General features: G+C 45.2%; 4 protein-coding genes, 2 long non-coding RNA genes and 4 pseudogenes across 6 annotated transcripts; 7 read left to right on the top strand and 3 right to left on the bottom strand.

Annotated features, from left to right (window-relative positions):
* Nucleotides 1-950: 950 nt before the first annotated feature.
* LOC147992432 (uncharacterized) lies at nucleotides 951-2,319 on the top strand. Its single transcript, XR_015615331.1, has 7 exons — nucleotides 951-1,131; nucleotides 1,233-1,322; nucleotides 1,411-1,473; nucleotides 1,564-1,766; nucleotides 1,858-1,951; nucleotides 2,060-2,096; nucleotides 2,186-2,319. It is a non-coding gene; the product is annotated as an uncharacterized LOC147992432 (long non-coding RNA).
* On the top strand, nucleotides 2,197-5,046 carry LOC147992431 (uncharacterized; annotated as a pseudogene).
* A 14,876-nt stretch (nucleotides 5,047-19,922) lies between these two features.
* LOC147992430 (uncharacterized) lies at nucleotides 19,923-20,800 on the top strand (annotated as a pseudogene).
* A 2,096-nt stretch (nucleotides 20,801-22,896) lies between these two features.
* LOC125527556 (uncharacterized) lies at nucleotides 22,897-25,493 on the bottom strand. The gene is made up of 2 exons (XM_048692075.2): nucleotides 23,461-25,493; nucleotides 22,897-23,365 (listed from the first exon to the last, which is right to left on the bottom strand). The coding sequence occupies exons 1-2, from the start codon at nucleotides 25,339-25,341 to the stop codon at nucleotides 23,165-23,167; spliced, it is 2,082 nt and encodes a 693-aa protein (XP_048548032.1). The 5' UTR covers nucleotides 25,342-25,493; the 3' UTR covers nucleotides 22,897-23,164.
* Nucleotides 25,494-27,364: 1,871 nt separating this feature from the next.
* On the top strand, nucleotides 27,365-28,497 carry LOC125533075 (uncharacterized; annotated as a pseudogene).
* A 2,063-nt stretch (nucleotides 28,498-30,560) lies between these two features.
* Nucleotides 30,561-32,944, bottom strand: LOC125538095 (uncharacterized). Its single transcript, XM_048701396.2, has 3 exons — nucleotides 32,541-32,944; nucleotides 32,276-32,402; nucleotides 30,561-31,406 (listed from the first exon to the last, which is right to left on the bottom strand). The coding sequence occupies exons 1-3, from the start codon at nucleotides 32,942-32,944 to the stop codon at nucleotides 30,747-30,749; spliced, it is 1,191 nt and encodes a 396-aa protein (XP_048557353.1). The 3' UTR covers nucleotides 30,561-30,746.
* A 456-nt stretch (nucleotides 32,945-33,400) lies between these two features.
* LOC147992429 (uncharacterized) lies at nucleotides 33,401-35,178 on the bottom strand. The gene is made up of 2 exons (XM_087540462.1): nucleotides 34,810-35,178; nucleotides 33,401-33,917 (listed from the first exon to the last, which is right to left on the bottom strand). Exons 1-2 carry the CDS (start codon nucleotides 34,839-34,841, stop codon nucleotides 33,608-33,610), a joined length of 342 nt encoding a protein of 113 aa, XP_087396588.1. The 5' UTR covers nucleotides 34,842-35,178; the 3' UTR covers nucleotides 33,401-33,607.
* Nucleotides 35,179-43,508: 8,330 nt separating this feature from the next.
* On the top strand, nucleotides 43,509-45,784 carry LOC125527550 (uncharacterized). The gene is made up of 2 exons (XR_007292160.2): nucleotides 43,509-43,858; nucleotides 45,614-45,784. It is a non-coding gene; the product is annotated as an uncharacterized LOC125527550 (long non-coding RNA).
* An 820-nt stretch (nucleotides 45,785-46,604) lies between these two features.
* Nucleotides 46,605-47,768, top strand: LOC125533073 (protein BZR1 homolog 1 pseudogene; annotated as a pseudogene).
* Nucleotides 47,769-50,215: 2,447 nt separating this feature from the next.
* Nucleotides 50,216-53,394, top strand: LOC125538085 (uncharacterized). The gene is made up of 4 exons (XM_048701389.2): nucleotides 50,216-50,576; nucleotides 51,214-51,359; nucleotides 51,434-51,607; nucleotides 52,474-53,394. The coding sequence occupies exons 1-4, from the start codon at nucleotides 50,258-50,260 to the stop codon at nucleotides 53,116-53,118; spliced, it is 1,284 nt and encodes a 427-aa protein (XP_048557346.1). The 5' UTR covers nucleotides 50,216-50,257; the 3' UTR covers nucleotides 53,119-53,394.
* The last annotated feature ends 17,334 nt before the right edge of the window (nucleotides 53,395-70,728 follow it).

The raw sequence follows: 70,728 nt of genomic DNA, 5'->3' as shown, positions 1-70,728 counted from the left end.
AGCAAACCAGTGCATCCTCTTTTGGTTCTCCTTGTCACCCCACCAATATTGCAACATTGCATTAGAGGAAGACCACTAATTAATGAGATAAATGACTCAGATCTATTATATACTCTTATCTTCATGTGAAAAGAGAAGGTAAGAGGGAGCATGTTAGCCTCCCTTGGTTTTATAGGATAGAAATGGTATAGGAATAAGAAAATTGTAAGAAGTGAGATGACCTGCATTTCAATTCCTTTGATGTGTAGGATAGAAAATTTTCCATTGAGTCTTACCTAATGTTTTTCCTTCAAAAGATTGGTTCCTAATTGAGTCTTAGCTAATGTTGTTCCTTTAAAAGATTGGTTCCTATCCTACACAGTAGAAATCCATTCCTTCAAAAGATTGGTTCCTGTTATAAACCAAAGGGCTTCAAAGAAAAAATGTCTTTGAAGATCCTCCTATATACTAACTTCTCTATTTGTCAGCCAAGATCTTTTTTCATGTTTTTTGGGGATATTTGGGCAGATATCAACTGATAAATCAATGGACGACACGTGTAAATCTGGGGATATGAAGGTGTAGCTTCTTTGGATGGGTTTTGTGTTTTCCATTCATGATGTGCATACGTGCATGTGTGGGATTCATGCATGTGCGCCAGTTCTGTGAGTTGGTTTGCATGCGTGTGGGTCCCTTTTTTATGGCAACGTGTGGGGTTCGCTTGGTGACGTGCTTGCCTGCATGTGGTTTTTGCATGCGGGGCTTTCTCGATGATAGTCTTCGTTTTTCTTACTGCAAATTCCTTCTTACGTGTTTACTAAAAGTGTACGTGTCGTCCTGTTGGTTGGCTGCCGCTACGTAGGTTGCTTCTGGATGCCGCCGCTTCATGCGTACACCGTTTGATATTTTTGCTGAGGTCGGTTGCTGGCCTATAAATACGGGGATTAGCTATCAGTTTGTTTCATGTTCTTGGATCGTGCTCTCCCCTTCTACTCTGATGGCGCGCCGTGATGCCCGTGCTCCTCGCCATCGTGGTCGCCCATGTACGATAGTTTCTGATCGTTCATGTTCGCGTCCACGGTCTACTGTGTTCGGGCGGCCGGGCAGTTCACCCTTTATTGGATTTCCCTTCTATTGCTTCTTCTCATAATGGTGTGTGGTTTGCATTATTGTTTATATTGTTTTTACAATTTTCTACTACTTAGTTGTTGTATTGTGATGTGATGACTAATTATTTACGTGTTGTTTTTTAGAAGATGGATTTGCATCTTTGTGTGCTCGGGAGGCACGTCGCCGTCGACAAGAAATCCGTATGGGAAAGCGACCTGTTGATTGTACTCAGGGTTTGTTTACACTTAGGTTTTCAGTGTTCTTTTTTGTGTTCTCATTGATTTTGTATAATTAGGTGTTTCTGTTTGTTTTATATTGCAGATGTATATTCATTTACTTTCTCCAATGGTGTACCATCACTTCCAATTTCTGATTCTCATTTTGGTATGTTATCTTTTTGATATGTTTATTTGGTGTACGTATTTTATTTTATTTTTCTGTTTTCAGAGTTTCCTTTTTTCCTTTTTTTTGCAGGCCAATTGAATGACAGGGATGGTGTTAGATTGGTGTCCAGGTGGTTGAAACAGGTGGTGGTGAGTCTGTTGACACTTCTGTGGATGCGCCATCTGAAAATTCAACTCTTCATTACCATCAGTTTGGCAATGAGTTGATAGTTGTTCCTCCACGTGTTGTCCCATTGTTGAGCATGGGTCCTCATGACAGGCCAACCCCTTTAGGTTTGTTTCATTATATACTGGTGTTTGTGTTTTTTTAATATTTTTGCTATCTGTTCATGTGATTCATTAGTGATACTTTTGTTATATTTAGTCCTAGGCACACCTATTTTGGATCGCTTGGATACTTTGTACAATCGGCGCAAACGCAAGTTGATTTGTGATTTTCGATCAGGAAGAAAAAAAAGGTATCCATTTACTGCTACAATGTTCTCTACTACTGATCTGTAAACGATGTTTAATTACTTTATGGTTTTAGCATGCTTATGTTTTTTATTACTGTTCGACCGATGCAGACGCCTTTTCCTAAGGAGTATATTTGTTTACTTAAAGGTAATATTTTGTGTTTGCTTCACTTTTTTTATATGGGTCTCCTTGGTTGTTCTGATTTATTAAATGTACTAATTTATAACTTTTGCCAGCTGTTTAACGGGGGAGGTCTTATTATGGTGCGCCAGGTTTTACCTGTCGGAAATGTGGGGCATTTTATTGGTTTCATGAAGGGTCCACACGTCATAAGGATGATAATCCTCGACAGCCTATTTATACCGGTTGCTGCCGAGATGGCAAGATTTCTTTGCCAAAGTTTGCTGATTGGCCCTATCCGTTGAAGGATTTACTTCGTTTCAATGGTGGCCCTGTTTGTGCCTGTTTCATGCGCTTGATTAGACATTATAATTCTATGTTTTGTTTCACATCTCTTGATGCTCAAATTGATCACAGTGTTAACGTTGGGGGTGGTCCATATGTATTTAAAATGAACGGGGTCGTTTATCACATGATCGGTCCTCTTCTTCCTTCTGAAGATGAAAGCCCTAAGTTTGCACAGCTATATATTGTTGATTTAGCTGATGAAGTCAAAAGTAGAATTAATGTGTTCGATTGTGAAGGCGATAGTTCTCTTGAGCCTGATCAAGAGATAGTAGCGAGCCTCATTGATATATATGTTGAATAGGCATCATCGTTTGGTACACAAATATAGAATTGCTCGCCAAAATTTGTCTTCTCCTGATGGGCCAAAGGTTTCTATTCGCTTCTTAGGAAATGATGGCGGGCCTCACGGCACACGTTTTTCTGGTCCAACGGCCTCTGAGGTGGCTGATGTGATTGTTGGTGATCTTACTCCTGAGCGCAAGAAATTTGATGTGGTTGTAGAGACACATGTTGGTATGTTGGAGCACGTATCTTCTCTCAATTCTAACCTTATGGCTCTACAGTACCCCTTGCTTTTCCCATATGGGGATAAAAGTTATCATTTGGGTATTAAATATGTCAACAATGATGATGATTCTTCCAATGTGAATGCACGTGGTGTTCTGTTTGAAGAGACACCTGATACTGGTGCTATGTGCCTCTGCGTTCTAAAGTGCTACGGAGCCAAGTTTCTATGTTGGAATATTATGGTTATTATCTTCATTATCGTGAGGGGGAACCAAATCCTTATACCAGTTGTGGGCGACTCAGTCAACAGGTGGCTGTCAATGCTTATTCTTGTGTTGAGTCGGACCGTTTGGAGTATCATTTTTGGAATCAGGACAATTTACGATCCGAGACTTACCAGGGAATATCTGATGCAATTGGAGAAGGTAGTTCTACTGGAAAGAATGTTGGTGTGCAATTTATACTGCATGGAAGTTTTACTGGTGAGCGCCGGTATATGGTTTTAAATTATCATGATGGAATGGCTATTTGTCGTGAATATGGTGCTCTAGATTTATTCATCACTTTCACATGTAATCCAAAGTGGCAAGAAATTGTTGATGCTCTTTCTTCCGAGCCTGGACAGGTTCCTGCTGATCGACTTGATATTGTTACACGCGTTTTCAACATGAAGTTTGCTGAATTTCTAACTGATGTGAAAAATGGTTTGCTTTTCGGTCCTATTCAAGCATGTAAGATACATTTCCATGCTAATTTTTAAAATCTTACTTTTTTACTTATTTATTTTGATATTTAATGCCATCCAGTCTAGCTTCATGACTTGGATTCTGTTTTTTCAGCAAAATATTTGCTACATTTATTTTGTTTCATGTAGATTTGTATGTTGTAGAATTTCAGAAGAGAGGTCTTCCTCATACTCATACATTAGTTTGGTTGAAGGCCAGTACCAAGGATCCTTCTCCATCTTTTATCAATGAGCTGATTTGTGCTGAATTACCAGACCCTTTGGTGGATCCTCTTGGATATGCTCTTGTGGACGAATTTATGGTACATGGTCCATGTGGAGTGCACAATGATAAATGTGCATGCATGAAGAATAATAGTTGTTCCAAAAGGTTTCCAAAACCTTTTAGTGATGAAACAATGGTTGAAGACGTCGGATTTCCTGTTTACCGTCGTCGCCATGATGGTCGTTATGTGCTCAGAAAGAAGGGCACTCTACAGCTTGGAAATGAGTGGGTTGTTCCCTATAATATGAAGCTTCTTAAACGTTTTGAAGCTCATATAAATGTTGAATGGTGAAAGAAAACAAATCTTTTAAAATATTTGTTCAAGTATCTTACAAAGGGGCATGATGTTGTACGAATGCGTATTGAAACCATCAATGAACGAAGAGGTGTTTTTATTGTTCCATTTCCTACTGGTAGAAATGAGATTGCCGATTACATCAAATGCAGGTTCATATTAATATTTTACTTTTTTGTGCAATTAACTTTTGTTATTTTTTCTTTTATTTGTGCTTTTTTATTTTATGTATATTGAGTTGTTAAAATTGTTTTTGTTACTCTTGTGCCAAGGTACCTATCTGCATGTGAAGCTCTTTGGAGAATGTTTGCCTATGATATTCATGGACGATAACCTTCAGTTGAGAGATTAGTTGTTCAGAACAGAGTTATTTTCAGTGAGGAAGCCAATCTTGGTGGAGTATTAAATAATCCATCTGCTTTGAAGACAATGCTGACTGAATGGTTTGTTGCAAACCATAAGAACAGGTCTACTAGATCGCTTACGTATTTGGAATTTCCAACTCAATGGGTTTGGAATGCTAGCGACAAGCTATGGACAAAGAGAAAACAACAACAAAAAGCTTGGCAGCAATATAGGTCGTATTTATCATGTACATCATGGTACTGGCGAATTGTTCTTTCTTTGGATGTTGCTCACGGTTGTTCCTGATGCTACTTGCTATGAGGATTTGGGAACACACAATGGTCGACTTTATGATACTTTTAAGGAAGCATGTCAATCCAGAGGATTAGTAGGTGATGACAACGAATGGTTTAAGTTATTTGATGAAGCTATCGTATGGGCAAGTGCATTTCAGTTGAGGCATCTTTTTATGACCATTCTTCTTCACTGTGAAGTTGGAAATGGTCGTGCTCTTTTTGATCGGTTTTGGCCAAGTATGGCCGAAGATATATCACTTAGGTTGTCCGGAACTTTGGATAATCCTATGTATAAAGTTATAACACCCTCGATGCGACTATAGCTCCCACGTGTCGAGGCACGACTTAGAAACATAATCGCATTGAAGGCATATGTCGCAAGTTAGGCAATCTTCACAACATCCCATGTAGTATGAATAATAAAGGGGAGAACATAGTTGGCTTACACTCGCCACGTCAATCAAGAACATAAATAACATTACATCATCCAAAACACTCATGGCCCGACTACGGTGCCAAAATAGAAGAGAACCCAACATGTGACACGGTCCCAATCACCCCCAACTGGGCACCACTACTGATCATCGGGAAATAAAACGTAGTAACGCTGAGAGTCCTCGTCGAACTCCCACTTGAGCTCGTACTCGTCACCTGGAGCGGAATCACCTGGACCTGCATCTGGAGTTATAGTATCTGTGAGCCACAGGGACTCAGCAATCTCGCACCCTTGCGATCAAGACTATTTAAGCTTATAGGAATGGTAAGGCAAATATATGTGGAGCTGCAGCAAGAGACTAGCAAGTATGGTGGCTAACTTATACGCAAAAGAGAGCGAGAAGAGGAGGCAAAGCACGGGCGAGAAGCTAGAGAACAACCTGCGCAAACATTAACTCCAACACTGTGTCCACTTTCCGGACTCCGCCGAGAAGGGGCCATCACGGTAACACACAGGTTGATTCATTTTTAATTAAGTTTAGTTCAAGTTATCTGCAACCGGACATTAACAAATTCCCATCTGCCCATAACCGCGTGCATGGCTTTCGAAAGTTCAATCCCTGCAGGGGAGTCCCAACTTAGCCCATGACAAGCTCTCACGGTCAACGAAGGAATAGACCTCCTCCCAAGACGTTCCGATCAGACTCGGTATCTCGGTAACTCAAGACACTTCGACAGGTTAAAACAAGACCAGCAACACCACCCGAATGTGTCGACAAATCCCGATAGGAGCTGCACATATCTCTTTCTCAGGGCACACTCAGATGAGCGCTCCATACAACTAAAACCAAACCTCGAGTTTCCCCGAGGGGGCGCTGCACAGGACTCTAGTTTGGACCAACACTCAGAGGAGCACTGGCCCGGGGGGTTAAAATAAGATGACCCGCGGGATCCGGAAACCCGAGGAAAAAAGAGGCTAGGTGGCAAATGGTAAGACCAAGGTTGGGCATTGCTGGAAAAGCTTTAATCAAGGCGAACTATCAAGAGGTTCCCATTATAACCCAACCGCGTAAGAAACGCAAAATCCGGGAACATAACACCGATATGACGGGAACTAGGACGGCAAGAGTGGAACAAAACACTAGGAGAGAGGCCGAGCCTTTCACCCTTTACCAAGTATATAGATGCATTAAGATAACATGGCAATATAATGATATCTCAACAAGTAAATAAAAGGTGTTCCAACAAGGAACGGCCTCCAATCTTCACCTGCAACTAGCAACGCTATAAGAGGGGCTGAGCAAAGCGGTAACATAGCCAATCAACGGTTTGCTAGGACATGGTGGGTTAGAGGTTCCACATGGAAATTGGGAGGCTGACAAGCAAAAGATAGGCATCGTAGCATTGGCATAGCGAGAGCGAGCAAACTAGTATAGCAAAGATAGTAGTGATTTCGAGGGTATGATCATCTTGCCTGCACAGTTGTCAGAGTTGACTGGATCCTCAAAAGCAAACTCAACGGGCTCCTTGGTAGCGAAATCGTCTCCCGGCTCTACCCAAACAAGACAAACAAGCAACAAGGATACAATCAACCATGTGCAAACTCAAACAATACGATGCAAAGATGATATGCTATGCGGGATGCGATGCGGGATGCAAAATGCAAGATATGACAGGAAATGCATGAATCTGGCCTCAACTTGGAATTCCAAGTGTGCCACTGGAAAGATGAGATGAAATCGCTTGAAAATTATATAAAGATTATCGGAATCGGAGTTACGGTTTGGAAATGGCAAGCGTTTTAAGAATGACACCGGTCTGCAATTTACAGCAAGTAGGCATCTAAATGCAATGAAATGAACATGCTACAGCCACCAAACATGACAAGAAAATACATGGCAGGGATGCAAACAAGATGCTTAACAAAAGACTAGCACTGAGCCACGGCCAATTCATCCATTATGAGGTTCAAACAAGCATGGCAAAAACGCAAATGCAAAACAGATTCCAGACTTGGTGAAATTAACACTTGTCTGAAATTTCAGATCGTGAAGCCCTCTTCGGAGCAACAAAACAACATGATATTTGACCTGATTAAGACAAGTAAGAACATGGCATGGAGCTACTCAACAAGCTTAACAAAAGACCCAAAGTGACCTGGGGCCAAAAGGGTTCACAAAATATACTAACAGGCACACGAACATAGCTAAAACACAATCAGTTTTCAGACTTAGTGAAAACTGAGACATGCTGAAATATAACTCACGAAGGCATGTAAACGAGCTGGATGCACTCACTACGGTGCAAGTCATGGCAAGGCAAGCATACATCCATAAAGAAGGCACAAAATACAAGCTAAACATGGCAAGAACAATGGCATAGCATGCACGGATCAACTACAATAGCATCGGCAAAATCGCAAACGAGTTGACGATCTGCCCAGATTCACCACGAAGCAAAAGTAGAGCTCGATTGACTCAAGCTAGGTTGCTCCATAATTGCAAACAAAGACATGGATGGATAGAGCATAACATGATTAACAAAACTCCTTTACTGATCATCCTCAAAAGAGGCACGGATCACTAGGAAACAAGCTGAACATATGGCATCATGAACTAAATAATCCCAGACTTAGTGAAAACTACTAAGTCCCTGAAAACTGATTTACCGGGTGCCTCTCTTTGCAAGCTTGCACAAGTCACCACACACATCCTAAAAATGCAAGGGTTGCACCTTTGGAAATATAACAAAATGCTTAACAAAACATATGAAGGACTCACAGGCATAGCATGCACACAATAATCATGGCAAAAATGACAAAAGTCTAAGATGAACTAGCAGATCTGACAATTAACCCACGAAGCCCTCTTCTAACAGCATTTCTGGCATCAATATGAACTCAAATGAAAATGATGCAATGGAGTGAAATGATTTACTCGTCGATACGAACATTTTGATATATTATATGTCCAAAACGGAGCTACGGATGCAAAGTTACAGCAGGTCAAAGATCGCATAAAAAATTAGGGTTCGGAGGGAAAAAGTCAACCGAGGGGAGATATTTTCAGATCTAGATCTGGCACGCAATCCGAGGAACGCCGGAACACTGTAGCTGGCCGGAACTTGGTCGCCGGAGTTCGTCGTTGCCGGGGAAGGAGAGGAAGAAGCCGGCCTTGGCGCGGCTCCCGAGGACGGCGGCGGGCTTGGACGGGGCGGCGTCGGCGGCGAGGGGCGGCCGGGCGCGGGCGGCGTGGTGGCGGAGCTTCGCGGCGGCGGTGGTGGCGGAGGACGGCGGCGCGAGTAGCAGAGGGCGGCGGCGCAGCGGATCGGCGGGGAGGGCGCCGCGGCTCGGGCGGGAGGAGAGCCGGGCGGCTGGCGGCGGCGACCGGGATCCGCGGGCCAGATCTGGGCCCGGGCGGGCCGCGGAGAGAGAGAAACGGCGGCGCGGTTGAGGTGGCGGCGTGCGGTTGGCCGGGCGCGGCGGCGCGGCTGAGGTGGCGCGCTCTGATTGGTCGGAGCTATGTGGCGGCGGGGTGGACACGTCCGGCGACGGAGTGGACACGTCCGGCCGCGCGAAGATGAATTTTAGGGTTTCGGAGGTAGGAGGAGATCCGAAAAACGGGGGTCCTATTTATAGGCATAAGTGGAGCTAGGAGAGTCCAAATGAGGTGCGGTTTTCGGCCACGCGATCGTGATCGAACGCTCTAGGTGATGGAGCAGAGTTTGGTGGGTTTTGGTCCAAATTGGAGGGGTGTTGGGCTGCAACACACACGAGGCCTTTTCGGTCCCTCGGTTAACCGTTGGAGTATCAAACGAAGTCAAATGACACGAAACTTGACAGGCGGTCTACCGGTAGTAAACCAAGGCCGCTTGGCAAGTCTCGGTCCAATCCGGAAATGTTTAATCTCCACACACGAAAGAAAGCTAGAAATGACCACCGGAGGAGAACGAAGCGCCGGAATGCAAAACGGACAACGGGGAAAATGCTCGAATGCATGAGATGAACACGTATGCAAATGCAATGCACATGATGACATGATATGCGATGCATGAAAATGAAAACAATACACGGAGGCAAAGACCCGAACCCGAGAAATAAATATAACTTAACGCCGGAAACGGCAAGAGTTGGATTACAAATTGGGAAAGTTATATCTGGGGCGTTACAACACTCCACCACTACGAAAAGATCTCGTCCCGAGATCTAGGACTGAAAGAACGCCGGGTACTCAGAACGGAGGTGATCCTCGCGTTCCCAGGTAGCTTCACGGTCGGAATGGTGTGACCACTTGACTTTGAGAAATTTGATTGACTTGTTGCGAGTCTTGCGTTCAGTCTCTTCAAGAATAGCAACTAGGTGCTCACGATAGGAGAGATCTTCTTGGAGCTCAATGTCCTCGAAGTTGACGGTGCGGTCAGGAGTCTTGAAGCACTTTCGAAGCTGAGAGACATGGAACACGTCATGAACGTTTGCAAAGTTTGAAGGAAGCTTGAGTTGATAGGCGAGGTCGCCTCTCTTGCTGACAATCTTGAAAGGTCCCACGTATCTAGGGGCAAGCTTCCCTTTGATACCGAAGCGACGAGTAACTTTCATAGGAGAGACGCGGAGGTAAACATGATCTCCGATCTCGAAAGCCAAACCACGGTGCTTACTATCGTAGTAGCTCTTCTGGCGGGATTGGGCTACTTTGAGGTTATCACGAATGACTTTGCACATTCTTCTGCCTCTGTGATTAAGTCATTACCCAAAAGCTGACGTTCACCGGTTTCAGACCAGTTGAGAGGGGTACGGCACTTCCTGCCATACAGAATTTCAAATGGGGCCTTGCCCGAACTTGCTTGAAAATTATTGTTGTATGAGAATTCAGCATAAGGAAGACAATCCTCCCACTTCATGCCGAAGGAGATCACACAAGCCCTGAGCATATCTTCAAGAATCTGGTTGACACGCTCAACTTGACCGCTTGTTTGAGGATGGAAAGCAGTGCTGAAGCGGATGTTAGTGCCCATGGCCTTCTGAAAAGAATCTCAAAACTTCGAGGTAAAGATGCTGCCACGGTCTGAAGAGATCACTTGAGGAATACCGTGCAGAGAGACAATGCGAGAGGTATAGAGTTCCACCAATTGAGCTGCAGTGATCGACTCTTTGATAGGAAGAAAGTGAGCCACTTTGGTGAGTTTGTCGATGACAACAAATATAGCATCATTGCCACGCTTGGACTTTGGAAAACCAGTCACGAAGTCCATCTCAATGTGGTCAAACTTCCATTCTGGAATGGCAAGAGGTTGGAGGAGACCTGCTGGCCTTTGGTGTTCTGCCTTCACTCTTCTGCAGACATCACATTCATTCACGAATTGAGCGATCTCGCGCTTCATTCGAGTCCACCAATAAGCTTGCTTAAGGTCCTGATACATCTTCGTGCTCCCAGGGTGGATGGAGAGGAGAGAATTGTGAGCCTTGTTCATGATCACTTTACGAAGTTCACCTTTGGGTACAACAATTCGATCCTCGAAGAAGAGAGTGTCCTTGTCATCAAGGCGGTAGCACTTGTACTTGGACTGACTCTTGGCAATCCCAATCTTCACCTTTTTCACCATAGCATCAAGAAGCTGGGCTTGGCGAATCTGGTCTTCTAAGGTAGGAGAGACTTGAAGGTTGGCGAGGAAACCTTGAGGAACAACTTGCAGATTAAGTTTGCGGAAAGCTTCACAAAGCTCGGGTTGATAAGGCTTAAGAATCAGACTGTTGAAGTAAGCCTTTCTGCTCAAAGCGTCAGCAATCACATTGGCCTTTCCTGGAGTATACTCGATGCTCGGATTATACTCTTGAATCATTTCGACCCAACGAGTTTGCCTGAGGTTGAGATTAGGCTGAGTGAAGATGTACTTGAGACTCTTGTGATCAGTGAAAATGTCCACTTTTCTTCCCAATAGAAGATGTCTCCAAGTCAAAAGAGCATGAACAATTGCCGCCAACTCGAGATCATGAGTGGGGTAGTTCTTCTCATTAGGCTTCAACTGGCGAGATGTATAAGCAACAACTTTCTTCTCTTGCATCAATACTGCGCCAAGACCTTGGAGAGAGGCATCACAAAAGACCTCGTACGGCTTGGATTCATCAGGTGGAGTCAAAACTGGAGCAGTGATCAATTTCTCTTTCAAAGTGTTGAAAGCAATATCACACTCTGGATACCAAACGTACTTGACGTGCTTCTGAAGAAGATTAGGGAGAGGCTTCGCGATCTTAGAAAAGTTTTCAACGAATCTTCGACAATAGCTTGCGAGACCGAGAAAACTGCGGAGTTGCTTCACATTCTGAGGAGGTTCCCAATTCACAATTGCAGACACCTTCTCAGGATTCACGGCAATGCCCTTGGCAGAGATGATATGACCAAGATAAAGAACCTCATCGAGCCAAAATTCACACTTGGAGAACTTGGCGTAGAACTGATGTTCTCTGAGCTTATCGAGAACCAAACGCAAGTGCTTAGCATGATCTTCCTTGTTCGTCGAGAAAACCAGAATGTCGTCGAGATAGACCAAAATGAAATCATTAGTGTAGGCGTTGAAGATGAAGTTCATCATGCGAGAGAACGTCGGAGGAGCGTTGGCGAGGCCAAAAGACATGACAGTGTATTCATATGAACCAAAGCTTGTTCTGAATGCTGTCTTGGGAATATCTTCTTCACGAATGCGAATCTGGTGATAACCCATACGGAGATCAAGCTTGGAGAATACTTGAGCACCTTTGAGTTGTTCGAACAGCTCATTGATGTTGGGAAGAGGGTATTTGTTCTTGATGGTCTTCTTGTTCACTGGACAGTAATCAACACAAAGTCGGTCCGTTCCATCCTTCTTCTTCACAAAAAGAACACCACAACCCCACGGAGAAGAACTAGGCCGGATGAGACCCATTCTTTCTTTCTCATCGAGTTGCTTCTTCAGCTCCTTCAACTCTTCAGGTCCGAGCTTGTAAGGACGTTTGCACACAGGTTCCGTACCAGGCTCAAGATCAATAACGAATTCAACTGGCCGGTGCGGAGGCATTCCTGGGAGCTCTTCTGGAAAGACGTCTTGATATTCGCAAACGACTGGAATTTGCGAAATAGCGTCCAATTCACCCTTCTCATTGAGAGAAAACAGACGGATAGTATTATCCCGAGCGGCAAAGACAATTACATCCTCAGACGAATGAGTCAATTGAATCTGCCTGGCAGCACAATCAAGATGTGCCTTGTGCTTAGAAAGCCAATCCATCCCGAGAATAAGATCAATATCCGAGTTACCAAGAACAATTGGGGAAGAAAGGAACTTGTAGTCACCCAATGTGATAGTAACCTCAGGGACGCAGGTGTTAGCTGTCATCTGCTTGCCCGGTGACACAATTTGCAGGGAACTTTGTAGATACTGATAACACACTCATACTTTGATGCAAAAGGTTTAGAAATGAAGCAATGCGATGCACCCGTGTCAAAAAGAACTTTTGCAGGAATATCATTAACAGGAAGGTTACCCATGATCACATCTGACGAGTCCTCTGCCTGAGCTGCATTCATCAAATTGACCTTGGCATGCTTGGGGTTATGCTTGACCACAGCTGTACTTGCCGATCTGACAGGAGGAGGAGGAGGAAGACGCCTCTGGTTGAAACACTTGTTGGCATAGTGACACTTCTGTTGGCACTTGTTGCACGTGACCTCTGAAAGCGGACGGTGATACGGAGCACTCGATCTTGGAGCTTGAGACGAAGTCTTGTTCTGAAAGCCCGGGTTGGGTGGGTGGGAAGAACCACTGCCACCTTTGCTCTTCTGCTGATACGGCTGACGGAACGGAGGAGGAGGAAGCCAAAACTTCTGCTGCTTGGCCACTTGAGTAGAGGAAGAAGGAGTAACATCTCTGACTCGCTTCTTGGAAGCATCACACCTCAACTGAGCAGCCTCTTGCTTCAGTGCCATGTTGTAGAACTCATCGTATCTCAAGGGCTCGAAGAGGACAAGAGCGAGCTGGATATCTTCTCTGAGACCACCCCTGAACTGATATATCATGCTCTTCTCATCAGGCACGTCCTGCTTGGCAAAGTGGGCAAGCTTCTGGAACAACTTGTTGTAGTCATAGACAGACAAAGAGCCTTGCTTCAGATTGCGGAATTCCTCACGCTTGCTTTCAACCACGCTCTGCGGAATATGATGAGCTCGGAAATCTCGACGGAAATCATCCCAAGTGATAACACGTCCACCTCTGGAATCCTTGTACTGTTGGAACCATTCTGCAGCTTGATCTTTGAGTTGGAAGGAAGCGAACTTCACAAAGTCCTCAGTCCTGACGTTGCTGCACTCGAAATGCTTACACAGATCCACAAGCCAATCGTCAGCATCGGTTGCCTCAACACAATTGCTGAAAGTCTTTGGCCCGTTAGCAAGGAACTAGTTGAGTGTAGCAAAGTGACTCTGATTGCTGCCTTGATTCCCTTGACTGCCTTGATTGCGCTCTTGAAGAATTTGCATGATCAGCTGTGTGTTTGCATTGGTTGCGGCCATCATAGCTTGCCATGCCTCTGGAGGAGGTGGGGATGGTGGCGGATCAGGATTCGGAGTCGTGCGCGTTGGAGGAGCCATCCTGAAGAGGTTGACCACCATTAGCACATTGACAGATAAATATTGAAGCTGAATCCAACGGAATGAAAATTGCAACATATAGTCTTCACATCCGAACAAAATGAACGAATGCATTCCTCTTGAAGTGGTCACATATCCATAAATTGAGAAGCCCCGTAGAATTAAGGTAGAGAAATAAATCAACAAGGTACGGATCAAGAACGAATAATCGGTAAGAAATCCCAATCTCAAACCAATATCCGTGGAAGAAGAACTAGAGCTACTAGAATTCCCACCTATGAAACTCCCGAACTTTTCTGGTTATGCAATCAGGTGTTGGGGATACAGGGGAAGCATAATATCTCACCCAAACTAGCAAATCCTACATCCAGCTGTATCCATCCTTCAACACATAACCAAGAAACCTTCGAAAACCATCTACCTCAACCTTCGAAAAGCATCCGTTATACAAGTTATGGCGATACTCCCAAACTCCCGCCCCAGTACTGGGTGGCGTCGAGGTTATCTCACCAACGAACTGCATAAAAGAGATTTTCGATGTCGGCGAACATATCTCAAGTATTCCTGAATTGCAACGATAAAATTATGATGACAACACCTCAGAGCTCAACTCCCCGGGACACTTCCACTAAACCCCTGACAGGAGGCACCAAGACAATGTTCTCATCATAAGCCATCGGAACGATTCCAAGATACTCGCGTGATCCTAAAAAAGATTTAGTGAAATTTGAGAAGAGAAGAGTCAAAACTCTACGTCAGGATGCCTTACCAGAGCGATGAGAAGACTGGGAAGTAAAAAGAATTCCTAATCTCTCCGATATATAACTCCTAAAGACTCAAAACATTTTTCTAGACACAACTCGGCCGCTAAAAACGATCAAGCAATGGGGATCCTAAGGTCGGGGAAGGCTCTGATTACCAACCTATAACACCCTCGATGCGACTATAGCTCCCACGTGTCGAGGCACGACTTAGAGACATAATCGCATTGAAGGCATATGTCGCAAGTTAGGCAATCTTCACAACATCCCATGTAGTATGAATAATAAAGGGAAGAACATAGTTGGCTTACACTCCCACGTCAATCAAGAACATAAATAACATTACATCATCCAAAACACTCATGGCCCGACTACGGTGCCAAAATAGAAGAGAACCCAACATGTGACACGGTCCCAATCACCCCCAACTGGGCACCACTACTGATCATCGGGAAAGAAAACGTAGTAACGCTGAGAGTCCTCGTCGAACTCCCACTTGAGCTCGTACTCGTCACCTGGAGCGGAATCACCTGGACCTGCATCTGGAGTTATAGTATCTGTGAGCCACAGGGACTCAGCAATCTCGCACCCTCGCGATCAAGACTATTTAAGCTTATAGGAATGGTAAGGCAAATATATGTGGAGCTGCAGCAAGCGACTAGCAAGTATGGTGGCTAACTTATACGCAAAAGAGAGCGAGAAGAGGAGGCAAAGCACGGGCGAGAAGCTAGAGAACAACCTGCGCAAACATTAACTCCAACACCGTGTCCACTTTCCGGACTCCGCCGAGAAGGGGCCATCACGGTAACACACAGGTTGATTCATTTTTAATTAAGTTTAGTTCAAGTTATCTGCAACCGGACATTAACAAATTCCCATCTGCCCATAACCGCGTGCATGGCTTTCGAAAGTTCAATCCCTGCAGGGGAGTCCCAACTTAGCCCATGACAAGCTCTCACGGTCAACGAAGGAATAAACCTCCTCCCAAGACGTTCCGATCAGACTCGGTATCTCGGTAACTCAAGACACTTCGACAGGTTAAAACAAGACCAGCAACACCGCCCGAATGTGCCGACAAATCCCGATAGGAGCTGCACATATCTCTTTCTCAGGGCACACTCAGATGAGCGCTCCATACAACTAAAACCAAACCTCGAGTTTCCCCGAGGGGGCGCTGCACAGGACTCTAGTTTGGACCAACACTCAGAGGAGCACTGGCCCGAGGGGATTAAAATAAGATGACCCGCGGGCTCCGGAAACCCGAGGGAAAAAGAGGCTAGGTGGCAAATGGTAAGACCAAGGTTGGGCATTGCTGGAAAAGCTTTAATCAAGGTGAACTATCAAGGGGTTCCCATTATAACCCAACCGCGTAAGGAACGCAAAATCCGGGAACATAACACCGATATGACGGGAACTAGGGCGGCAAGAGTGGAACAAAACACTAGGCGAGAGGCCGAGCCTTCCACCCTTTACCAAGTATATAGATGCATTAAGATAACATGGCAATATAATGATATCCCAACAAGTAAATAAAAGGTGTTCCAACAAGGAACGGCCTCCAATATTCACCTGCAACTAGCAACGCTATAAGAGGGGCTGAGCAAAGCGGTAACATAGCCAATCAACGGTTTGCTAGGACATGATGGGTTAGAGGTTCCACATGGCAATTGGGAGGCTGACAAGCAAAAGGTAGGCATCGTAGCATTGGCATAGCGAGAGCGAGCAAACTAGCATAGCAAAGATAGTAGTGATTTCGAGGGTATGATCATCTTGCCTGCACAGTTGTCAGAGTTGACTGGATCCTCAAAAGCAAACTCAACGGGCTCCTCGGTAGCAAACTCGTCTCCCGGCTCTACCCAAACAAGACAAACAAGCAACAAGGATACAATCAACCACGTGCAAACTCAAACAATACGATGCAAAGATGATATGCTATGCGGGATGCGATGCGGGATGCAAAATGCAAGATATGATAGAAAATGCATGAACCTGGCCTCAACTTGGAATTCCAAGTGTGCCACTGGAAAGATGAGATGAAATCGCTTGAAAACGATATAAAGATCATCGGAATCGGAGTTACAGTTTGGAAATGGCAAGCGTTTTAAGAATGACACCGGTCTGCAATTTACAGCAAGTAGGCATTTAAATGCAATGAAATGAACATGCTACAGCCACCAAACATGACAAGAAAATATATGGCAGGGATGCACACAAGATGCTTAACAAAAGACTAGCACTGAGCCACGGCCAATTCATCCATTATGAGGTTCAAACAAGCATGGCAAAAACACAAATGCAAAACAGATTCCAGACTTAATGAAATTAACACTTGTCTGAAATTTCAGATCGTGAAGCCCTCTTCGGAGCAACAAAACAACATGATACATGACCTGATTAAGACAAGTAAGAACATGGCATGGAGCTACTCAACAAGGTTAACAAAAGACCCAAAGTGACCTGGGGCCAAAAGGGTTCACAAAATATACTAACAGGCACACGAACATAGCTAAAACACAATCAGTTTTCAGACTTAGTGAAAACTAAGACATGCTGAAATATAACTCACGAAGGCATGTAAACGAGCTCGATGCACTCACTACGGTGCAATTCATGGCAAGGCAAGCATACATCCATAAAGAAGGCACAAAATACAATCTAGACATGGCAAGAACAATGGCATAGCATGCACGGATCAACTATAATAGCATCGGCAAAATCGCAAATGAGTTGACGATCTGCCCAGATTCACCACGAAGCAAAAGTAGAGCTCAATTGACTCAATATAGGTTGCTCCATAATTGCAAACAAAGACATGGATGGATAGAGCATAACATGATTCACAAAACTCCTTTACTGATCATCCTCAAAAGAGGCACGGATCACTAGGAAACAAGCTGAACATATGGCATCATGAACTAAATAATCCCATACTTAGTGAAAACTACTAAGTCCCTGAAAACTGATTTACCGGGTGCCTCACTTTGCAAGCTTGCACAAGTCACCACACACATCCTAAAAATGCATGGGTTGCACCTTTGGAAATATAACAAAATGCTTAACAAAACATATGAAGGACTCACAGGCATAGCATGCACACAATAATCATGGCAAAAATGACAAAAGTCTAAGATGAACTAGCAGATCTGGCAATTAACTCACGAAGCCCTCTTCTAACAGCATTTCGGGCATCAAGATGAACTCAAATGAAAATGATGCAATGTAATGAAATGATGTACTCGTCGAGACGAACATTTTGATATATTATATGTCCAAAACGAAGCTACGGATGCAAAGTTACAGCAGGTCAAAGATCGCATAAAAAATTAGGGTTCGGAGGGAAAAAGTCAACCGAGGGGAGATATTTTCAGATCTAGATCTGGCACGCAATCCGAGGAACGCCAGAACACTGTAGCTGGCCGGAACTTGGTCGCCGGAGTTCGTCGTTGCCGGGGAAGGAGAGGAAGAAGCCGGCCTTGGCGCGGCTCCCGAGGACGGCGGCGGGCTTGGACGGGGCGGCGCCGGCGACGAGGGGCGGTCGGGCGCGGGCGGCGTGGTGGCGGAGCTTCGCGGCGGCGGTGGTGGCGGAGGACGGCGGCGCGAGCGGCGGAGGGCGGCGGCGCAGCGGATCGGCGGGGAGGGCGCCGCGGCTCGGGCGGGAGGAGAGCCGGGCGGCTGGCGGCGGCGACCGGGCTCCGCGGGCCAGATCTGGGCCCGGGCAGGCCGCGGAGAGAGAGAAACGGCGGCGCGGTTGAGGTGGCGGCGTGCGGTTGGCCGGGCGCGGCGGCGGGGCTGAGGTGGCGCGCTCTGATTGGTTGGAGTGATGTGGCGGCGGGGTGGACACGTCCGGCGGCGGAGTGGACACGTTCGGCCGCGCGGAGATGAATTTTAGGGTTTCGGAGGTAGGAGGAGATCCGAAAAACGGGGGTCCTATTTATAGGCATAAGTGGAGCTAGGAGAGTCCAAATGAGGTGCGGTTTTCGGCCACGCGATCGTGATTGAACGCTCTAGGTGATGGAGCAGAGTTTGGTGGGTTTTGGGCCAAATTGGAGGGGTGTTGGGCTGCAACACACACGAGGCCTTTTCGGTCCCTCGGTTAACCGTTGGAGTATCAAACGAAGTCCAAATGACACGAAACTTGACAGGCGGTCTACCGGTAGTATACCAAGGCCGCTTGGCAAGTCTCGGTCCAATCCGGAAATGTTTAATCCCCACACACGAAAGAAAGCTAGAAATGACCACCGGAGGAGAACGAAGCGCCGGAATGCAAAACGGACAACGGGGAAAATGCTCGAATGCATGAGATGAACACGTATGCAAATGCAATGCACATGATGACATGATATGAGATGCATGAAAACGAAAACAATACACGGAGGCAAAGACCCGAACCTGAGAAATAAATATAACTTAACGCCGGAAACGGCAAGAGTTGGATTACAAATTGGGAAAGTTATATCTGGGGCGTTACAAAAGTGCCGGAAGATTTTCTACAAGATCAATTCCTTTGTGAGTTATCTTCTATGTTTATTAAAAATGGATCGTACCTTGGTTCTTTCAACTTAACCTCGCGCAAGATACCTATCAAGAATGAATGCTTAAATAGGTTGATTCTTGAAGAGTTAAGCTGTGATGCGGCTAAGTTGGCTATCGAATCAGAATCACTGTATCAAAAATTGAATGATGAACAAAGAAATATATACTTTGAAATAATGGGTGTTGTTCATGCAAACAAAGGAGGAGTATTTTTTGTTTCTAGACATGGTGGCACTGGGAAAACTTTCCTTTGGAATTCAATTATTGCTGCCCTTAGGTCTGAAAAGCAAATAGTGCTCGCCGTTGCCACATCTGGAGTGGCATCTCTTCTATCACCAGGTGGCCGAACTGGACACTCAAGGTTTAAAATTCCACTTGACGTTCATGAACAGAGTCAATGTGGTATATCAAGAAGTTCTATGTTGGCTGGGTTATGCTAGAGGGCATGTCTTATTCTATGGGATGAAGCTCCAATGACTCATCGTTGTTGTTTTGAAGCTTTGGATAGAACATTGAGGGATGTTCTTTCAGCTGAGAATGAAGAAAATCGGTTGTTACCATTCGGAGGAAAGACATTTTTATTCGGCAGTGATTTTAGACAAATTTTACCAAGTCGTTGAAGGTGGAACAAGAGACGACACTATAGGTGCCTCACTGATGAGCTCGCCGTTATGGGCTCATATGAAAGTTTTCAAGTTGCATATCAATATGCGGCTATCAAATCCTAATTTGTGCTGAGATGAACATGTTGAGTTAGCAGATTTTTCTGATTGGGTGCAAAATATTGGTAATGGCTCCATTGCTATGCATTGTAAGAATGATGAGACTACACCGTCTTGGATTCCCATTCCTGAGGATTTGGTGTTAAACCCCATGGGAGATCATATGCATGCTGTTGTTAACAATATATATGATGATTTCCACTTGAATTATGATAATGGTGATTATTTATCACAACGTGCTATTGTATGTCCCACCAATAATGTTGTGGATGAACTAAACAATGTAGTTTTCGGCCATGTTCCAGGAGATTGCACTGATTATTTAAGTTGTGATTCAATATCAAAATCTACAGATCCTATCGATGAAATGGAGTTATTTTATCCGCCTGAATTATTGAATTCTATAGTTATCAACAATTTTCCACGACACAAAATTGGACTTAAAGTTGGTGCTCCTGTCATGCTTCTTCGGAACATTAACCAGTCATCGGGCATGTGTAATGGTACGCGGTTGATTATCACCCGATTAGGTGACAAAGTATTGGAAGGAGAAATTATTACTGGTACAAACAAGGGTCAACGTGTGTGCATTCTGCGGATAGTTCTTAATTCGACAGGGTGCAAATGGCCATTCACATTGAGAAGGTGTCAATTTCCAGTTCGATTGTGTTATGCGATGACAATCAACAAGAGCCAAGGTCAAACACTATCGAAAGTTTGTGTCTATCTTCGAGAGCCCGTTTTTTGTCATGGTCCCGTGTTACCTCTCGGAATGGACTTAAGTTTCTTATAGAGGATGGTAATGGTTGTTCCACTTCTGAAACCAGGAATGTAGTTTACAAAGAAATAATTTGTCGTCTGTAGGACGTCTTACTCTTTTGTTTCAGTATGCATATCACCTTTTGCTTTCTTAGTGGGTAGTTGTATGATGTAACTATTTTGGCATGTATTAAAAAAGTTGTATACCAAAGAATCCACCGTTTCCGAGTTGGTACTTTGAGTGCATCTTAATGAGGTGTTGGCAACACATTTTCATGCTAGCACTATGAGGAATAAATACCTCCTTGACACTGTAACCTTTGTGTACTTTATGAGGCAAATGCAAGTTCTGTTTTGTCTACGTCGCTGCTGAAATCAACACACGACAAGATGTACCAAAATTAACCATACTTTCTCTCAAATTTCAAAAAGAGAAACTAATGCATCTTTAAACATGCTTTCACTCTCACAGGCGTGGCGTGCTGCCGCGCGCAAATAGGCTAGTGATTCCTATAAATCTATTCCTAATAATAAAGTACGGATTAATTTTGTCGGATTCACCGTTATAATACGCTTCTTCCCGTGAATTTACAATTTCAGTTTAAATTTAAAACATATAGGCGAGATGGTACTATAATCTATCTATATATCCCTGCCCATATTTACGATGATTTTCATCCGTTGTCTGAGCCAGGCTATCCGCTGTGGGCCAGATTTTCGTCCGTCGTCAATGTGGCTCAACTTTGCCGGCCCATCTACTATATGAAAGAACGCAAAAAATAGATGGCAGAAAGCAGGATCCAACTCACAACCTCTGGCACGAACCTAATTCGCTGCAACCAGCAGAGCTAGGATTTGTTCGTGCTTTGAAAGAGGGTTTCCTAATCTTGAATAGTCACATCTCGACTTCTTCTATCAAACCACACCAGTTAATATACGTGCAGCTAGGATTTGTTCATGCTTTGACAGAGGGTTTCCTAATCTTCAAATAGTCCCACCTCGACTTCTTCTATCAAACCACACCAGTTAATATACGTGCAGCTAGGATTTGTTCATGCTTTGACAGAGGGTTTCCTAATCTTCAAATAGTCCCACCTCGACTTCTTCTATCAAACCACACCAGTTAATATACATGTAAAACTTGCACATATCCAGAAGCTGGCTGCAAGATGATTCCTACAAGAGAACGGACGTACATACGCAGATTGCTATCGATGTGAAGAAATCACATGAAGGAAGAAAACTTGCTGGATGCATGGACGGTGAAGCGGGATGCATGGATGGCAAACTTGCTCGGAACAACCATAAACAGCGGGCCGAGGTCGGTCGAGCAGGGACGCCGCGAGGCGACCGAGGAGAGAAGAAGACGGGCGGCGCTCGAGGAAACAAGATGATGGACGAGGCAGAGGAGACGAAGGCACCATGCACCTGGTGCAGGCAGCAGCTGCAGACACAAGTTTGCCACATTGTCATTCATCGCCAATGTTTCTTTTCATGGGATACACGAGGTGAGCAACAATGCATGCATGTTTGCTCTAAGAAAACAATTATGTTTCTTTTTTAGAAGAAAATGGTCACGATAATTTAATCTGCTATTTAGTAGGATATCTGTAATCAAAAGAAGACGTAGTCTTAAATTCTTCTGTAGAGTTTTGCTGTTTTGGTATCTGAGTTGAGATTAAACAACGAGAATAGCTTCATTGGAATAGTTCTTCCTAGATTTTCGGATAATTCAACTCATCCAGTAGCTTGATAGTTTTGTCATTATTTTAGTATCTTATCTGTGTAACTTTATTATTAGGAGATTTATATTCACGATACTAGCGAATGGGTAGAAGTTAGGCAGAAGAAGATAGAAATAGAACTAATATCCTAATTTTTTCAGAGGAACTAATGAGTTAGTATCTGAATAAATTACTTTAGATTAGCTACTACTTTAAAAAAAGATGTCACTTTGAAATAGAGGCAGCTGTAGACCCGTGGGAAGGTGTGTGATACTTTTTTTTTTATTTCCTAGTTAGAACCAAAGGAGGCGTAAAACTGCTCGGAACTGTATACTGTTTTTACAGCTAGAGATGCTCTTAAGCCCAAGGTGATAGGTTTCCCCCTATAGAGCTTGATGATTCTAATATTGAAGTGGACAAGTATCACTTCAGATTTACACGAACATTTACCTAGTTCACTTGGCTAAGTGCACGATGTATCACACTACATAGCCATTTCATTCCATAAGATTTGAGTATTCTACTAGCTGAGCGCTTCCAAACGTACTAGTAGCAGCAGCTTCAACATCTGGACATAGTCCCTCTTACCTATAAACGACCATTATTCGACTCACCTGAGCACTCCATATAGTGCACTACTTAGTATTACAACTATATACAACACCCTTTTAACCGTGTCTGATCACAGTGACTGCACAACCAACATTCTCTTAACATTTTTGCTGCGACGTACGTGTGGATCTGCTCACTCGGATTTCTTCCTGCCTTCACCGGCTCCGGCGACCTTCCCGGCCTCCCCTTCGACCGGGATGAGCTCCTCTTCGCCGGCGACGATCCCCTTGGTGTGCTGCGCTATCCCGTACACCGTCGCGCCCACCGCTTCCATGCCCGCGCCCACCGCTTCCAGCACGTCTTCCACGATCTTGGTGTCTTCGGTGCCTTCACCCTGCATGCACACGTCATAGCTGAGCCATCAACCATGGATACATCACACTTACCGTAGAATCAGATACTCGTGGAGGGACACGACGGTGCACGTACCTTCGCCTTGGCCGTCCCGGTCATGCCGCCGCCGGTGGCGCTTTTGCCGGTCTCCACCACTCTGTTCGTCGCCTCCCCTGTCTTCTGCGCGACCTGCGACGTGGCGTCCCGGGTCTTGTCCACGGCGCCTCCCGCCGCGCCCATCACCGAGTCCTTGATGTACGCGGCCGTGTCGCCGGCCTTCTGCGCCATGGCTCCGGTCGCGTCCTTCACCTGGGCGGCCATGCTCCCGGTCCTATTCCCTGCGTCTCCGGTAGCCTCCTTGGCCCTGCCCATTGTTTGCTCGGTGGTGTCGCGGGTGTTGTCCGCCGTGCCTCCCGCTGCGCCCATCACCGAGTCCTTGACGTACGCAGCCGTGTCAGTGGCCTTCTGCGCCATGGCTCCGGTCGTGTCCTTCACCTGGGCAGCCATGCTTCCGGTCCTGTCCCCCGTGCCTCCGGTTGCGTCCTCGGCCTTGTTCATGGTTTGTGCGGTCATGTCGCGGGTCTTGTCCGCTGCCCCTGCGGCCGAGCGCTTGGCCTGCGTGCTCGTGTCGAAGCTCGGCTCCTCCGCCTTGTCAGCGGCGCGGGCTGCGGCCTCCTCCGCCTTCTCCTCGGCCTGGGCGGCAGCGTTCTTCCCTTGCTCCGCCATCTCCTTCGTGTACTCCGCCACCTTCTGCGCCGTGACCGCGGTCACCTCCTTGGCCTTCTGCGCCGCTTGCGCGGCGGTCGACAGCGTCACGTCCTTGGTTTTCACCGCCGCCTGCTGAGTGTAATCTGCCGTCGTCTTGCCGGCCGCCAGCGCGGTGTCCTTGGCCTTCTCGGCGGCCGTCTTGGCGTACTCCGCGGCCGTCCCGCCGGTGGAGACCGTGACGTCCTTGCCCTTCACCGCCGCCTGCTGCGTGTACTCGGCCGTCGTCTTGCCTGCCGCCAGCGCCGCCTCCCTCGCCTTCTCGGCGGCCGTCTTGGCGTACTCCGCGGCCGTCCCGCCGGTGCTCACCGTGACGTCCTTGGCCTTCACGGCGGCCTGCTTCGCGTACTCCGCCGTCATCTCGCCCGTGGTCAGCGTCACCTCCTTCGCCTTTGCTGCGGCCTGTTTGGCGTACTCGGCGGCGGTAGCCGTGGCCTCCTCCGTCCCTTCCGCGGTGACCTGCGCGCCATGCGCACCGGCGTCCTTGGTTCCGGCGCCCTTGGCCACAGTTTGGTCTCCCGTGATTCCGAGCGCTTGCATGGCCGCGTCCTTGGCGCTGCGCGCGGAGTCGCCCTCTTTGCCCCTGTCCTCGGTGGCGTGGGTGACCGCCGCCGAGCCCTTCTGCTCCTTGTGGCCCGTGCCATGCCCACGGCCCTCCTCCTGCTTCGTGTGGTGCTGCTTCTCAGCGCCCCGAGAAGACGCCACCGTGGCGCCTGCCGGCGCGTTGGTGCCGCGCGCGGCGCTCTCTCTGCCCTGCTTGTCGTGGCCGCCCTCGGCCGCGCGGGTGACCGCCGCCGAGCCCTTCTGCTCCTTGTGGGCCGTGCCATGCCCACGGCCCTCCTCCTGCCTCGCGGCGTGCTGCATCTCGGTGCCCCGAGACGACGCCGTCGTGCCCCCTGCCGGCGCGTTGGCGCCGTGCCCGTGCGCCGCGCGGCCCTGCTGGGCGCCCTCGGGAAGGGTCTTGTGCTCCTGGTAGGAGACGACCGTGGCGCCGGGCGCCTGGGTGACGGTCACCGCCCCCCTGGCGCCAACGGCGGCGCCGCCGTGCTGCAGGTTCTGGTTGTACCGCTCCTGCGCGGCGCGGATGGCGTCCGCCGAGTTCTGCTGCGCCTCCGCGCGGAACTTGCCGATCTCCTCCAGGCTGACGCCGCCCTGGCCGCCTTCCTCCCGCTTCGAGGCGGCCTCCTTCCTGCTCTGCTGCTGCGACGCCATTGTCAGTGGCTCAGCGAGACAGACGCGATCGAGTGCGTGCTAGCTCGGACGCTGGTGTGTGGAGCTGGACGTGGTGACTGCTGTCTGGTGAGTGAGTGGCTTTGCCAGTTCTTTCCTGATCGGCAGACGACCGTGGCGAGGTCCGCTTAAAATGGTGCCGCTGAGCGGCGGCTTGTCGGGGGTCGGTCGAGGTCGACGCGGCGTACGGAGCATGACAGGGCGACACGTGTGGAGCAGAGAGGATATAGAGAACTGCGCAGAGCGGCGGGGTCTCATCGGGGGCGAAGGCACTGAGCGGCGTGAGGACACGAGGGCGGCTCACGTGAGACCGTGTCCACGTGCCAAGCCGCCATGGCTGAGGCACCCGAGCGCTCTGCCACGGATCAGGGTACGTGGCCGAACCCAAGGACAACCTAGGTCGGTGGCCATGCGGATATGGCAGCACGAACAGTGCGTCTATTTTTTAGCGAAATGGTTCTCCTAATTTGGACCTCAAATGCTCAATATTAAACTAGGGGGAAATAAAAATACATTAAAGAAAAATCAAATTATTTCACAACAAATGTTGCTTAGCTTTTGTCAGTGTGCAAATTTCAGTAATGAAATGACATTCTTGGAGGTCTGGACTAAACTAAAAAAATAAGCACTTCAAAACGCTTTAAAATATTGCTTTGAAAATGCTTTTCAGAAACTCTTTTTTGGCGCATCTATCTATTATTCTTCAGGAAAATTTAGGCATATTTGTAAAAAATTCAGATTTTTTTTAAAAATAACTATTTTTTATTTAACTATCCACAAGGGTGCATTTAAACACGGGAGAAGAAACTTGAAGGAGTACTCACGCTCGTGTGTTCGTGTGGCCATAGAGATGAATCACATGACCACTTCTAGCATTTTCTTAACTTAGGTTTGGGCCTTGTTTTGATCTAAAAGTTATACAATAAAATATACCAAGTTAGTTTTGATCTAAACCTGAGACCAAAACTATGTTAGAAGAAAGAAAAATATAACTGAACGAGCTAGACAAGATTATAAAATATGCCCTAACTAGTCTGTATTTATATATTTATTGGGATCTATTTTTCTCCTGATTGTTGGCTAAGCAAGGGATGTCTCGGCCATTGCGCGTTGACACATAAGTGGATGTATAGTTTCTAAATATTGTGTAGAATATAAGTCCTTACACTTTTCACTATGTGAAAAATTTCTGCATAAGCAGATCTTAATATGAAAAGTTGTACATGTCACAGTTAAATAAAATATGTCTATTTAGTATGCAGTAATGCATGTTGCATGGTAGATGATTCTCATGCGTAGATCACACAGATGTTAGCGGAATATCTGAATATGAAATGTTGTGTATGTCACAAATAAATGCAATGTGATTTTAAATCCTTTTAGAATCCACTATTTAGCCCCTCCCTCACCGCCCCAACTCCCGCCGCCATTCTTCCTCTGTTCGCGCTCTCCCGCCGACGCGCATCGGTACCGACGAGCAGGTAAGTGGGGCATCTTCATCGGCCGGCTGTCCACGGCGTCAGAGCTCCTTCACCGGCCGGCGTTCATCTTCCACCACCGTCCCCCCCCCCCTCGTCCTCAAGCTGCAGCCATGGCCTTTGTGAGTTCAATCCCCTTTTCTCACTGTTCCTTCTAGCTAGATCTGAGCTGCAGCTAGGGTTTGATCTTGATGCATGGTTGATTAATGGTCTGATCTGTGAGCTGATATGGTTGGTTGCTATGTTGTGGTTACAATTTGTGGTAGGGCTAGATGTTCAAGCATGTGGTAGGCTAGATTAGTAGTAGAGTTTGAAGTTGAACCTTGTGCTTGTGTTGAACCATACTCAGATCTGTGATTTTGTAGCTATTGGTGGTCATGTGCTTGCTATGATAGTGACGAACCATGTACATGTATGCTTAGTATGATAGTGATGAAGCATGTGCTTGCTATGATAGTGATGAAGCATGGATTGTCCGATATGTTGTGTGCTATGCTCACTGTCAATGCGTGCTACGATTGTTGGACATGACCACGCAGACGCAAGATCTTAGTCAGGTCCTTGTCGTGTACAACAGCCAGTTTGCTCCATCGTTTGTCGAGGACTCGGAGCCTATGTACAAAATGGCACCTGATTCAGAGGTGTTCGAGTCCAATTCTCTCTATGTGCCAGTAGTGCTCGTTGAGCCAACTACTGTTGTTGTTGCTGCTGCCGCTGCACTCAAGCTAGCAGCAGCAAAGGCAAAGAAGGATAGTAGGTCGAACAACATGAAGTGGCAGTTGTTCATGTCCACGTTCGTGCTGAGCAAGATGTGTGAGCTCATCTCTAGTGGAGTTAGGACTGACAAGGGCTTCAAGGAGGTGCACTTGAACACCGTTGCGAAGTAGGTGTTAGAGTTCTCTGGGCAAGAGGTGTCTGCCACCTAGGTGTACAACCACCTGAGGAAGTGGAGAAGTCGATGGATCCAAGTGTCCAAGCTGAGAGACCTTAGCGGCGCCTCATGGGATGAGAACACTTGCTCCATAGTTCTTGAGGCAGAGCACTACACCGGCCATGTCGCGGTTAGCTCACAGCCCTCTTCCTTTTCATACTGTGCACCATTGCCTACTCCTAATCGCAACTAACAACACTTGTGTTTCATTCTTAGGACCACCCAAGGGACGCTGAGTTCCTCAACACACCCATCCAGAACTATAACCAGATGCAGCACATCTTCTCCTTCGGGCTGGCAACTGGGAAGCATGCCATGGGATCGGGGGAGCCTCTTGGTTCTCCCATGCCTGACTTCCCTGGGACCCCGGACGTCGAGATCCTTGATGGCCCTGACAAGCCCGCTGCGAAGCCCTTCGACAAGCCATTTGACCCCATAGATAGGAAGAGGAAGAGAGGAGGCCTGATGGAGGAGGAGATCAATGTCTTCTGCAGCATGACTGAGGCGGTGAAGGAGGTGACAACAGCCATCAGGGAGTGCAAGCCCCTCGACGTCCACCCTGACCTGTATGGCGTTGTCATGACCCAGGGTGGCTTCAGCGACGAGGCTCTCATGGCAGCTCTCAGCCACCTGCTTGACAACAAGGCCCAGGGTGTTGGGTTCGTTGTCATGGCCGACGCTCACAGGATGCTGTGGCGCAGGAGCTAGCTGGGCAAGCACTACTACTAGAGTAGTGCTGCTTGTGAGCGTGCATGATCCCCAACGGCGATGGTGATGGCGACAACGACAACGATGACGATGACGACGTACATTTTGTGTAGCTAGGGCTCAAAAACTATTTCATGGTCTGTATATTTTGGTGAGCTGGTATATACTAACCCCTCACGCTGATGGTGAACTTGCGGTGGTAGGACGACACCCTCTTTTGGATGTGGTGGTAGGTTAACACCAAGGTAGTGCTAGAAAGAACTTGCTATGCCGTATGATCATGCATGCTTTACTTCTCTTCTGCTCCATTGTTGTTTGTGTGCTACTTTGCTTGCTACTTGTGTTCCATTGTTGCTGCTTCAACTCTTGCTCTTGTGCATTGCTAGGGCAAGTGGTATGTCGTGTTCATTGGTGAGGTTCCAGGGGTTTATAGTTCATGGGAAGAAGCCAATGCACAAGTGGCATCGTATAGCAACAGCAACTATAGAGGGTTCAAGACTAAGCAGGCAGCAGAACAAGCTTACTCCGCCTGGGTGCGAAAGCACGGAGGCAGCAGTGTCGACAATGCCAAGGTTGGAGCTGTCAAAGTGGAAGCTGCTAAGGTGGATCGTCAGTTCGGCCTGAAGCTGAAGAACTTCATCATCTTCGCCCAGTTCGTCACCATTGCTGTGTTGTGGCGTTGGTGTGCTAGGTGTGATCATTGTGGGTAAGCTCACCCAATAGGGTGCAAGGTAAGCACAACATGTACGCCGTATGCAACCAAACGCCGTGTTCATGTGCCGCTAGGGCCAATGCAGCCAACCAAACAAAGTGCGCTTACATATTACCTAATGCAGGGATTAGGGATGCAGGCAACCAATCAAGTTGCATATGGCGTATTAGGGCCTATTTTTGCTCAACCAGGCTAGGTTGAGAAGTTCGTGCGATGCAGGAACTGATGACAAAGGCAATCAAACACGCCCTTTGTTGTCCTGGTGAGTGGTGAGTGGTGACTCGATCTTTGAGTATGGCAAGTTTTTTTTGTAAGGGCGTTCTTTGCTCCAAATAAGGACTTCCATTAAAACCCCTTCCCCAACACAACCTGACATGCATCCTGCCGCTGAAACTTGCCAAGGTGAGCTGAAGTTGTACTATAGTAATTTTTACTTTCTCGGTTTTAAAATAGATTATTCAACTTTATACTAACTTTGTACTAAATTTAGTATAAAGTTGAGCCATTTATTTAGGAACGGAGAAAGTACTTTTTAAGTACTGTAACTGGTAGCAAGGCTGTCGCCCAATCTGGAACTTCAAGCCCCGGACAAACACTGGAACACAGTCAGGCCCCCCCTGCTTCTCTGGTGTGTCTGAAACCACCGCCACGGCGTCGTGTTTCGCTGAAAAGCGTCCAGCCATCAGCCGGGCCGTGCGTGCAGCGGCTGACAATCTGAAGTTGTGGGCGTACAAGCTCAAACCTAAAGATAGACATGCCTTGCCTTGCTAGCTTGGGCCCCGTATTTGATGGCTCTTTTCCTGTGATTCTCCTGCAATCAGGTCTTCCGATCTCTGTATGATCTCCCTGTACCATGGGCCCGCTCGCTGTATTTTGCAGCTTTGAGAAATATATATTCAGGTGGGGCTGCTCGCTCCCCGGTGTTTCGTCGGAATATGTCGAAACGTGTGTATCGTGTTCTTTTGGGCATATCCTCTGTTTGCTTGACATTATATAATGTTTTCCTTTTAACTCAATTTTACGGTAATATTCTGCTTAGGTTCTCTTAATTATCTTTTTTTGCGCAGTAGGTTCTCTTATCTTTTGATGTTTTGATGTTTAGAAATTGTTTTGCTTACAAGCACGAAACTTAAATAGAAAGTCAAGATTACATAGACAAATGGACCATAATAAAATGAGAAACAAGTACAGAACACTGATTCAACATGTAAATCAAACACTTCATTTTTAGTCCATGTACATACACATGGTCTTATTTACCACCGTCTGTTCTCAATATGGATTCTCATAATACATTCAAAGGTCATTCTATTGCCTGTAGAAAGCATTCAGAAGGTCGTCATATCATCTATAAACGGGATGTCCCATAGTATAGTACATCCAAAAGTTCGTCATATCCCGTATAAATAGCACACATATGTAATAATATCACTGGTTATTTTCTTGTCCACTAGCTGCAAGTTTGTGGATGTGTGACCAACTCAACTAGATCCATCTCCTCCTCCTTCATATGCACGGTTTTGATTTCTGGTGGGCCTGTCGGCATCACCAATGGCAATCATCCAGATTCAATGTTTACGAGCGCATCGTCATCCCATGTCATATTCATATCTATCTCATGGTCAATCTTAATAGCATAATCAATATGGTTGTCAATCTTAATAGCATAATCAATATGGTGGATGATATAGTGCATGTCAACAGCATCATCTATGTTGTAAGCCTGGTATTGCACCTCCTCTGCGTTAAATAAACCATCAAACATGTCCACAGAAAAGTCATCAGGTGTGGGAACTAGAATTTCTTCACATGAGTGAATCTGTCTGTCATCTGTGCTGAATATTCCTTGGGTGACCATTATGTTAGATGGGTTGGATTCTGGCCACTTATCATTCATATGTGCCCGATTTTGTGTTGGGGGTGCTGGTGAAGATGCTGACAATGAAGGTTCTTTCGGATCTAGAGGAGCAATGACCTTGCTAGAGTCAATCCCAAGGCTTTTGATGTAGTTCTGTAGAAGGGTCCCTGATTTGGGATTCTTGACTTTAGTGCCGGTCCGCCTCCGCGCAAATTGCCTTCTCTTTGTTGCATTCCAATGATTTTTTATGGAGTTCTCCGTTCTCCCAGGGAGGCGCTTAGCTATCTCTGCCCATTTGTTGCCAACCTCCTTGTGCGTTTGTATCAGAACCATATCTTCCTCCTCACTCCAAGTATCTTTCTGCATTTGTGGTTCCATGCACAATTTTTTATTGCAAAGCATGAATAATACACAGACTGAAGTGTTTTTGGGAGAGAAAAAAAGAACTTTGACAAAAACTATTTTAAATTTGGAAAATATTCGTGTCCATTTTTTGTGTTCTTCCATGAAATTTACCCACTATGGTTATTTACCATTAAACATTGTAGACTTTTTAAGTTAATAGGGGAAAATGGTACTCACTCGATTAATTTCTGCTAAAGGATCTTCTACAGATGCCTAACAATCAAACTAAATAACAAATCATATATCTTATGTCTTATTGGCTTATGGGCCAGGGCCCAAGCCAAAAGATATCTTGCTAATTTAAAGAATATACAACCTAAATGAGAAATTGTGAGGATCCCTTCCGTAACTTGGTGCTGCTTTGGACAGGTTGGTTTTAACAAACATGTTCTACACCTTGCAAAAAAGAAAAGAAAGGGACAAGCATGTTCTATAGGTATTGCTTGCAATGGCACAGAAGTGTCCAGGGAAGAGTGAGTTCAGAATGGTTGGTTTTAACAAACATGTTCTACACCTTGCAAAAAAAAAACAAAGGGACAAGCATGTTCTATAGGTATTCCTGCAAGAGTCATCAGTTGCTGCCAATTAGAGCAGCTCGAATTGGCAGCAACTGATGACTCTGAGAGAGGGAACTTCAGACAGGAATCTAACAGAGCACTTCCTACCAATCAACTGGTACAGGAGTACAGCAGATACAGGATTAATATAACTTGCTTCTAACCCTTTTGCTTCTTCCAAAACTGATTGTTATCTCCATCGTTTAGGCCTACAATTTATTGAAGGATTGGGGCTACTCAGTTCAAACACAAGTTAGAGAGACTAACCTTGATGTTAGGTCTCAAATGGTTGTGCCATCTTTCTCTGCATTGCTTTCCTACTCTTGCAGGCAGCATTTGCGCCATCTGAGACCACTTCCTCAGTCCAAACTGTTCCACTAACTTTACTAACTTCCTGTTAAAATTCGCAAGAACAAACTGATTGATAACATGCAGAAAGCAACTAATAGCATAACTTACAGTAATGCGACGATTTTTTAACTTTTGGTGGAGGCAATATTTAACAAAGCATGCATAAACTGTTCCAATTTACCTGTCTTCTTCCGGTGTCCATTGCCCTTTGACAACATTAGCCTTCTTGACAGCCTTACTCGAGGCCTTCCTTCTTGGAATAAACCTGCCGCTCATCTCATACGTCTTGTATGATCCCATTCCACCTCCTATGAGATGTGAAATCTCAGGTTTTGGCGACAAGAGAGGCAAGTGAGGTCCAGGATTATGAATGATCGATGAAGCACCGTCAGCGACGTCTTTCTTGGTTATGCCTTGTGGATAGGACTCATGATAGAAGGTTGCAAACGGAACTATCGATCCAGTGGCAGGTTCAAATGAACGATCAACAGAATGGAGCTCATAGTGGCCATTTTGCTGCACATGGAAATCAATTGTCACGTCATCACAGCTCCCTGAATGGAGCTGGAAGCAACTGAAACCCATGGGAGGGTGTTTCAGAAGCTAACTAGGGGGAGCGAGAGATTGGATGATGCTTCCTCTTTACCTGCATCTCTCTGAGGAGGAGACATTGGCGCAGCATGTCACATTATATCTAAACAAGAACATATGACCCTTAAAGACCACAAGTTAAGTTAGTTTTATAGCTTTATAAATTGGCATCGTTAATGAAACATTTACTATCATAAATAGATTACTGCATGCAAGAGAACTAGTAATAAAGCATGCATTACTCCCAAACGTGGGACACACCCCATCCACTGCAGCATGTTGGTCATGCACATATTAGCATTGGAGTGCATGTCATATGATGCTATTAATGGTTTCGTTTTTTATGTGATCAAAAGTAAGCACAACTACTTAGCAAACAAAGTAATTATGTATGCATTTGCATGTAGGATCAATTAAAAAAAGGGCAACCTGGTGCATGTAGCTCCCGCTTGCGCAGGGTCCAGGGAAGGGTCCGACCACTTTGGGTCTATAATACGCAGTCTTTTCCTACATTTCTGTAAGAGGCTGTTTCCAGGACTTGAACCATGTAGGATCAATTAATTGCACAAAATTTTATTGTACATGTAAATATAATTTTAAGTCAAATGCTTGTAAGGCGAACAAATACGAACAATCAACTACATAGGTTCAGATTATTCAACTGGGAAGAGAAGCAGGAAGACGATCATACTGAGTGTCTGCAAGCAGCTCGAAGCAAACAGAGCACTCCTGCCCGGCGAACTTGGCAAGTGGCAACGACCTCACTGTGCGTGTCGTCGGCGTCAACGGCGCCATCGTCTTCCGCACACCGCACAAGCTCTGACGGGCATGAAAGTGACGACCACTGCTGCCTGGGCTGCCATACTTGATCCCAGACAGAGATGCTCTTGCTTGCAGCCATGAGCTAACATCGTCGCCCCTGACATCCACCATCGCCATCTTGAGGAGCATACTGAAGAATGGTGACCTGCAACAGAATCAGGAAATACATCACTTGTCTTAGATCGTTCTAGACCTCTCTGCACTTGACTATAAACTACTGATTGACAGGATTTTTCATTCTTGTATATATGAGGAGCGAGTATCAGATTGATAGCTAAACTGCACAACACTAACATACGCACTGAGCCGCTAGACTATGTAGGTGTTGCATCTGTAGTTACTTGGAGGAGAACATTGTCGTATCACCACTTATGTCTGAAATCATCTTTAGTAGCAGCAGCAGTTGGTAGTGGAGCAGGGTAGTTACACGCAGAGAGCTGAGGCTCTTCATAATGCGAAATCAACCATCCATGAGCTGAGCAACATGGTGCCGCACCAGGGAGAGCGACTTTACGCTACCTAAGTTTGCTCTTCCATCTGATTTCAGTAGGCTATCTAAGACTTAAGTCATATACGCATCTTCATTCGAAGTGATTTTACGGCTTTAAGCTGTGGGACTTGATCACAACCTAGAGAATCCAATTGTAAGATATTTTCTGAAAAAGGTGACGAATCTTACTTGTTTATTTGCATAACTGTTTCACTTGAGTTATCTGATAATGGTCTCCGAGTAATGCTTTACTGCAATGATGTTTTTCTGTTTTGCATAACTGTCTGACAGACTTCTAAAAGCAAATAAAAAGTATAACCGAAGTAGAAAAAGAACAATATTATCAATAATACATTCTTCCTTATGGAAGAACATCATTATACTGTAGCTCTACCGCATACACACTACCTCTACTCTATACTCTCTACTTGTCTTCTACAGTACTTCTACTACTTGGTGATAGCCCTATAAAACGGTGGAATCGCAGCTAAAGTGGCAATGGGACTAAAAATCTGGAACGGTAGCGTACAGTCGCGCGCGCACTTACCGGAGAGGCCCGTCTCCGATGAGCGCCTCCATTCTCCTCTCCGGTCGCCGGCAATTCCCCTCCCGTCTCGGGCGCCAGGACAGGCTGCTCCCTGGCCGGCCACTCCGCGGTGGCGCGAAGAAGGGAGATCCCGGATGGATGTAGAAGAACCTTACGGAGGGGGTTGCCGGCCAGCCGCCGGTGGCGTGGCTCCGATCTGGGGCTCGGGCTGAGCACACCCGCGCGAAAGGGCGGGGACGAGGACGATGAGCTCGGAACCTCCTTTTTTTAGAAGAGCTCGGGACCTCCTATGTGACGCTCGCTGCGCCCCTGTATCGTGTTTTCCATCGTACGCTCCTGGGCCGGGCCATTTTGGTGTCCAGGGGAGCTGGAGGCCACAGCCTCTTTTTTTCTGCTTTCTTTATGTTTTCTGTTTTCGTTTTTTTCTTTATTTTTACTTTTGTTTGTACTTTAACATATTCTAAATATATACTCCTATATTACAAAAAAAACTATAAAAACATTTAAAAATGTTGACCAAGCATTTAAAACATGTTAAATGTGCATAGAGAAAATGTTTATCACGTATACCAACAAAATTTTTACAATGTATTTTAAAATGTTAATCAACCATTTGAATTTTTAAGGAGTATATGAAAAATGCTGATCAAGAAAAATGTTAAATGTGTATAGAAAAATGTTGACCATGTATTAAAAAATGATGAATTTTTATCATGTATATAAAAATATTAATAAAGCTTTTTAAAAAATATACAAGTACCTAAAAAATGTTGATCAAGCATTTCAAAAATGTTAAATGTGTATACAAAAAATGTTGACCATGTATTAAAAAATGATGAATTTTTTTATGTATATAAAAAATGTAAATCAAGCATTTAAAAAAATGTTGAACAATTATTTGAAACATGATAATCAAGCATTTTGGAAAAATGTTAAATGTGTATAGAAAAAATGTTGACCATGTGTTCGAAAAATGTTTATATTGCATTTAAAAATATTAATAAAGCATTTGAAAAAAATGTTAAATGTGAATAGAAAAAATGTCATCATCGTGTCAAGACACTTAGCTTGGACCCCTCTGCCCGAGATCTGTTGTATTTGAATCCTTCGTTGGTGGCCCATATGACTTGATGGGGATGAAGATCGTGAGTCTCGTCTTGATCAAACAAAATCAACCATAGATGCACTCATACGGGGTAGTGCTAAACATGCAACGAAATGAGCAAGCCTCGTCGGTCTTGAAGAACACTATGGGAAATAACTAGAGAACAAGGTCTTCATTATAGGTATTGTTGAACTGCGAAAATGGAATCAACCCCGTCTTGGTGAGTGCACATCAGGATACAACTCAGTGTGGAAACACACATAATCAAGATACAAATTGCGATGAGCAGCCACCTTAAACTTCTTTACTTTGAGAATCTCTTCATATTTCCTATGTTGAAACTGATTCCGAAAGCAACGATCAACATCGGGATCTTGACTGCAAACATACGGATTATGCTCATGCTCTTGTCTGTACTCTAGCTTGCCCAATTGGATCATTAGGGGGAAAGATGATCAAACTCTTCATCTTCAGCCTCATGTGCATCATCACCTTCAATCAGAGTTTGACGTTGTGGGGGCGAGGAACCATGGCAGGGGTTGTGCGGCCAGTTCGGGCCCGTCCGGTTGGGCGTGCATGTACCTCGAGTCGCTCGCCATCCGTGGATCCGCCGCGGTCACACGCCTCGTGTCACTGGCACAGTTGGATCCAAGCCTTCCAAGCCCAGTTGCACGGAGGCAGTGGATTCCTACTGGAGTAACTCCAACAATGGACTCAGGTTACCTCTCAGGACCGACGGAGAGCCAGTCAGACGACTAACTCCTCCTCATCTCCACAGGGGATGAGGTCCCAGTCGACGAATCTGGAGCTATCAGACTCGGATCTGGTGCCTGCTATGTTGGAGAAGGCCGGAAATCATCGGAGAGCTACTGGGAGGCGGAGCGGACTGAAAATGGAATGAGGTGGCAAATGGCTAGGGTTGGTGCGAGATGGGATTTTCTTTTGAGGGGGTCCGGATTGTGGATAGGAACAGAATATTATGATGTCGGAGTGGGCCGACCTAAAGGTGACAATGTGTCCGTGTGTCTCATATTCACTCCAGATATAAGGTGACAGCCGAGACATTTGGGGTGAATTTAAAAGGTCCGGTTAGATGATAATTTTGTGACTGAGCGTGCCTAGGTAAATGACCGGTAGTCTGCCTAGAGGAGTCCCGGTTGTATTTATGGAAGACCTACAGCCCGACCGAACCAGATGTCAACATTTCCGTAGAAAGAAGAAAACATTGCCAATGGCCACGCTCCTCTCTCGTTCGCCTCGGCGCCTCCTCCGCTTCCTCAAGCCCCAAACCCTACTCTCCCCGACATTGACCTCGTCTTCCCCTCCCACGATCTCCCGGCGAGGATTCCGCCGCCGGTATGGAGTGCGCCGCCGCAGTGGCAGTGGCACCGGCACCGCGCCCTATGGACACACTCCAACCCTCAGAACTCCGGGGCCTGCGACGCTGGCCTGGCCGCTGCGTCCCTCCCGTTGCGCATGAGAAGGGGTCGCGCGGCGTCGACCGACGTCGCCCAGGTGTCCTCCGAAAAGGGCGTGGGCGCCAACGGAGCGCACCAGGCGGCCGCCAAGGAAGGTTCATCCTCAGATTTAATCTCTCTCTCTCTCTCTCTCTCTCTCTCTCTCTCTGCAAATTTCGTTCCAGCATAGATGAATGTGCCAAGGATCACTTCTCCATTCTACGTATTTCCGTATCTAGCTCTTGTGTTGGATGCGGCCTTTTCATTTGGATCTGTCGCGTGTTAACACTTAACAGGTGAGGGTTACATTGATAGCCAGAGATGCATTACACGGTGAACTACCAAGGAAAATGGATATCCTTGTAAATTTATTGATGTTTTCATCTTGGTTGCTAATTATTATAGCATAAAGGCTGCTAAAAATTACAATACAAATTAAGTTTGCAGTTCCTGCCTAAATGCAGCGCTCTTTCACACACTATACCTTCACTTTGTTCAGTCAATTTTTGTTGAGATAATATGCTAGCCTCTTAATTTTTGGCAGGGGTTATTTCCCTGAACCGGAGTTTTTTTTTTCGATAAAAGGGCCACATGGAGACCAACCCACTTGACTGGCTGACAAAGCAAATGCGGCAGCTGTTTAGCCACTTACAACTATGCAACTTTCAATCTGATTTCATCTTTCAACTGTGACTGATTTTCCGTATGCTTCTGGTGTAATGGTGAATATCTTCCCACAGGAGATCCTGAGACAAGTTTGTGTAGCAAGGCCATTAAAATCATGACGTACAATGTGTGTTTCGGGAAGGATTAATATGAACTGCACAGCAGGATTCTTGCTCTTGGAAATATTATTCAGCACCACAGCCCAGACCTTATATGCCTCCAGGTACAGAATTTGTCAAAACAATCCATTACTTCTTTTGTTTTTTCTTCTGAACAGGCCTCATGTGAGTCTGCAAGAGGTTACACCAGAGATACATGGGCTTCTGGAAAAATCCGCCTGGTGGCCAGAATACAAATGCCTCATGTCTCGTGAGATGGAATATTACATGGAGGAGGACATCGCCGGTTCCAATATGGGGAAACCATTGTCGAAACGAAAAATATATATGGAGAAATCATATTTTTGCATGCAGGTATAGTCTTCTCTAAGTTTCAAAATCATGTTTGGAATGTTGGAATTTCCCAAGGATCGAACACACGATCACGCTGCAGCTCAACTGGTCGTATACGCGCAACTCGCCTTGACGTATAAGAACTAGCTGTAGCACTTGATATCGCGCCGGCGCTCACGCAAACAGCGGGACCAGAACACACGCACATGAACACAGCAACTCAAAGTTAGCCAGAGGCACGTGTCATGCCTCGTAATAATCTTTTTATTGCTTTTCGTTTTTTCTGGTACAAAACTCACGCACCCTGCACATATATATATATATAGGTGCAGCACGACCGTGTTGGTTAGGAATCTGTAGTAGTTGTGTCCGTGTTGGTTTACAAGTACACGTACGAGTAGGTCTAAGCCTAATCAACACAGACCTGACACACACGTACACGTACTAACACTAGGAAACTACAAACCGACTCAGAATAGAATTCCTATTCTACTACTTGCACACGTACGCTACTGAGATTGTTTGGATTATCCAACATGGAATTCATCCCATTTCATGGTTTTGATCCTGATACATTGTTTTTTTACGAGAAGATGCTGATATATTTAGTATCTCAGCGTGCCGTTGGTACTTTGTTTAGTTTTTTTAAGGCTGTTGCACTGACGTGAGCTAAGTCACTATCCTGTGGAGATTGCTAACACTAACAAACCTTGGATTAGACGAGGAGAGAATCATGATGAATCAAGGTGTTTGATTTCGCAAAGAAAAAAGGTGTTTGGTTTGAATCCATGAATAGTGAGAATCCTATGACAAAGGTGGATGAAGATGCACTGTGCTCCAACCCATCGCCACGGATTGCCTCCAATTTTGTTACCTGCAGTGTCCCACGGATTGCCACACATTGCTCCCTGAATTGGAGGCATTTACGGTGACACCAACCCATTTGACAGGTTGACAAAGCAAATACGGCCAGCTATGTATTACCTCCGTTTGGAAATAAGTGACTATTTTAGTTCAAATTAGCTACTTACAATTATGCAGCTTAGAATCTGATTTGATCTTTCAACTGTGACTGATTTTCCGTATGCATGCTTCTGGTGTAATGTAACAGGAAAAACTGAATACCTTTCCACAGGAGATTCTAAGACTAGTTTGTGTAGCAAGGCTATTAAAATCATGACGTACAATTTGTGTTTCGGGAAGGATTATGAACTGCACAGTAGGATTCCTGCTCTTGGAGATATTATTCAGCACCACAGCCCAGATCTCATATGCCTCCAGGTACAGAATTTGTCAAAACAATCCATTACTTTATTTTCTTTTTTCTTCTGAATAGGCCTCATCTGAAACTGTAGGAGGTTACACCAGAGATACATGGGCTTCTGGAAAAATCCGACTGGTGGCCAGAATACAAATGCTTGATGTCACATGAGATGGAATATTATAAAGAGGCAGGCACGGTCGATTCCAATATGGGGGGGCCATTCTCGAAAACAAAAGAAAATATGGGGAGATCATATTTCTGCATGCAGGTAGTATTTTCTGAGTTTCAAAATCATGGTTGGAATTCTTCCCATTTCATGGTTTTGATGCTGATATAGTATAACTTTTTAAGAGAAGATGCTGATATATTTACTGCTTTAGTATGTCAGCGTTCCGTTGCTACTTTATATCTTAAGGTTGTTGCACTGACGTGGGCTAACTCACTATCCTTTAGAGATTACTAACACTACCACACCTTGGATCAGACATGGAGGAGATTGCTAAGACAGTTATGATGAACAAGGTGTTCGATTTAGCAAAAAAGGCGTTTGATTTGAATCCATGAATGGTGCATTGTTACCATTTTTCCTTTTCAGATTTCGGAAGTGTATGTCATGATGGTTTTAAACTTTAGATCATCAACGAGCGAGTCGCTCAGGCAAAGGAGTCCCTCATGTTGTTGGGAGGAAGAGGATCACGCAACGCGATATTCTGCGGGGACATGAACTGGGACGACAAGATAGACGGGGCCTTCCCTCTCTCGGAGGGCTGGGTTGACGCCTGGGCTGAGCTGAAGCCGGGTGAAGATGGCTGGACGTACGACACGGAGGCCAACGCCATGCTGTCTAAAGCGTCCAAGAAACTACAGCTGAGGCTGGATCGGTTCGTGTGCAAGCTGCCGGATTTCAAGGTCCAAGGCATCGAGATGGTTGGGAGGGAGCCTATACCCGGCGTCTCATGCGTGAAGGTGGATGTAATCCGCTGGAAGTCTAAGAAGAAAGCCTACTGGATGCGTCGCGAGCGGACGAAGCCTGTGCTGCCCAGCAACCACTTCGGGCTCGTCTTGACGATCACCCCTCAGCCTGGAAGCTGTGCTCCGTCAGAGTAAGTGCTGATCGTGTGTGTAGCAGTTACAACTTACAATGTATCGTCAGGCTGGACGTCTTAGCCTGCAGTGTCGCCCACTTTTGTGTAGTAGAAATTTAAGAATCGTAACGTCTATGGATGGTCAGATACTATGAATTAGGTGGATGAGGACTGGATGCTCTGTGCTCCACCCCATTGCCACGGATTGCCCCCAATTTTCTGAAACTTTGAAAGAGGAGGCATTGGGTGGCAAGATAAAAGATGCTTATACCTTGCTAGTTAAATGTCGCGTAACTTATGGTAGGTCTGAGTAGCTCTTACTTTCTTACCTCTCATGTGAAAAGCATGCTAAAATTGCTCAGACACGCTCGACCTCCTTTTATTTTTTCAGAAAATATTACCTCGTTTTAGTTCTCCAGAAAAGATAATCATGGCGTAGTTCTCACTCCACTACCGACCATGTCATCCTGCGATTCGAGCTAGGCCCCTACAAAGTCAAACAACACCCCGAAAAGGGCTGGCACGACATCAGTTTTTGGGCTGGGTCAAAAACTCTGTCAGATATTGGGCTTCTGCTTGCTCGTGCTGATAAACTCCATGCTCACAGTACTGTTCTCAACACAATCCCTAATTAAGCGATAGCGGAGATTTATATGTTTGTTGCGATTACGGAGAATTAGGTTCTTGCATAGCGAGATTGCCGACTTGTTGATGAAGAGCAATGACAGGGCAGCCTCCTGGTTCCGGATTTCTCTGAGGAGGCCTGAGAGCCAAATCCCCTGGCATGCTGCAATGGCGGCGGCGATGTACTCTGCTTCACAGGACGAAGTGGCCACCACTTTTGCTTCTGGGACTACCAACCGATTGGGTTGCCACCAAGGAAGAAGGGGATCCCGAAGGTGCTCTTCCTCGCGTCGAGGTCGTATCTCCTTTTTGTCGTGCACCGGTACGCCCTGCAATCCTAGTATCGGAGAATCCCAAGGTTACTCATGCCGAAGAGGTGCACACTGGTGATCTTTTTTTTAAACACGTTTGAGTGTGTGACCTATCGTCTAAACATATCAACATCTGGAAACATGGACATGTTCTATCGTGCTCGTCATCTGCTTGCTTGGCATTATATGTTACGTAGTACTCCCTCCGATCCAAGATAAGTGTCATCTTATTTTGGATTGGAGGGAGTAACACTTCCCTTTTAACTCAATTTCGGAGGTAATGTTCAGCTTAGGTTCTCTTTAGAACAAGGTCTCGCAGGCATGTCCCTCGTGGCAACAAGTCATAAAGCAAATTAAAACATAAAATCAAAATTAGATAAATTAATATACCATGATAAAATGATTAAAAAAAGTTCATAACATTAATTTAATATAATAATCAAACACTTCATTTCTAAGCCATATACATAAAAATGGTCCTATTCTCATGTCGTCGATGCCGCTGGATCCAAGCCCCACTTGTGCAGAGGCAATCGATTCCCGCCGGAGCGAGTCCGACAGTGAACATCGGATTTCCTCCTGGGATCCTCGGGGAGGAGAGCAAGCGCTCGCCGGCGGCTGCGCGCGGAGTCATGCAGGACTGAGAGGACGCGACGAGGGCGGTTGGTCCGACGATCTCGACAGCAGAGCAAGCGTTCGCCTGCAGCTGTGCGCGTAGTCATGCAGGATGGAGGGACGCGATGAGGGCGGTTGGTCTGAAAACATAGCAGAGCAGCGGAAGCACTCACCGGTGGCTGCGCGCGGAGTCGCGTAGGACGGATGGGACGCGACGAGGAAGCCGGAGGGGAAGCGAGAAGTAGCCCGGCCGGGGCGACGATTTCGTCGGCAAAGGAAAGCATGGAGGGAAGGACGGCTGACCGGGGGCATCACGACGGAGCCAACGCCGTCTTGTAGAACCGAAGCGGGTAGTAGCGTCGGGCCGATTAGCCATGCAAGGGCATGGAGTGCGATCGTCGTCCACAGCGTATACCGGGTCATAGCTCGGCCTTGGTGGATCGCAGCGGCGCCCTCCTGTGCCGTCACCATGGCATGCCGGCCCAGGCAGCTACGGAGCAGGCGGCGCCTGCACGCGCTCACCGTCGCAGCGTGCCAGAGAGGTCATCGGCGGTTCCAGGCGCTGCAGGTCGGCGGCGATTGCGTGCGCGACGCGTCTGCGCTGCACGCACAGGTAGATTGTCCAGGCGGCGATGAAGAGAACCACAACTAAGACGCATGCGCCGATGATGTACCCTAGCTGTTCTTTGTTCACGGAGAGGGAGGAGGCCATGACCAAAAATCAACATGGACAGGGGACATATGCCCCCCCCCTCACCAGTTTGTATTTATTCAAGTAGTTATTTATAGTTGAATACATTGTACTCATTTGCATCATATAATCACATATTGATGGTGTATTACGACTTGTTTTGTAACTAAAATTATATTTTTATGTTAATGCTTTATATTTGCATGATATACAATATATATTGTTAAAAAGGATATATATTACTATGTTAATGTTCATCGTGCCTCAGTCGCGCTAGGGCCACCATGATACTAGGGCCGGGCCTGAGGGAAGTGGCGCTTGCGCGCGCTCCAGATCGGCAAACGATGTAACCTTGTTTGAGTTTTAATGACGAAAATGCTATTTTTCATCCAGATGAAATCTTGGCTTTCATCTGTTTTGTGAGCCGTCCGTTCTCTGTCTGGAGATTCGTGTTTCTTTTTTTCGTCCTCTCAGCTGATGTGTTCTTATCGGGTCCGCTCATTTTTCGGGTACCGCGGCCCGCGCCGGTCATTGCTCTGTAGCTGGCTTTCCCCTGCCCGTTTGCGAGCTCTCTCGGTCCATGGCGATTTGGAGATTCCCTCTCCGCTTGATTCACTAGGGTGGTGGTCAGGAGTCTGGCTTCCCCGCGCCCTCCTGCTCCGAGCCTTTTCCCCTGCCGGAGGTCTGCAGCATCTGCTGGCCCCCGATCCCGCCCCGGCCTATTTCCCCGGTTATGTCCGTTAGATCTGCTGCTTAGTCCCTTTGGGATCTTCCATCTGGTAATCCCCACAGCGATTTTTGGTGGTGTAGATTTGTGGATGCGTTGTTACTAGCATCGAATCTCATATGTCTTGTGAGCTAGTTTAGGGTTTGTCTTTGTAGGATCGATTGCTCTGTGTTCGTTTAGTTGTTTGAATTCGTCTGGTTGTCATGCGCAGAATCACTTCCCCTGAATCACTTCGCCTCTACCATTCCCGCTGAAATTTGTACCAAGTATACATTTGACTGCTCTGTGGTTGTCGCTGCAATCAATTCCCCTGAATCTATGGGCTAGGTGGTGTTTTGTGTACGAGGAGATTAAAATGGTCGTTTGAGTTTGTCCCTGTTGCTCAGGAAGATTGGTAGGGCAACTACAGTATTTTGCACATGAGTTATTTTAGCTACTCGTGTAAGGGCTCAATTGGATTTTTTCCTGCTTGCTAGCGTTTTCACTTGATTTAGAACTTTTAGTGGGTTTTTAGTGGATTTACACTGTAATTTGCAGTGGACTTACACTGTATTTTCAGTCGGTTTTTACACTGGAATTCTTGGCGGATTTACACTGTAGTTTTAGTTGAATTTACGGTGTAATTCTTATTGGTTTTTGCATTGTTACTCTTGATTTTTACAGTGTAATTCTTATTTGGAGTTACATTGTAATCCTTTGTGATCTAACCGGATTTGCATTGTAATCTTTATTGGATTACAATGTAATTTTTAGTGGAGTCACACTGTAATTCTTAGCAAGTGTTCCAGTTCATGGGTGATTCTGTCTGTCATGCATTCAGATGCATAATGTCAAATCCTCTTTTTGTTCCCGTGGTATTATGATAGCATCTACCTGTGTTTTTTTTAGATTCAACTGTCATCATATAGTTTTTTTTACACAATTCTTAGGCAGCATCAGCCCCTGTTCATTTTGTGTTTGCAGCCCGTGGTGGGCCTTTTTGTTTCTTTGCATGATGTAATTTTCACTGACCATGAACTTGGCCCAATCTGTATGCACAATACTGTTGTAACATAAACTACCCTTTCTCTTGCTTTGGTTAACTTCTTCTAGTAGCAAAGAGATTTACATTCTTGTACTGCCGCTTTTGAATTGTACTTTTGTATGGCCTTGTTCACAAAGTGTTGTCTGCTTAGTGGATTTTCACTGCATTTTTCAGTGGATTTACACTGTAATTTGTAGTGGTTTTTTACACTGTAATTCTTGATGGATTTACACTGTAGTTTAAGTTGATTTTATAGTGTAATTCTTATTGGTTATGCACTGTAACTCTTTGATTTTTAGAGTGTAATTCTTATTGAAGGAACATTGTAATCCTTAGTGGTCTTAGTGGATTTACACTGTAATCTTTATTGGATAACAGTGTAATTCTTAGTGGAGTTACACTGTAATTTTTAGTGATCTTAGTGGATTTACACTGTAATCTTTATTGGATTACAGTGTAATTCTTAATGGAGTTACACTGTAATTTTTAGTGATCTTAGTGGATTTACACTGATTATGGTATAATTTTTGGTGGATTTATAATCCTTAGTAGGTTTTACACTGTAATCCTAGTGGAGTTACACCGTAATCCTTATTGTATTTATACCATAATCTTTATTTGATTACACTGTAGTGTGCAGCAACTGAATTTGCTTTTTCAGTAGCATGTAATCCGAGTGAAGGAGCATGTAGTTAATTATTTTTTGGTCATTTTTTTTTGTTTTCTTAGGTACTGTTTGTTGTCATGCGTGTTGCTAATCTTACTTTTTGGTATTTTTTGCAGGGTGTTTATGGATACTTGCCTGATAATGATTTTTGGTTAGTTGTGTGTGCCACTGCCATGTAGTATCAGTGCATAGCTCTTTTTTAGTTTCAGCGTGATCTTCATAGTAATTACATTTGAAAGATCATTGTAATTCTAAGTTCAAGTCAGCGTAATTTAGTTTATTCTCCACACCTTTTTTGTGTGTATTCTATTCTCTTTTCTTGATATTGAATTCATAGTGTTAAACTCAGCGTTTTACATGGATTTTTTCAGTGTAATTCTTAGTGTATTTACAGTGTATTTTTAGTGATTTTGCATTGTAATTCTTGGTAGACATAAAGATTTTTACAGTGCATTTTTCAATGTAATTGTTAGTGTAATTTAATTAGTTTTTAGTGCTCCAGAGTGTATTTTTAGGTGTGTGTGTGTGGGTAGATGGCGTCCTTTTCTTCTCTTTTTGTTAGCTTTAGCTTGGTGGACATGGGAAGAAAGCTTGGCTGTAACTTTGGAATTTTTCACCCGTTAAGATCATGACACTAGTGTGTTTAAGAGTTGGGGCGTGGACCCATTAAGCTCCTGTTTGCTGCTGTGTTTAGAGCGGGGACACCGGACAGGACAGAGAGACAGTAGGACAGTTGTCCACCTTTACTTGGTGGAAAAATCTGGCTGAAAGCGAATCCGTTTTCATCCGGATGTTAAATAGACAGTCTCTTTAATAAAACTAGTCATGATGGCTTCCTCTTAAAAAAAGCATCGACTACTGGATTCACCTGTCGGGCGAAGGTCGTGCACAAGTATCGTGCGTAAGACTAGCCACAATGGGAGTAAATTCAGCAGTAATATCGAGTCCAACTCAGCAAATTTGCTTACGTGGCAATGAGTTAATGAGGAGAGAGGTAGTAGTAGTAACTTAGCTAGTTATTGTAACATCACATGTCCCAATGCAATATGAGTCTATAACCTAATAAATGAAGCTATGCATGTTACCACACTTATGTTATTACCCACTATGAAGGTAGTAACATAGTCTAGAAATACGTATATCTCTACTACTACCTCTCTCTCAGTTTACAAGGCGTGCGCGTATCCCAAGGTCGTCAATTTGACTAACCTAATACAAGTCATATATTACAAAAAATATACCAATATAAACTTCAGATGTTCTATTTTCAAACGATATAATTTTTGTGTTATATAGTTTATATTAGGGTGATAAAATTGGCAACCTAGGTATACGCGTAGGACTTGTAAACTGAAACGGAGGTAGTATTAAAGGAGAAAACGTCGTGATGGTTCGACCTCCTATGATGGTTCAACCTTCACGATCGCCTCGCTCCCCTCCACCCCACCCTCCTACGATTCCTGAAAAATCGGACTGCCTCCCCGTCCCTCCGCTCACGAGAAAAAGAAAAAAGAAAAAAGAAAAACAATGCACATCCCCACGTCCCCGTATCCCACCTCCCACTCCCTTCCCCAAATCCCTCGCTCTCGATTCCCTATTCTCTCCAGAGAGGAATCACCGCCGCCGGCCTCCTCCCGCCTACAGCGACGGAGGCGGACGCCGGGCTGGGTCGGACGCCCACGTGGAAGGAGCGGGAGAACAACAAGCGGTGCGAGCGCCGGCGCCGGGCCATCGCCGCCAAGATCTTCACCGACCTCCGCGCTCTCGACAGCTACAAGCTCCCCAAGCATTGCGACAACAACGAGGTGCTCAAGGAGCTCTGCCGCGAGGCCGAATGGGTCGTGGAGGACGATGGCACCACCTACCGCAAGGTGAAGCCTCGCTTCTTGGTCTCGGGATCGAGATCGCCCCCCATCCCATGTTTCTTCTCTCCTTCCGTTTCCTGGATCTAGCCAGCCTTGCTTGGATGTGTAGATCTGATTGTTTGGTTCGATTCATGGCAGGGATACAAGCCGCCGTCGTCCGGGCCGTTTGGTGGGGTCTCGTCGGTGGGCATGAGCACCTGCTCGTCCTCGCAGCTGCTCAGTGCGTCGTCGTCGTCGTTCCCGAGCCCGGTGCCTTCCTACCACCCCAGCCCGACGTCATCCAGCTTCCCGAGCCCCACGCGCCTCGACAACCCCAGCCCCGCCTACCTCCTCCCATTCCTCCGTGGCCTCCCCAACCTGCCCCTGCTCCGGGTCTCCAACAGCAGGGGGTGAAGCAAACACTTATTGGGAGGTACTCAAAATTTGATCACTTTGTTGTAGAATCACAGTGCTCATCAACTAATCCTTGACTGATTTTGAATCTCTGCTAATAGTTCAACATCTTTTTTTAATCACAAGGTCTAAAAGGTATCATTCAAAATCTGCAGATGATCAGTAGTGTCAAACCCACATCCTCTCTGCCATCTTCTACATGAACTGCTTTGTAAAAAGTGGAAAATTGTTGCTCGTAATGTTGATGTGCAGACTATCAAATTGGGAATTTTTTATCATGGTGAAACTACACTGTAAAAAGTGAATCATGTTAGTAATGTCTCCCAACTCTCAAATTGTTGCTTGTTATATTAATCTGCATACTACCAAATTGGAAGATTTTCAATCATGATATGATTCTGAGAATGGATGCATGATTGCAGATGGCTACCAAACCGTAAAATTTCAACATTCAAAAGATGTATTTTGTACTGGCAGTTTTGATGCATGATTGCAGCTGCATGTAGGTTTCGGTTTGTCCAAGAACTGTCTATGTATACCGATAATGATTACTCCATCCGTCCCAAAATAAGTTCATTTTGTTTAGTACAGTTTATACTATATCAAAGATACTAAATCAAAGATACTTACTTTGGGACTGGGGGAGTACTCTGTTTTCAAATGGCGCATGGTGTACGCATGAAAACTGTGGGTGTATAAATTAGTATCATGTTGCCTGCACGTTGAACTTATAATTCTTTTTCTGAATAATGTGTCATATTTGATTGCTGTCAAAATGACAATTGCTATTTGCTTTCTAGACATCTTGTATGTGGCTTGTGGTGATAACAATTTTTATTTTTCTCAGGATTTGATTATGATCGTGAAGGGTACATTATGATTTACGAGCATTTAATCTTCTCTGATAATCAAAGCGCCGCATAGTCTTATGTGCATTCATCAGAGCTATTCCACAATTTTGTCCCCACTTATGCCTTTTTACACTTCTATATGTGTAGCTTTTAATTTTTTTAAGACATTCATTCTTTTTTTTTCTAAGTCTTCATGTGTGTAGAATTACTTCTGCGGTGAGCCGGAGTGTAACGTCTTCTCACGGGCTACTGTCATCAATCAAGGTGGTCATTGGTCTATATCAAGCTTGACGAGTACTTCCTGAAGGCTGATTTCTGCTCCCGCTGCGTTGTTGACCGAGGCCCCATCTACGTGGGAGGCTGCTATTTTTTGATAGATTGGCAGTGAGATGCTCGGATAGGAGAAAAGTGAATCGGAAGAGCATGAGAGATAGATGTTGAGAACCTAAATAATGCACGCACATTTACATATTTCATGTGATGGTAGTATGTCGTCGTAGTTTTTGTGTTGGTTGTCCTACTGAATGTTCCTGTCAGTCCTAACTCATCACATCACTCTCAATTTTCAGTCATGCTTGGAGCTTTTATCTCTAACTCTACAAAATCAGAAAGCATGTCTAAAGCTCAAGGTAATGTTGAAACTTGGAGGCGATCAAACCATATGCTTTTTGGGCTGTAAGAGTTTAAACTAACTATTGCTTTTTGGGCTGTACGAGTTTGAACTAACTATCGCTAATATCCTGGCTTTGAATTTTTAGTTTGTATTTTTTTGCAAAAGTTTGTATTTTTCCATGGTCAAGATAGAGGGCACACAGAGCTTGGTTTGTTAAGCTTCTTTATATTCTCAAGGAGGTCAGGAGTTCCTCTTGAGAAGAAAGAGGACAGCCTTTAACTCAACCTACGCCTTCAAAGAGAACTGCTTGAACTCAAGATGCTCCTTCCAGTCATTTGATCGATGCAGAAATAACCTTTTATGAGAGTGACCTAAAAGTCAGATATTTTACATTAAGCATACATCTCTTGTAGGTCTATTTAACTTTGGGTTTGGGAGTACTATATGTTGTTTGAGAGGGTCTATTTTTTTTAGAAAATATGATTTTGTTCTTTGTTTCTATACTTATCGAAGTTCATGTTTCTTTCCAGTTAGTTGTGAGAGGACTTCGTAAGTTTCCATTCAAAAAGGAGATCAAATAATATTTTGAATGATGACATAATAGATGAAAATAGAAGATTTTGAATAGGGCTTGCCTACACGACACTGTGGAAAAAGGTGAAGGGAAAGGAAGGGTGAGGAGAATAAAATGATGCAAAGGGAAGTTTTTAAAGACATACGACGATTGCCTAGGAAGAAATAAGAGGGAGAGAATTAATTTGTCCAGGAATTAAAACCAGTCCTATCATATCCGACACGTATTTTTTAATTCGAAAAATTATTTGATCATAATGCATTTTTTGACCCGTGACAACATACAGGCATTCAGCTAGTGTTATTAATGTATATTACTCTTCATTGTGGCTAGTCTAAAATCCGCCTTGAGCATGGTCCGTTTGATAACTGAGCAGTCCGCCCAGCCGTATAGGTGGATTTTGAGAAGACCAACAGCCCGACCGAACCACGTCCTCATTTCGTAGTGAGCAGAAAACACTGCCAATGGCCGCGCTCCTCTCCCGTCCGCCTCGGCGCCTCATCCGCTTCCCCAAGCCCCAAACCCTCCTCTCCCCGGCATTGACCCCGCCTTCCCCTCCCCACGATCTCCCGGCGAGCATCCCGCCGCTGGGATTCAGAGAGTCGGGATGGAGTGCGCCGCCGCAGTGGCAGCTGTGGCACCGCGCCCTGTGCACACACTCCGACCCTCGGAGCTCCGGCACCTGCGACGCTGGCCTGGCCGCTGCTGCAGGCGCATCGCCCGACGTCGCCCAGGTGTCCGGCGTGGGCGCCAACGGAGCGCACCAGACGGTCGGCAAGAAAGGTTCATCCTTGGATTTAATCTTCTTTTTTGGCAAAATTCGTTCTAGCATTGATGAATGTGCCAGGGATTGCTTCTCCATTATACTGTATTTCAGTATCTTTGCTCTTGTGTTGGATGCGGTCTTTTTATTTGGATCTGTCTTGTTTGGATGCGATCTTTTCATTTGGATCTGTCGCGTGTTAACAGTTGAGGACTTAGGGTTAGAAATTTCCTTAGGGTTACACTGATAGAGATGTATTACACGGCGAACTACCAACGAAAATGGATATACTTGTAAATTTATTGAGGGTTTCATCTTGGTTGCTTATTACAGCATAAAGGCTGCCAACAAAATTACAACAAAAAGTGTGCAGTTCCTGCCTAGATGCAGTGCTCTTTCACACAGTATAGGTTCTTTGTTCAGTCAATTTTTGTCTACAAAATGAGATGCTATCGCTAGCCTCTTACTAATTGTTAGCAGGGCTTATTTCCCTGAACTGGAAACATTCAGGGCTACCGACCCACTTGACAGGTTAACAAAGCAAATACGTCCAGCTTGTAGCTACTTACAATTATGCAACTTAGAATCTGATTTCATCTTTAAACTGTGACTGATTTTTCGTATGTTTCTGCTGTAATAGTGAATATCTTTCCACAGGAGATCCTGAGACTAGTGTGTGTAGCAAGGCCATTAAGATCATGACGTACAATGTGTGTTTCGGGCAGAACATGGAACTGCACAGTAGAATTCCTGCTATTGGAGATATTATCCAGCACCACAGCCCAGATCTTATATGCCTCCGGGTACAGAGTTTTCCAAAACAATCCATTCTTTTCTTTTCTTTTTTCTTCTGAACAGGCCTCATGTGAGACTGCAGGAGGTTACACCAGAGATACATGGGCTTCTTGAAAAATCCGACTGGTGGGCAGAATACAAATGCTTCATGCCACATGAGATGGCATATTATATAGAAGCGGAAAAGGTCCGTTCCAATATGGTGAGACCATTCACGAAAAAGAAAAGAAATATGAGATCATATTTCTGCATGCAGGTATAGTCTTTTCTCTAAGTTTCAGAATCATAGTTGGAATCATGCCATTTCATGGTTTTGATGCTGATGCAGTATTTTGTTTTTCACGAGAAGATGCTGATATATTTAGTATGTCAGCGTTTCCGTTGGTACTTTATATAGTACTCCCTTCGTTCACAAATATAAGATGTTTTGGATATTTCAATATGGCTACATACGGACTGAAATGTGTGAACAAACACATTGAAACGTGTCCATATACATCCAATTTACAAAAGAGTTAGAACATCTTATATTTCTGATGGATGGTGTTTCTTAAGGTTGCACTGATGTGAGCTAAGTCACTATCCTGTGGATTAGACAAGGAGGAAAGAATCATGATGAACGAGGTGTTTGATTTCGCAAAAACAAAAGGTGTTTGATTTGGATGCACTAACACACCTTGGATTAGATAAGAAGGAAATAATCATGATGAACAAGGTGTTTGATTTTGCGAAAACAATCGGTGTTTGATTTGAAACCATGGATGGTGCCTTGTTACCATTTTTCCTTTTCAGATTTCAGAAGTGTATCTTCTGATGGTTTTAAACTTTAGTTTCAGATATATTTCAGCTATTGCCGATACAATCATGCCGTTTTTCAATTTGGACAAAGACCGAAATTTCCAATTGAATTTACTGAGATCCAACCAAATACTTTGAAAATTTAAAATTAATTTGAATCTGTGTGTACTACCGAAATTGCTGAAATATACTGACCGAAATGCAATAATTTTTCAGTATGTACCGAAGTTAATGAAGTTTCCGAAATTTTGACGAAATTACACTGAAAGTGAGAACCACATTCCTGTCTTACGCGTTCACTGATCCAGTTGCCAACAAATGCAGATGAGCAAATTGCCTGTGGATTGTTTCCGCGGCGTTCCATTTTCCAATTCAGCAATGGGAAGGGAGCTGAGCATGGCAAATGTCAGCATTGGCAGGGTGACCTTGGTGTTGGGCACAAGCCACCTAGAGAGCCCGCGTCGTGAGGCTCCTTGGTGGGATCACGACATGAGCAGAAACAAGCGAGCTGCTCAGGCAAAGGAATCCCTCATGTTGTTGGGAGGAAGAGGATCCCGTAACGTGATATTCTGTGGGGACATGAACTGGGACGACAAGATAGGCGGGGCCTTCCCTCTGCCGGACGGCTGGGTTGACGCCTGGGCTCAGCTGAAGCCGGGTGAAGGCGGCTGGACGTACGACACGGTGGCCAACGCCATGATGTCTAAAGGGTACAAGAAACTACAGCTGAGGCTGGATCGGTTCGTGTGCAAGCTGCCGGATTTCGAGGTCCAAGGCATCGAGATGGTTGGGAAGGAGCCCATGCCCGGCGCCTCGTACGAGAAGGTGAAGGAATTCAGCCATAAGTCAAAGTCTGGAAAGAAATTCAGCGGGACGTGGGAGTGGATGCTGCCTGTGCTGCCCAGCGACCACTTTGGGCTCGTCTTGACGATCGCCCCTCGGGATGGAAGCAGTGCTCCGTTAGAGTAAGTGGTGATCTTATTCTTGTGCGTAGCAGTTACGATGGATCATCGTCAGGCTGGACGTCGATCGTAGCCTGTGTCGGCCACTTTTGTGTAGTGGCTTGTGTAGCCTGCAGTGTCGGCCACTTCTGTGTAGTAGAAGTAACGTGTATGGATGCTCAGGTACATGACTTGGGTGGATGAAATGTTCCGTGCTCTACCCCATTGCCATGGATTGCCCCAAATTTTGTAAACTTTGAAAGTGGAGGCATATCCTGCTAAATGGCTCGTAACTCCCTTCGGTCCTTTTTAGTTTGCATATAAGTTTTGTCCGAAGTCAAATTTTCTACTTTGACTAAAATTATAGACAATGCCAAATCAGTATTGTTAGATTTGTTATGAAATGTAGTTTCATAGTATATATATTTGGTATTGTAGATGTTGATATTTTTTTAATATAATTTTAATCAAAGTTTGTAAAGTTTAACTTGATACAAATCTAATATGCCGAGTAAAAAGGACCAGAGGGAGTAATTTCTATCATGTATATGTTCGGTGGGTACGTAGTGTCAGCGGTCAGCCTGAAGCCAAGAGCTATCATCGCGCGCGAGAGAGCGAGCGATGCACTCAAGTTTTGCGCTGCGTCCAAAAGGATAATCCTAGAATTCCATCTGCTGAATCAAAAAAAAATTACGGGATAAAAAGGAATTTATTAACTTAAAAAGGGATTGTCCATGTTACAAAGGCGGGGTATATCGTCCGGCCCCGACCGTAACCAAACTGCAGTACGATTTTCCTTCCTACCAAAAGCAGCCATGTAGTGACTAACTACATTTTGATCTCGGGTCACATGCGTTACTTCAACCTCCCTATCTTCCTGGAGCCTACGCTTGATTTCAGCTACTAGCATAGCATGCTTTGAACGATCCACACTACTCCCTGTGATCATGGATTTGGCTTCAAGGCTATCAGTTTCAAGAATGATGGACAAGTCTGTCCATTGGAACGCAAGGTGCAGGCCCTCCCTACATGCCTCCAGTTCTGCCTCTAGTGCTTCAGCACATGTGTTCAAAGCTCGACATGCAGTGAAGATAATCTCACCATGTGCATCGCGGAGCACCATACCTGTCCCAGCAGTGCCGTCGGCCTCCATATAGGATCCATCCACATTCAGCTTTGCCCAGTTTTCCTGCGGAGTACACCATTTAGCCGGTGGTCTGCTCATTTTGTCTGAATCAAATTTTGCGCTATGTAACCCTTTGTAACTTTCCTGTTTCATCTTCTATCTATATCTATATCTACTAGTAAATGCGCACGTGCAACGCACGTTAATATTTAGACAATATATTAATTACACACGGATATTAGGTATACTATTATTTGTGTGTTAATCATGTGATTAGTGTAATATTTGGTATGATATTAATTGCATGTTAAACACGTTTAACGCTCGCCATTGGAGCAGTCTAGATCGTTGGATTAACTTAGTTCGATGGCCGAGATCAGTTGGATCTGCCCCTTTGGGTCTTTTTATATTGGTATAAATATAGATACCAATATAAAAAGATCCAAATCGGCAGATCCAAACCATCTCGACCGTCAAATCATGTCATCTAGCGGTTCAAATCGCTCCATTGTTGAGCACCAAACACGTTTAGCGCTCTAATTACTCACCACTGCCATTGGTTATAAACATGTTTTAACTCAACGCTATCCCATGAAATCTGGCATGTAATTAATATCCTACCATTCCCACGAAAAAAGTAATTGATATCTTACCAAATACCAATGTGCAACAAATATATCTTACCTAATATAACGTGCAACTAATATCCTATCTAATATAAACGTGCATTGCACGTACATTATTACTAGTTTCTTAAGAAAAAGGCTTTCCCCCGCTTTATATATAAAGCACCATCACCGAACAAGTTGAAACCGGCCGATACAGACACACACACCGCACACACACCCAAGGCTGGATACAAGGGCGCCAAAAACGGCAACGCCACCCCAACAAACACGTAGGGCTAGACGCCTACAAGAAAGGTAATCGGGTCGTAGCTCTCGCTCCACTACTGACCATGCCATCACACGCTAGGGCTAGACGCCTACAAAGTCGCTGCACTCCAGCCGTGACCTTACAAAATGGGAAAGAACACTACCTGAAAAAATAGAATCGGAAAAGGGCGGCCATGGCAGCGGTTTTTGGCTGCCATGGCAGGCTTATTTGCCTGCAATGTGAGCGTCGGGTCTTAACAGGCTACAATCTCCCCCTTCAACCCTGTCGCGAGAGGATGACGATGTTGATCGAGGCTCGAAACTCGTGGAATCGCACACACCCAAGTGACTTCGTCGGGATAAGGGCCTTCTGCTTGCTCTTGCCCATGAACTCCACGATCATAGTACCATTCATCAACACAATCCCCGTTGAAGTGATAGTGGATATCAATATGATTGTTGCAATCACGGAGAACTTGGTTCTTGTAGAGCGAGATTGTTGACTTATTGTCGATGTAGAGTAGTAGCGGCAGCAATTTACTCCGCCTCACATGACGAAGTGGCCACCACCTTTTGCTTATGGGCAGGAGTGTAGCCAGGCCCCAGGCTAGAAGGGCCATGGCCTGGGGCGTGCCTTAGGAAGTCCTTTGTATACCGTAGATAAATTTGCCACTGCAGCAACCATAATTATTGTAGCTAAGAATGTTAGCTCGGGGCGTGGCCCAAATGTGGCTATGCCACTGCTTCTAGGACTACCATATGACGAGGAAACATGACACAAAGTTTACCCAAGTTCGAGCCCTCACGATTGATGTAATACCCTACTTCTGCTTGTGTATATTGCGTTTGGGGTGTACAAATTACAGGTATGAACCAAAGGATTGTGTTGTTGTTAAGTTGTATGGACTAGCCAGGCCCCTGCTTATATAAGACACTGAGGCCCTAGGTTTACAAGAGTTCTACTCGGCTACGTCGGTGGAGGGGAGTCCATGGATCTAGCCTCATTGTCTTGGCAAGGCTTACACAATCTTCTTCGTAGTTAGCCGTCGGCCGACATGGTGGCTCAGGACAAAACCGACTTCGGGGTCCTCAGTTCGGCCCACACTAGTAGAAAAGGGGGTTTTGGTTCGGCCAGAAAAGAGCATTAATACCGGTTACATTACGAACCGGGACTAATGTGAGCATTAGTCCCGGTTCAAGCGGCGAGGGCACGGTACAGGCATTACTCCCGGTTCAAATAGGACCTTTAGTCCCGGTTCGTGCCACGAACCGATACTAATGGTGCAATTTTCAAATACTACCCTCCGGGTGTATTGCCTTTTCAGTTTTGTAAAAAGCAAAAGAAAATGATAAAAACTTCAAAAGTTAAAATCCTTCGAGATGTAGTTATGTTACCACATCTACTAGTTAGGAAAATTTTGAAACTTAAATTTGGACATGTTTTGCAAAAAGTGTAGGGAAAATGTGAAACGGCTATAACTTTTGCATACGATGTCAGAAAAAAACATATAATATATCAAAATGTTCAGCACGAAAATCCGCATTCAATTTTGACCGCCTACGACCTGTTTGCAAATTTTTAGAATCCTCAAATTCCAAAAGGAAAAAAAGTTGTGCTCAAATTTCAGTTTTTTTAAAATTTTCGTTAAATCTGGTCAAACAACTTATTCAAGAAGTATTAGTGTTACTAAATAATTATTCAAGAATATTAGTGTTACTAAATAATTGTTTCAGGTTTTTTGAATTTTGGTCAAATCTGGTCAAACTGTGGTCAAACAATGGTCAAATTACTTATTCAAGAAATATTAGTGGTACTAAATAATTATTGTTTTTTAGAACAATAGTTTCAAACTCAAACAGTGAAAATGTGTGACTTCATGCTCAAGCTAAACTCCTGAGGGTTAATAGGATTGACATCTTACTATTGTCAGGAAAACAACAAGTGCAGACTTGGAAACGAGGGAGAATAGAACCCGGAAGTTAAGCGTGCTCAGGCTGGAGGAGTGGGAGGATGGGTGATCGTTCGGGAAGTTAGATGATTTGGAATGATGAGGGGTGATTAGAGATTAAATTGAGCAGTGATGAGATGTGATTAGAGATTAAATTGAGCAGTGATGAGGGGTGATTAGAGATTAGAGGTTAAAATAATTCAGAAATTGGAAAATCCAAAAAAAATTCGAAAAACTTTTTTCAAAAAAAGATTTCAAAAAAAATCCTTTAGTACCGGTTGGTGTTACCAACCGGGACTAAAGGTGGACCTCCAGGCAGCAGCCACGTGAAGGGCTTTTAGTCCCGGTTCTTATACGAACCGGGACTAAAGGGGGGACCTTTAGTGACGACCCTTTAGTCCCGGTTCCAGAACCGGGACTAAAGGCCCTCTAGAACCGGGACAAAAGGCCCTTTTTCTACTAGTGCCACCAAGCCAGCAACCGACATGGTGAGTGAAGGGGAACGTAGTCATTCAAAAAAATTCTATGCACACGCAAGATCATGGTGATGCATAGCAACGAGAGGGGAGAGTGTTGTCTATGTACCCTCGTAGACCGTTCGCGGAAGCGTTATATCAACGCGGTTGATGTAGTCGTACGTCTTCACGATCCGACCGATCCAAGTACCGAAAGCACGGCACCTCCGAGTTCTGCACACGTTCGACTCGGTGACGTCCTCGCCTTCTCGATCCAGCAAGAGGGGGGAAGTAGTAGATGAGTTCCGGCAACACGACGACGTGGTGACGGTGTTGGTTGATGTCTACTACACAACCTTCTTCTTGTAGACGTTGTCGGGCCTCCAAGTGCAGAGATTTGTAGGACAGTAGCAAATTTTCCTCAAGTGGATGACCTAAGGTTTATCAATCCGTAGGAGGCGTAGAATGAAGATGGTCTCTCTCAAGCAACCCTGCAACCAAATAACAAAGAGTCTCTTGTGTACCCAACACACCCAATACAATGATAAATTGTATAGGTGCACTAGTTCGGCGAAGAGATGGTGATACAAGTGGTATATGGATAGTAGATAATAGTTTTTGTAATCTGAAAATATAAAAACAGTAAGGTAACTAATGATAAAAGTGAGCGTAAACGGTATTGCAATGCGTTGAAATAAGGCCTAGGGTTCATACTTTCACTAGTGCAAGTCCCCTCAACAATAATAGCATAATTGGATCACATAACTATCCCTCAACATGCAACAAAGAGTCACTCCAAAGTCACTAATAGCGGAGAACAAACGAAGAGATTATGGTAGGGTACGAAACCACCTCAAAGTTATTCTTTCCAATCAATCCGTTGGGCTATTCCTATAAGTGTCACAAACAGCCCCAGAGTTCGTACTAGAATAACACATTAAGACACAAATCAACCAAAACCCTAATGTCACCTAGATACTCCAATGTCACCTCAAGTATCCGTGGGTATGATTATACGATATGCATCACACAATCTCCGATTCATCTATTCAACCAACACATAGAACCTCAAAGAGTGCCCCAAGTTTCTACCGGAGAATCACGACGAAAACGTGTGCCAACCCCTATGCATAGGTTCATGGACGGAACCCGCAAGTTGATCACCAAAACATACATCAAGTGAATCACGTGGTATCCCATTGTCACCACAGATACGCACGGCAAGACATACATCAAGTGTTCTCAAATCTTTAAAGACTCAATCCGATAAGATTACTTCAAAGGGGAAACTTAATTCATTACAAGAGAGTAGGGGGGAGAAAATATCATAGGATCCAACTATAATAGCAAAGCTCGCGATACATCAAGATCGTGCCAAATCAAGAACACGAGAGAGAGGGATCAAACACATAGCTACTGGTACATACCCTCAGCCCCGAGGGAGAACTACTCCCTCCTCGTCATGGAGAGCACCGGGATGATGAAGATGGCCACCGGAGAAGGATTCCCCCTCCGGCAGGGTGCCGGAACGGGTCTAGATTGGTTTTCGGTGGCTACGGAGGCTTCTGGCGGCGGAACTCCTGATCTATTGTGTCCTCGGATGTTTTTAGGGTATATGGAGATATATAGGCGGAAGAAGTACGTCAAGGGGGCCACGAGGGGCTCATGAGGGTGGAGGGCGCGCCCAGGGGGGTGGGCGCGCCCCCCTGCCTCGTGACCTCCTCGCAGACCCCCCGTCATGCACTCCAAGTCTTCTAGGCTTCTTTCCTTCCAAAAATGAGTTCCGTGAAGTTTCAGGTCAATTGGGCTCCGTTTGATTTTCCTTTTCTTCGAAACCCTAAAACAGGGTAAAAACAGAAACTGGCACTGGGCTCTGGGTTAATAGGTTAGTCCCAAAAATGATATAAAAGTGTATAATAAAGCCCATAAACATTCAAAACAGTAGATAATATAGCATGGAGCAATCAAAAATTATAGATACGTTGGAGACGTATCATTGGTGAAGAACAATCTCCGCAGGGCTTCGCCTAAGCACTACGAAAACTAGGAAGGAGGATAAACTAGAGGGGACGGGGTTGCCGGCACACGGCTTGGTGTTTCTTGATGTTTCTTGGTGCTAGCGCTACCGCTCTATTTATATGTTGAGCCTTGGGGTCGAAACTTGGAGTAAAAGCATCCACAAAGTCGGTTTCACCCGAAAGGCAAGAGTCCTTCTCGGACTCCAGGGCCAGACGCTAGGGTTCCCGGCGTCTGGACCCAGACGCCAGGGACCCTGGCGTCTGGCCCCTAGACTCCGCAAAACTTCTTTTGCGCTTTCCAAAAACCTTGTGGGCTTTCCCCTTTGGCCCAAATAAAGTGTTCTCGTACCCAAAAATTTTGGGAAACATCCGGAACCCCTTCCGGTGAATTCCGGAACCCTTCCGGTGACCAAACACTATTATCCCATATATCAAACTTTATCTCTGGACCATTCCAGAGTTCCTCGTCATGTCCGTGATCTCATCCCGGACTCCGAACAACATTCGGTCACCAACATACATAACTCATATAGTACAATATTGTCAACGAACGTTAAGCGTGCGGACCCTACGGGTTCGAGAACTATGTAGACATGACCGAGACACCTCTCTGGTCAATAACCAATAGCGGGACCTGGATGCCCATATTGCCTCCTACATATTCTACGAAGATCTTTATCGGTCAGACCGCATAACAACATACGTTGTTCCCTTTGTCATCGGTATGTTACTTGCCCGAGATTCGATCATCGGTATCTCAATACTTAGTTCAATCTCGTTACCGGCAAGTCTCTTTACTCGTCCCGTAATACATCATCCCGCAACTAACTCATTATTTACAATGCTTGCGAGGCTTATAGTGATGTGCATTACCGAGTGGGCCCAGAGATACCTCTCCGACAATCGGAGTGACAAATCCTAATCTCGAAATACGCCAACCCAACAAGTACCTTTGGAGACACCTGTAGAGCACCTTTATAATCACCCAGTTACGTTGTGACATTTGGTGGCACACAAAGTGTTCCTCCGGTAAACAGGAGTTGCATAATCTCATAGTCATAGGAACATGTATAAGTCATGAAGAAAGCAATAGCAACAAACTAAACGATCAAGTGCTAAGCTAACGGAATGGGTCAAGTCAATCACATCATTCTCCTAATGATGTGATCCCGTTAATAAAATGACAACTCATGTCTATGGTTAGGAAACTTAATCATCTTTGATCAACGAGCTAGTCAAGTAGAGGCATACTAGTGACACTCTGTTTGTCTATGTATTCACACATGTATTATGTTTTCGGTTAATACAATTCTAGCATGAATAATAAAAATTTATCATGAAAAAAGGAAATAAATAATAATTTTATTATTGCCTCTAGGGCATATTTCCTTCAGTCTCCCACTTGCACTAGAGTTAATAATCTAGATTACACAGTAATGATTCTAACACCCATGGAGCCTTGGTGCTGATCATGTTTTGCTCGTGGAAGAGGCTTAGTCAACGGGTCTGCAACATTCAGATCCGTATGTATCTTGCAAATTTCTATGTCTCCCACCTGGACTAAATCCCGGATGGAATTAAAGCGTCTCTTGATGTGCTTGGTTCTCTTGTGAAATCTGGATTCCTTCGCCAAGGCAATTGCACCAGTATTGTCACAAAAGATTTTCATTGGACCCGATGCACTAGGTATGACACCTAGATCGGATATGAACTCCTTCATCCAGACTCCTCATTTGCAAACGGGAAGAGGACCGATGGATATGTGAAGACAGAGTAACAGAGGAGGAAGCGAATCACAGTGGAGAATATGAGAAGGAGAAGAGAGAAGGAATCGATCCTCACTCGCCGACTGTCGAGGAGGATGAGGATTGCCACATGCCTATCGTCACTGGAATCAAAGAAGAGGAGCTCGCTGCTGCAATAACCCTAGCCGAACAACCAATTTCAGCCAATGACTTTACACCCCTTCCCCATCCAGTGATTGTCCCTTGTCTAAGTGCATATAGGCGTATAGTGCATGCTCAACCAATGCCTAGTGCTAAAGCACCCGCTAAATCGCACCTAAATTCCAAGCGAGATTCTAAAGTTTCCATGTTATTCCTTTGAGGCCTTTTTTGGTTCATAGGATAGTAATATAACAGGAAAAGAAAAATCATAAGAATAAGGTGGCATGTATCTCACTTCATGTTGGAAAAGAGATATCGTTGGTTTCATGGGATAGAAATTGTCCATTAGGTCTAAGATCATGTTTTTCCCCTTTGAAATGTGAAAGATAGGAATCCATTACTACAGATCAAAGGGCTGTAAAGAGAAAAAAATTATAGGCCCGTCCTATAGAATTGCTACAAATTGAGACTAAGGGAAATTTTCCATTGTTAGAGCATCTACAATCGTATTGGGCAAATTCCTTCACTAAACGTCCATGGACGTGTCCGGATATGACCCTAGATAGCACCGGACATTCCCTCAAATTGCTAGACAAAGACACTACTCATATTAAAACCTCAAATCGACGCACGTCAATCATACACTTGAATATCACACGTAAATAACATTTGTTCATGCAAAAAAACTATACATAGTTCAAACATAAAATTGATTCCAAGTGCACAATTAAAATGTTAAACTCCCCCTTTCATTGTGAGTCCACATATGCTCCACGAGATAATTGAGTAGTTGCACATGCATGCTTTGACCTCGGAGATTCTGGTGCATCTAAAAAAGTTCATAACATGCTCTGCTTCTTGTTCCGTGAGGCGGGCTTGTACTCCGGGCTTCTCAAAATGATGCGTTCAGAATGTCCCTTCACCCTCGTCCTCGACAACCATATTGTGAAAAATGACACAACATTGTCATCAGCTGCTATGAAGTCTCTGATCCCCATATCATTGCAGATCCACAAACAATACCCCAATGATCTTGGAGCACTCTGAAATGCCCTTTCCACATCCTTTTCTATCTACTTCTTGCATTGTTGCAAAGTGGCATTGCTTTGTTGCCATGGGGACTAGATATGGTCTTCATAAATGCCGCTCACTGAGGATAGATACCATCGATAAGGTAGTACCCCATGTTGTAGTTGTGCCCGTTGATTGTGTAATTGCACGATGGAGCATCCCCATCACAAAGTCTCCTGAACAGTCAAGATTGCTGGAGCACATTGATGTCGTTGTGAGAACTTGGCATTGCCAAATAAAGCATGTCAAATCCACATGTTCCTTGATGCCACTTCTTCGAGTATGGTAGTGGCCTGTTTGGTGTGACCTCAAAGTAGCCATGTATTTCTACAAAGTAGAGAATGACAGTTGTCCGCAACATCCTTCCCGAGACCGAAGTAAGGATCATGTGGCTACACTCCCTCCGCCGCATGCAAGAACAAGGGTTTGCGCATATGGATGCGTCGACGGAAAAACATATCACGGAATGTTAGTCCGGGTTGGAAGTAGTCATTTAGAGCAGGTGTGCGCCAACGATCATGTCCCGATTTAGAACTGTCCTCCCTTTGATCAAACCTTTTTAGATCAGAATGTTCTTCACTTCCCTCTCCATTTCCTCATGGATGTTGATCATCATCAAGAACTCATCATCTTTCTCATTCGAATCGAACAAATTGGTGGAACTGTTTTTGAATGAATTCATCAAGCTCCTTGTTTTTGTACTCCTCATCCGACGAACCTGACGAATCCATTGTTTTGCCTACTAAAGAATTTTTTAAAGAAAAATCTTAGACATTTGTCGAACACATAGAGGGCATGTGTATGATCGAAGTAGTGTGGCGTACTACGGCGGCAAGAATGGTGAGGAGTTTCATGGTGTTGGTGGCGGCGCTGTGGGGCCGGTACGACGCTGGTGAGGGGGAGAGGGGAGGGGAAAGGGCAGGTCCGGCTACGACGAGGGTGATTTGGTAGAATTTGGGGTGGGTCTGGTCTGTCAGGTCCGACATGGTGCCGATTAGCCCAGATGTATATCGCCGGTTTGAGGGTATTGGATGGATCACAATTTCTTGATCGGTCACTGATCGGGCCATCCTTTCGGACGTACTCCCTCTGTTTCTTTTTAGTCTGCGTATAAGATTTGGTCAAAGTCAAACTTAGTTAACTTTGACCAGGTTTATATAAAAAAAATATCAAGATTCACAATATGAAATCGATATTGTTAGACCCATCATGAAATTAATTTTCATACCATATAGGTTTAGTATTGTAGATGTTGATATGTTTTCCTACAAAATTGATCAAACTTTATAAAGTTTGACTTTGATCAAACCTTATATGCGGACTAAAAAGAAACGAAGGAAATATAATAAGTCCGATATAAAGGGTCTTACATTCCTTTGAACCAAAGGCAAATGCTTGAATAATGTCACCGTAGGAAATTTTCCTATTCCTATTGTTTCCTCCGCTTTTCCATTGAACCAAATGAGGCCTCGACTGTGCTCACATTTTGAATCCCAGGTGATATAAGTGAATGCGAATAGTCTTGGCATGAAATTGTTTGACATGAGTTTAAAAAACTGAGGTATGACGATCACTTTGACATCACGGAACCACCCCTCCAACAAACTACAGAACCACATGGCAACCATTCGACATGAACGATGAGCTGTGTGAACAACCTTTTTCTAGGGAAGCTATTTCAAAAACAATCTTAGTACAAGGCAAAAAGAAAAAAGTAGTAGCTTTTTTGCCCTGTACCAAGTTTTTCTGAGCTATTTCAAAAACTTGGTACAGGGCAGAAAAACGTGGCACACACGGACACAGTGCGCAGTGGGGGTCGTGATGGAAACGAGACGGATGTTATCATCAACCGGGCCATCATCATCGTGTTGTAACTACGGACGGGCCGGAGAGCGCAGCGCACACGCTTTTCTTTTCTCTGGGACACGTCGCGGCAACCAGGTGGAGCAGCACTATCGGCTTCGCCACACCAACCAATTCTCCAACAAATAAATCGTGGGAGGCAGGCAGGCAGGCACCGGCCTCCTCGTCCCGGTCGGTCCACAACCAAGTACTCGGATCCATCCATCCATCCATCCATCCCAGATACTCGGATCTGTTCTGCGTACTACCTCGCCCTCTCTCTTTTTTCTAAAGGCGGCACTTCCCGGACGTCTTTCCATTATTCTCTCTATCCTATCCTCCTGCTGCTTTGTGCTTTTGCATATGCGGTAGAGCCGGTCCAGACGTGCCTGTTGCGGAATCGTCTCAGCATCTCAATAGTGGAGCCCCATTGGACCTGGCTGGGCAAAAAAAAGAGAGAGGATAGGCCTTACCCAATTCCTCCACTATTGATCGGGACGGCAACAGTGAGTGCCGCATATACATACGAGTCGTTTTCCCCCTTCAGTTCAGATTTGTGTAAGCATAACCAATGCAGATACAAACTCTGCAGTTGTGTACGGACACCTTCAACACCGATCCTTGAACCACCCGCATAAGTTCGAACCGTGCGACCCGAACAGTTATGTCATATGTTATGCCATTGGTACATGGCTCTGCGTCGATCCGCCAGACGGAGAACGATTGGACCTGGCTGGGATAGAACGAAAAATGGGCTACATAACCTAATCACTCCACTATTGATGCGGACTGCCCGTTCAAATTTTAATTTTTCGATGCGGACGCGACGGCAATAGAGAGCCACACGTACATACGAGTCGTTTTCCTGTTCAGTTCAGAATTGTGCAAGTATAATTAATGCAGATACAGTCTACCCCTTTGATACTGCAGGTGTCCAAGGGCATCTCTGCCCTCAAACTGTTCGTATACATCCGGATCATATGTTTCGAACGTTTGTGCTATTCAACACGAGTTTGTATCGATTCACCAAACGATTCAAACGCACATTTTCTCACAAATATGAGAAAAATTAGGGGATTTTACGGGCGTCCGGACAACTGCCACGCCCTCTCTTGATTGCCCTGGCACACTCAAACCCCCTCCCTCGCCCGTGTGTGCTTCCTGCCTGGACCTGTCGGCGCCGTTGCAGAGCGCCAGTGCCGTATTCATGTCCAGACAAGTCCTCTCACTGGCACCGACATTGAAGTAGCACGCCGGCCGAGAGAGCGTCACCCACACCATTTCTCGGTGCACGCGGCTGCTCCGCGTTCAAACGACATCACAATCGTCTATTGTCGTCGGCATTAATCTCTACTCCTAATGGACGAGTTAGTGAATCGTCTCCGCGGTTTATTTTTGTTGGTTTTTTTCATCTCTCCTCCCACCACCCCCTCCCACATTGGGCCGTGGTTTATTTTCGCTGGTTTTTTTGTCTCTCCTCCTACCACCCCCTCCCACCCTGGTCCATCGGTTTATTTTTCTCTTCACTCTTTATTACAACCAGAACTTTCCTAACGTATAACAAATCACGGATCTAACTTTCTTAAATTATGCAAATCAATTGATTTCTTTTATTGGTTCAATTTGTCTTAAAAAACAAATAACAGATTCTCAGGAAACAAATAATACATTTTAATCTAACTTCCTTAAATTATGCAAATCAATCGATTCTTTTTATTGGTTCAATTTGTCTTAGGAAACAACTAACAGATTTTCAGAAAACAAATAATACATTTTAATCTAACTTTCTTAAATTATGCAAATCAATCGATTCCTTTTATTGGTTCAATTTGTCTTAGAAAACAAATAACAAATTTTCAGAAAACAAATAATACATTTTAATCTAACTTTCTAACTTATCTAAATCAATCGATTTCTCTTATTAGTGAAATTTGTTTTAGGAAACAAATAACAGACACGTCACAACTTTCCTCCCAATAAAAAGTTTCTTAACATTTGCAAACTTTTCTAATCAGACACGTCACAAACGGGCAGGTACTGATATCACGTTACCAAACAATAAAACCTCATTTGCATAGAAATCAGTTCAAAAATCCTAACTTTCCTAAATTTTTACCTTTCCTTGATAACAACCAATATTTCCTATGTTTTTCACCTATTGAAGGAAATCACCCCTCCATCGATATTAGCATTTTTTTGAACTGAGATCTCCGGGTTATGTTTTTCTTTTTTGCGATTCTTTCCAATTGTGACCTCTCCTTCCACTCCGGCTCCTTCTCGCATAAACACCTCCACCACTGCCAGGTGACACCGCCCCAGACCTCCTGCCTCTCCACACCTTCTCCGCCACCTCCTTCTCGTACTCCATTAACAATCCCTTCGCCACATTTGTCCATGGCGGTGTCGAGGGCATGGCGCAGCAGCGTACCAGTGGTAGAGCAGCGCATAGCAGCAGGAAGCAACACGCAGCTGGCGAGGCGAGCGGCCGACGGTGGAGGGCAGAGATGGGGCCGGCGTGGCTGAGGGGGCGGCCGGCAGAAGATGGCCATGACTGGAGGCAGCGCAAGGCAGGATGCGATAGCGGGGCGAGCGAAGGGATAGGCGGCAGCAGACGGGGCGAGCGCAGCCAGCGAGAGTGTGGCGCGCGGCCAGGGTGTGTGTCGCGTGGGGCACAGTGGTGCGGTGGCTGCGGCGAGCGCGAAGGCAGCGGCGGGCGCGACCGACGCGGTGTAGCACGGGCGTGGGCATGGAGAGGGAGTGGCCCCGCGAGCGCGGAAGAAGAACGGTAGGCTCGGGCATGGCCGTGCATAGGAGCGGGCATGTGCCACTGGGTCAATCCGAGGAGCTCGGTGGCTACCCCTGCAATGGCCATGGCGGACGGCGGTTTTGAAAGTGCGTTATATCGATTAGAGGGGGGTGAATAGGCGATTTTTATGAAAGTCTTCAAAACGTGGAAGTTTCGAAGAAACGATAGAAATAAACCTATTACCATGCAGCGGAAGGTAGACTACACTAGGCAAACCATAGTCAAGTATTCAATGAAGTGAAAGCACAATGACTAATAGCAGCTAGGTAGTAAGAATCGGGTAGGAAGATATTAAGAAGCCAATCAGAACAAGCAGTCACTCAGTGAAGACAAAAAATAGTGCAATCATACGATGATTTCACAAGGACCAACAGTAAGTAAAGGGAAGGGAAGGATGAAACCAGTGACTCGTTGAAGACAATGATTTGTTGGACCAGTTCCAGTTGCTGTGACAACTGTACGTCTGGTTAGGATGGCTAGGTATTTAAACCTGAGGACACACAGTCCCGGACACCCAGTCCTGAACACGCAGCTCAGGACACCCAGTCCTCACCGTATTTCCCTTGAGCTAAGGTCACACAGACCTCGCCCAATCACTCTGGTAAGTCTTCAAGGTAGACTCCCAAACCTTCACAGACTTCGTTCACCGGCGATCCAGAATGACTCTTGGATGCTCAGAACGTGACGCCTAACCGGCTGGAGGATTCACAGTCCTCAAGTGTAATAAGTCTTCAGATCACACAGACAGGAAGACTTAAGTGATGCCTAACACTCTTTGGCTCTGGGTGGTTAGGGCTTTATCCTCGCAAGGAATTCTCTCTCAAAGGCTTCGAGGTGGGTTGCTCTCACACGACAAAAGCCGTACTTTAACTCTGAGCAGCCCACCGTTTATGGTTGTAGGGGGTGGGCTATTTATAGCCACCAGGCAACCCGACCTGATTTGTCCGAAATGACCCTGGGTCACTAAGGAACTGACACGTGTTCCAACGGTCAGATTTCAAACACACACGACAACTTTACTTGGGCTACAAGCAAAGCTGACTTGTCCGACTCTAGACAAGATTCACTCTCATAGTCTTCACTCGAAGACATAGGTTTTGGTTAAGCATCACTTCAGTCATTCTGACTGGTTCTCTTGGACCCCACTTAACAGCACGGTGGTTCCTATGACTCAATAAAGAAGAAAAAGAACTAGGAAAGATCTGAGTCTTCGAGCTCCATAGGCTTCATGCGATGTCTTCTCTTGTCATAGTCTTCAATGTGAATATCTTCACATACCACCTTTGACTTCAATGTCTTCATATATTTTTAGGGGTCATCTCTGGTAGGAAAACCGAATCAATGAGGGACTTCTACCTGTGTTATCCTGCAATTCTCACAAACACATTAGTCCCTCAGCTAGGTTTGTCGTCAATACTCCAAAACCAACTAGGGGTGGCACTAGATGCACTTACAATCTCCCCCTTTTTGGTGATCGATGACAAACTAGTTGAAGTTTTCAATGGGGAATATAATATGTGAAATTGTAAAGGATAAGGAATTGTCTTCATAAGTTGCAAGGGCTCCCCCTGAAGATGTGCATATAAGTAATTTGCTTTTGGAATGCAAATGCACATGGCATGTTGTACTCGTGGAGATTCTCTTCAACTTATGATGACAATTCATTATGCATGTGAAGGTATGTGAAGATAATGACATGCATAATGGAAAATGGACGTCTGCAAAATGATATAAGTGCGGAATTTATAAAATAAGTAGCAGACGACCATCGAGTTTAAGTGTTACAACTCAAAGAACCAAATGAATCAAAACGAGAGTTGTAAACACTAGGCAAAATATAAAGCAACCGCCCATGTGGACCCGCTTGAAGACTATCAAACTCATATGCTTCTCCCCCTTTTGTCAGTAAGGACCAAAATGGTTAGAAGACATAGAGCATCTACTCGTTCCCATGAAGAGTAGGTGAAGCAGCAGGGTCGTCGGTGGTGTTCGGCGGTGCAGAAGAACTTGGAGCAGTGTCGAAGCGTGCTGAAGGAGGGGGCGGTGAAGTAGCATCGTCTTCGTCCTCGATCACTCTGGCATTCACAGTTGCCGCAGAGGAAGAGAACTCAGAGTCTTCAAGAGATGGAGTTCGTCGCAGCACTGCCCTTCGAGGAGGTGTGGAGTCAAACTTGAAGCGTTCAGAGAAGCCATCCTCGTGAAGATCATCTTTAGAGCACATAAGCGTCAGCCCTTTCCATGTGCGTCGAGAGGTTTCATGGGCAACAAAGGCATTTTTGGTGGCAAGATTGCGAATGCGGTTAACATCCACCAAGAGGCTTTGCTTTTGGCGTTTCAGCCAGTCATGATGCCTATCATGTTTCTGATGAAGAGCCACCAGAAGCTCTCGGTCATTGAGAACACGAGATCGCTTCTTGGGTCGTTGGGCAATAGTGCTTTCGGTGGCTTCAGTAAGGCCACGATGAGGTGCACGTGTAGTTCCAGCCAGAGGATAAACACGAGTGACTGCTTCAACTCCTTCAATGTTCTGAGAGAAATTTTGATGCTCCGCATTCTGAAGACTAAGAGGCTCCTTGGCAGGCTCAGTATAAATGGCTTCAACGGACATATCCACATCAGGCAGAAAGATCCGACGATTGCGAGCAGATGGCTGATATGAGATAGCGGAGTGGAGTTTAATAAGCCGCATTATCCATGGAGCGTAGAACTTCAAGCCAAAAAGATCAGAGCCTGATGCAGCAAGTTGGCGGATGAAGAAGTCCTGTGCATTGAAGCATTTGCCGTGAAGAATATAGAAGACCAAAGTCTTCATTGCACCTTCCAGCTTGGCATGTGGAGAATGTTCTTTGATGGGCCAGAGAGTTTGCCTTATGATGTGATAAATAGTCCTCGGCAGATACTCAAGGTCTTCAACAAAGAACTCCTTAGGATATGCAGCATCTTGTGGCAAGGGCTTCATCATACTGAGCATCTGACTCATGTTTGGTTCAAGCTTCTGAAAGATGCTCTCCATAGCTTCACTGTGAAGCTGACAGCCAGGTTCGTAGAGATCGCCAGGAGTGGGCAGACCAGTGAGCTCAATGATATCAAAGGCTTTGGCTTCGTGATGAACATTTCCTGTCATCCACTCCAGGACCCAAGTCTTCGGATCTCTGTTGTACCCACTGATGTGAAGTGTGGCATAGAATTGGAGCAGCAACTCTTCATTCCAGTGCTCTTGTCCGGTGACAAACGGCAACAATCCAACCTCTTTGAAGCAATCCAGAGTTTCTTCCAGACAGGGCAGACCAGCTATTGCTTCGGTGTCAAGACGCTTATGTGGGAAGATGCGACCTTGATTGTACAGAATGCAGGAGTAATAGCTTCGCTGCGGATAGCTCCAGAACCGATCAGAAGATATTCTTTCCCTTGAGTAGGGGTTCTTGGAGCTATTGAAGAAAGTGTTGTCTGCTTTGAAGCCGTTGACATTGAAGGATCTAGGTGCTGATGCAGGACCTGGAAACCTGGGCAACCTTGGAATTGGCTTCTGTACCTGAGGCCTATGCTCAACATGATAGTCAAACTGAGGACCAGCAGCAGGCGCAGGAACAGAAGCAGTAGCATCATTGGC

This window comes from Triticum urartu, chromosome 1A (genome assembly GCF_056163025.1).
Source record: "Triticum urartu cultivar PI428250 chromosome 1A, HENAU_Tu73, whole genome shotgun sequence".
Taxonomy (NCBI): Eukaryota; Viridiplantae; Streptophyta; class Magnoliopsida; order Poales; family Poaceae; genus Triticum; species Triticum urartu.
This window is presented reverse-complemented; position numbering and strand designations above follow the sequence as displayed.

Excerpts from the sequence above, each read along its gene's own strand:
- LOC125527556 (XM_048692075.2), bottom strand. The coding sequence starts at position 25,341 with ATGGCGTCGCAGCAGCAGAGCAGGAAGGAGGCCGCCTCGAAGCGGGAG. Across the intron at positions 23,366-23,460 it reads CCGGGACGGCCAAGGCGAAG|GGTGAAGGCACCGAAGACAC; the intron begins GTACGTGCACCG and ends GTGTGCATGCAG.
- LOC125538095 (XM_048701396.2), bottom strand. The coding sequence starts at position 32,944 with ATGGGTTTCAGTTGCTTCCAGCTCCATTCAGGGAGCTGTGATGACGTG. Across the intron at positions 32,403-32,540 it reads TGGACACCGGAAGAAGACAG|GAAGTTAGTAAAGTTAGTGG; the intron begins GTAAATTGGAAC and ends GAATTTTAACAG. Across the intron at positions 31,407-32,275 it reads ATTTGAGACCTAACATCAAG|AAAGATACTTGGAGTGAGGA; the intron begins GTTAGTCTCTCT and ends CCACAAATGCAG.
- LOC147992429 (XM_087540462.1), bottom strand. The coding sequence starts at position 34,841 with ATGGAGGCGCTCATCGGAGACGGGCCTCTCCG. Across the intron at positions 33,918-34,809 it reads ATCGGAGACGGGCCTCTCCG|GTCACCATTCTTCAGTATGC; the intron begins GTAAGTGCGCGC and ends ATTCTGTTGCAG.
- LOC125538085 (XM_048701389.2), top strand. The coding sequence starts at position 50,258 with ATGGCCGCGCTCCTCTCCCGTCCGCCTCGGCGCCTCATCCGCTTCCCC. Across the intron at positions 50,577-51,213 it reads CCAGACGGTCGGCAAGAAAG|GAGATCCTGAGACTAGTGTG; the intron begins GTTCATCCTTGG and ends ATCTTTCCACAG. Across the intron at positions 51,360-51,433 it reads CAGATCTTATATGCCTCCGG|GAGGTTACACCAGAGATACA; the intron begins GTACAGAGTTTT and ends GTGAGACTGCAG.